The 72,089-nt window shown below is 47.0% G+C and overlaps 4 pseudogenes; all 4 read right to left on the minus strand.

The window, feature by feature from the left end:
* Positions 1-6,770: 6,770 nt before the first annotated feature.
* Positions 6,771-7,657, minus strand: LOC135877842 (mas-related G-protein coupled receptor member H-like; annotated as a pseudogene).
* Positions 7,658-44,064: 36,407 nt separating this feature from the next.
* LOC135877844 (mas-related G-protein coupled receptor member H-like) lies at positions 44,065-48,438 on the minus strand (annotated as a pseudogene).
* Positions 48,439-52,313: 3,875 nt separating this feature from the next.
* LOC135877845 (uncharacterized) lies at positions 52,314-57,164 on the minus strand (annotated as a pseudogene).
* Positions 57,165-65,103: 7,939 nt separating this feature from the next.
* On the minus strand, positions 65,104-65,936 carry LOC135877846 (proto-oncogene Mas-like; annotated as a pseudogene).
* Positions 65,937-72,089: the final 6,153 nt, after the last annotated feature.

Below are 72,089 nucleotides of genomic sequence, written 5' to 3' on the forward strand. Positions count from 1 at the left end.
TGAAATAGTTTTCTATCAGAAAATACTGTTCTGAGGAAACTTAAAGTTTTTGCAAAATTGTATCAATTTTAATGAAAATTCCAGTCAAAACAAATTTTCCCCAGAAGATACATTTTCCTTGTGGAAAAACGTCAAAATTTTGCTTTACATTGAAAATGTCATTTATAAATGCATTTTGTTTTTTATTTTTATTTTTACAATGTATCATGACATGGCATTAACAGTAGTACATTGTGCAAGTCAGGTCATAATAGAATAGTCAAAATAGTCTCTTTTTTTTAAACATGAAGGACAGCTCCTGCTTACTACAAATTGAAACAACTTATCTTACTTCCTAGGATAAAAAGGTATCCTATTTGTGTTGTAATGGAACAGATGACATTTGGACATAATTTCCAAAACAGAATTTTTTTCAGGATTTCTATTTCTCAGGAATTTTGAAATGTCCGTATTTCCTGGGAAATAGAAATTCCAAGTTTCAACCAGCTGTAATCAGCGTTTAGGAGAAAAAGAGAGAATCTAAGACTGGAAGAGCAGGGGGCTGAGAATCAGGATTCGGGAGCAGGCAGAACTGTGTGTGTGAGGGGAGGCCAGGGCTGGGAAAACTGGGTGGGGCGGTGGGTTGGTGTTAAGAGGCATAATCAGAACGGGGGCAGGACTGGGATTGCAGGGGTGCTGTGCGTTGGGATTGAGGGGCATTGGCATAGTTGGTATGGGTGGAACCCAGTGCTGGGGTTGGAGGGGGGTGTGGTTCACAATTGAGGGACACTGGCAGAACTGTGTGTGGTGGGGAGCCCATGTCTGCAATAGCAGGGGGTTGGGTTTGAGGGGCATCAGCAGAGCTGTGTTTAGAACCTATGTGTCAGGAACTGGTTACAAAAGGTTAAAAGTAAATAGAGAAAGTTCTGTGACGTTGCACTCGATATGATTTTATGAAAGTATGCTGATGAGTGTGAATATAATGTAACTAAAATATGCTTCATGCAAAAGGTCTCTTGTAAGGTATCATGACAAAGTTTATAATTTACTGAGTGTGGTCATCCTTTTTGTATAAATGTATCACTCTTGTATCTGAAATTAGAAATATGAAATATAACTCTGAGGTCCTATTGTAGTTATGCAAAGTGTGGGCCATTAATGGTGGTTTGGAATCTTGATGGCTCCCATTAACCAGGACAATTGACTATAGATGGCTCTGTTTTACTTGTAAGTCTTCCTGCATACGTGTGTGCTGGTAAGTGGGTAATGAAGTCTTACAGTGACATGTGATCATGTCACCTGAACTGGAATCCATCTTTAACCTGGTGCTGTTCCATTGAGAAGGAGGGGTGGAAACCCAGAGAGGGACAAAGGATTCCCGCCTTATGCAAAAGATATATAAGTGGGTGGAACAGAACAAAGGGGGTGGCCATCATGAGAAATCCCCTAGCTACCACCTGAGCTGGAACAAGGGCTGTACCAGGGGAAAGGATTGTGCCTAGACTAGGAAGGCGTCCAGTCTGTGAAAGAAACTTATGGAAACATCTCTGAGGGTGAGATTTTATCTGAATTCAGTTTTATTACTGTACTAGGCTTAGATTTGCGGGTTTTATTTTATTTTGCTTTGTAATTCACTTTGTTCTGTCTGCTGTTAAAGTACAGACCCATTTACGCGCGAATCTGCTTAACGCGTGGTAGCGCCATGCCTCCCAGTGCTACCTATTTAACACGTGAGACTCGTTAACACGCACTACAGAACTTGCTCTGTAGCTCACTAACTCACTGACATAGAAATCGACAGGAAGTGCAGGACGGAAATGTTTTGTACATCTTTACCGACGATGGGGGGGGGGGGATAGCAACGTTAAAGTGCTGCCGCGGCAAAGGACCCTGCAGCGCTTTAAGGTCCTGGTCCTTTTGCCCCCCCCTCAGCCCCCGACAGGTTTGGGGGGCAAAGGGAGCAGCTGCCCCAGGACCGGCGATTTAAAAGGGCCTGGGGTTCCGCACGCCGCTACTGCAGCAGCGGTGTCCAGAGCCCCAGGCCCTTTAAATCGCCACTGGAACCCCGGGTGGCATGGATCAGGTGCCTGGAAGGGCTGGCTGGGGGATGCTGACCCCCTAGCCCCGCCCCTTCCGCCTGAGGCCCCGCCCCTTCTGGGGGCCAGAGCCGCCCCCGCCCCGTACTGGTAAGTGTCCTGAGTTACTTTCACCCCTGTGTAGTAGTAATAATGTTTTTATTAGATTACACATTTGAATTTATATTCTTGCAAAGCGCCGTTAACAGATAGGCCTGCAGTATTTGGGACGCTGTGAATACGTATGTAATCCTAGATAATTATACATGTATATACAGTATAGATATCTTAAGATATTTCAGCATGGCCCTCTTAACCCGTGGTCCATTAACATGCGGTCGTGACAGCTTGACTCCCGACATCCGTGCGTAAACGGGTCTGTACTGTACTTGGAACCACTTAAATCCTACTTTCTGTATTTAATAAAATCACTTTTTACTTATTAATTAATCCAGAGTATGTGTTAATACCTGGGGCGGGGAAAACAGCTGTGCATATCTCTCTATCAGTGTTATAGAGGGCGAACAATTTATGAGTTTACCCTGTATAAGCTTTATACAGGGTAAAACGGATTTATTTGGGGTTTGGACCCCATAGGGAGTTGGGCATCTGAGTGTTAAAGGCAGGAACACTTCTTAAGTTGCTTTCAGTTAAGTCTGCAGCTTTGGGGCATGTGGTTCAGACTCTGGGTCTGTGCTGGAGCAGACTGGCGTGTCTGGCTCAACAAGACAGGGTGCTGGAGACCCAAGCTGGCAGGGAAAGCAGGGGCAGAAGTAGTCTTGGCACATGAGTTGGCAGCCCCAAGGGGGTTTCTGTGATCCAACCTGTCACAAGTTCATTAAGGGCTGATATTTCATAAATCACCAGTGCTAGAAACAGGGACACATACATCAATGAAAAGCTCATGTTTTCAGAGCTGTATAACATTAGTTTCTATCCTTAGCTGCTCACAATTTTTGCCTTGGAAACGGCTGACAATGCACATTCCTAAAACAAAGGAAGGATTATTATCTCAGTTTTACTGATGGGGAAACTGAGGTACAAAGAAACTAAGTGACTTGCCCAAGGACTGTGATGGATCCAGGAAATGAAAAAAGATCTTCTGAGTCTAGACAAGTCCCTTAGCCACAAGCCAAGCCTCCCTCTCCAATACTATATTTCCATCAGCCTGTACTAGTTTGCCTTTACTGAATTCCATGGTTCACTGAGGGTCACATTCTGCTTGTAGGAAGGGCCTTCCTCTCTCCAGAGTACCAGAGTTGGCAAAAAAATATTGTTTGTATAAAATTATTGTACATGGCCAATGCTTTTTTTGACGGATTCAACATTTCTGTTGAGATTTTTTTGGAGGATATTTTCCTAAATGAAACAAACAAAAAGTTCTTTTTAGTTTTTCAGGGTTTCTTCTATTGTTCACCTTAAATTAAAAAAACAATCCCTTTTCCCCCCCACTAGAAAAGGAGGGGGGAAGAAAGGAAAGTCCTTAAAACGTTGTTTCATGTAGAATTTATTTTGCTGAAAAATTGAAAAAAAAAATGGGGAAAAATTGCAAACAAAATGAACATTTTTTGCCCTGCCCCCTCATTGCCCCTGAAATTAAAAACAAACATTTCAAGTAGCTCTATGAAAAACTCTGGGGGTGAATGGCACTGCCAAGATATTTGCCCATGAAAGTAAATATGATGCAGACAGAAAGCATTGCCATTTAGATGCCATCCTATCCCATGGCCCCACCTCCCAGAGGAAGTGTTGCGAGAGAAGGATAGCAGCCAGAAAGATTGGGAAGCATTTTACAAATGTGTGGATGAGGATCAAGGGCAGCCCAGAGATGCTGCTTCTGTTTATTGATCTGAAACATGTGTTAGATACAGAGAGCAAAATACAATGCGGATACCACAATAGGATACACATAGGAGACTACCTTTGGGAGAATATGTGGAATGTGATTGTCATAACTATAAAGGGAAGGGTAACAGCTCTCCTGTGTACAGTACTAAAATCCCTCCTGGCCAGAGACTCCTGGCCAAAATCCTTTTACCTGTAAAGGGTTAAGAAGCTCGGGTAACCTGGCTGACACCTGACCCAAAGGACCAATAAGGGGACAAGATACTTTCAAATCTTGGGGGGGGGGGGGAAGGCTTTTGTGTGTGCTCTTTGTTTTAAGTTGTTGTTCGCTCTTGGGACTGAGAGGGACCAGACATCAATCCAGGTTCTCCCCATCTTTCTAAACAAGTCTCTCTTATTTCAAACTTGTAAGTAAAAAGCCAGGCAAGGCGTCTTAGTTTTACTTTATTTTCTCAACTTGTAAATGTACCTTTTACTAGAGTGTTTATCTTTGTTTGCTGTACTTTGAACCTAAGACAGAGGGGGGTCCTTTGAGCTCTTTAAGTTTGATTACCCTGTAAAGTTATTTTCCATACTGATTTTACAGAGATGATTTTTACCTTTTTCTTTAATTAAAAGCCTTCTTTTTAAGAACCTGATTGATTTCTCCTTGTTTTAAGATCCAAGGGGGTTTGGATCTGTATTCACCAGGAGCTGGTGAAAGGAAGGAGGGGGGAAGGGTCAATTTCTCCTTGTTTAAGATCCAAGGAGTTTGGATCTGTATTCACCAGGGAATTGGTAAAAAGTTTCTAAAAGCTTCCCAGGGTAGGGAACGGTGGCAGCGGACCAGAACTAAGCTGGTAGTTAAGCTTAGAAGTCCTCATGCAGGCCCCTACATTTGTACCCTAAAGTTCAAAGTGGGGATACAGCCTTGACAGTGATACATGGCTGTGTGGTGCCAGGGTTTATTAGTGGATTAGATTAAACTCACATACTAGTTTTTGTTTCTAGCTTGAATAGTGGTTCTGTTTCCAAAACCAAACTTATATAAAGGAGAGTCCAGAGAAGAAGATACTGGGATATTAGACATTTCATGGGGCTGTCTTGCTGCAATAGAGCTTGCTGGGGTGATTTACATTGGGACATTATCTTCATTTGAGGGATGTACTACAGGGAACTAGCCTATGCTGCAAGTAGGTGGCCTAAAAGGCCTTTTTCATATTGAAGTTCTTTGATTCTGGGATCTATGGAAATCTCCATCCCCAGAACAGGGTCTCCCAGGATGGGTGCTGTAGGATTTAAGTTGCCATCTCTCTGGGCTCTGCCCTGTGCTGTCTCTCCATCCTCTCTATGATCAGCCTGATTTACCAAGACCCTCTGGAGCGCAACCTGGAGGGACCCCCTGAATCGGCACTTCCTGGATCTCCCAACTAGGAAGTAAATAACTGGGTTGAGGCTGCTAAAAAGGTGAATATTTAATGTGAAGTGATTTTAAGTATGGGGCTAGATCCTCAGCTGGTGTAATCAGACTACTTCACTGAAGCCAAAGGAGCTTTTCCAATTTACACTACTTGAGAATCTGGGCCACAGCATTTTGTACCGTATGTAAGATTACTTGAACTATATTAAGGTCAACAACATCTCTTTGCCCATAATAGTATGATTTCAGAAATTGTGGGCACCCACTGCTACCACTGACTGCAGTGGGAGATGTAAGTAATCAGCATCTTTGAAAATGAATGAATTAATGGATTGAAAATATGGATGTAAATGAAAATGGCAAAATTGAGCCATTTGTACCATCCATGTCTAAGGAATGGTGTGTAGCTCTCCCTCCCTATCATGTCTAAGAATGGTGTGTAGCTCTCCCTCCCTATGAAAAGTCCCGAGATGGAATTGTAACTCAGTCTATGCAAACCACAAATCTGCACGTTTAAAAGAATGATAAAACAAATCACTGACGCATGACACATTTCTTCAGCAACATTATTCTGACACTTTGGAGGACAGGATTTGAATTCAAAATGACTGACAAAATGGAGAATTGGTCTGAAATCAACGAGATGAAATTCAATAAAGTCAAGTGCAAAGTGCAGAGGCCAGCATGTGACATCTCAGCATGGAGAAAAGAATAATTAAAATACTGGAGGAAGCTCCAGAGCCTGAGGGAAATGGCAAAGTTGAGAAAGAAGAGGACGGTGAGCAGGATAGTGGTGTATAGCTTTCCTAATTGACGTCTCTGGATTTTGGCTAAAGGCACATTCACAAAATACAAGAGAGAGTTACAATATTCATACTCTTATCTGGCAAATAGTCTTCCTCTCTGACAAGACTTGCTTTAACTAGGGTGATGTCAGAAGCTGTGTCACGCTATGCTAAACAGCTCTTACCATTGACTTTTGCATTCTCTATGAATTCCTTATTACAACAATGGATAGTATGGCCCCGATCCTGTTCCTATTAAGTTCAAATGAAATTTTGCCTCTGATTTCAATGGCACCAGGATTAGGCCCTGAGTGATTATGACAGTCCTCTCTAGATACACAGAACACAGGGGAATAGAATGATGGGAACTTTCTCATCTCTAATTTCTTTGATTTTATGATCATTCTAGATCAGTGGTTCTCAACCTACTTACCATTGGGGACCACATATGCAGCTCTCTGTGTTATGTGGGCTGCATCCACACATACACTATATGTATACTACCTGCACAGTCCTGAGGCTGTCATGTGGGCCTCAGCTGTATGCTAATTGGGCTGGAAGCGGCCCGTGGGCTGAGAACCTCTGTTCTAGAGAAACCTCCAGCCCATAATAGGGTATTAAGTGGCCATCACCATTGTGTCTTCACTGAAGGACCCCCTTTCCTTCTGCCTTATGTTCAAAAACCCTTTAGAGTGCAAATTTGACAAATCCCCTGAATTGCCGATTCCTGTAGCTCCCAACAAAAAAAGTAAATAACTGGGTTGATGCTGCTGTGAGAGAGGCCAGCAGGAAAGTGGTAGTGATGAGATTTAAATCATAATCAAAATTCTGGAGGAAGGTGACAATACGGTGGGGAACAGCAAAGAGTAGGAAGAAGAGGACAGTGAGCAGGATAACAACGTAGAGCTTCCCTGGCTGACATTGCTGGGAGCTACTTCGGCCCTTGATGAACAGGGTCAGACTGGATAGAACCATGATGGAAGCGAATATCAGGAAATTTGTAACAGAGTGGAGTGAGCATCATGCTACAATTTGCAAAGGCGTTCAAAACACAAGCAAAAGCTCCCAGTCCAGTGAGCAGGCAGGAGAGAGCCCAGAGCAGGGCACAGACAATGGCAGACAAGTGCTTTGGGCAGTGGCATCGGTACCAGATGGGGAAGCAGATGGCCATCAGCACTGAGCAGTGTGTGTCTATCAGGAAGTATAGGCTGGTGCTGTACATGAACAGAACCAGCATGTTAAGTGACTTCATTGAGTAAGATTAGTCTAACCTAAGAGAAAATAAATTTGACATTATAAATTGTGAGTAAAACAGCCAAGCAGAGGAGGCAGCCAAAGTCAGCAGCAGCCAGGTTGAGGATGTAGACGGTGAAGGGGTTCCTCTTAATGTGGAAGCCAAGGAACCAGAGCACGATCCCGTTCCCCACCAGCTTGACCAGGCAGAGGAGCAGAGTGACACTGTCAATGATCACTGCAGTTAAATGGTCTGTTTTGAAATCAGTCTCATTATATTTGATTCCATTTTCCAGGCTGGGCTCTGTCAGGGGTAGAGACGCTGTGCTCGGCTCAGTCATCATGAAACTTCTGCTGAGGGATGCTAGTCTCTCCTTCTCCCCGTCTCTCACACACACCTGTTAGCAGAGAGCAGAGAGAGGGGAATTAGTGCCTCAGACACCCCCAGCGCTGTGTTTCACTGATCATCCTGGCCTTCCTGGTACAACCAGATCTCAATGACTGTGAGATATCCAGAGCAATAATGGCCTTGGGAGATGCTAGGGACAGAGAGAGACATGGTGTTGACCTGAATTTTATAGGTTAGTTGTTATGGCTCGCCACTGATCGCATCCGACCAGAAGATTTATAGGTTCTTGTCCAATTCAGACTACAGGGTCCGAGAACTCAGAGAGTTCTATACCGGGAGAGGACTCTCAGGGTGCTTCGCAAAAACACTTACACTGAGGACAATACCAAATTGACAAAAACTTTACTGAGATTAACAAAAGAATAATAAATGCTATGAAACTTATAACTGCAAAACAGTAAAATAATTCCAAAACTCTTGGTGGTAACATTCCTATTATAAGTACCTTAACTTAACATACTCACACCCTTCCTTGAGGACCCAGTAATAGGAGGTGAAGGACCAGCCTTACTCCTGGCATGCCCGATAACACAATGGTGCTGGCTTCCGCAATAGTTAGGAATGTTGAGTAGTTATACTATACTACACAAGCGGAGCTGATAGCATGATAGAAGATAGAGTGATAGGTAGATAAAAATATAGAATATAGGAGGACAAATAAAAGAAAGAGCTACAAGCCTCTTTTGTACAAGGTATTTTATAGGATCCTGACACTATGTAATTCAGGCCCAACCTACTATACCCAAATCTTATTTCTGTACCCTAAGAAATTTATGGGTACTCTTATCCTATAGGTTAGTGGATTATGACTCTTAATCCTTATTAATATATAGAGAGTATCTCACTCCAAAAACTGCCAACCTAGGCTCTCTTGGCGACTTCCAGGTTTGTGGTATACCCTGCGGTTACCAACTGGTTGCAGACACCAGATAAATCTGTTCAGTGTTGTGTATAGTTCCTCCCTTTGGTTCCCCAAAGTTTAGGGACCATTCCTATCTGTGCCAAAAATTACCAGCTTTTATGCTAACTGATTATACTTTTAGCTATTTAGAGGATCTTACCGGATACAGGCCGGTAGGCTTCTTGCATTTCAGCAAAACTTCTATGTATAATTATTAGGAAACACATCATATGCCTCAACACATCCTACATTCATAGGAATTAATACTGATAAAATATAAGAATAAAATGGATTAATTCAGAAAGAGAAACATTATTTGATACAGCTGGCTGGATTAGTAGGCTATAATAGCTAACAAAGTAATCCTATGGGCTACAATGGAGAAAGGCTGACAAGTGGGGACCAGCCTGGATGCAGAGGCAGAGAGACAGTTAAACACAGAGAGAGATGGAGAGAGGGGTGGTGAGGGAAAGAGAGAAATTGGGAGTGGGTGTCAAACATAGATGGAAAGGGAATGATAGGAGAAAGACGGGGTGGAAAATGGACAATGGGAGAGAGAGAAAGAGAACATCCATGTATTGTTAATCCTAGAATATCATGGTTGGAAGGGACCTCAGGAGGTTATCTAGTCCAACCACCTGCTCAAAGCAGGACCAATCCCCAGACAGATTTTTGCCCCAGATCCCTAAGTGGCCCCCTCAAGGATTGAACTCACAACCCTGGGTTTAGCAGGCCAATGCTCAAACCACTGAGCTATCCCTCCCTCAAAGATAACAAAGAGCACAGAATCCATCCACCAAACCCTTACCTTACTTCCCTCTACTCCCTGGTGGCTTAACTGAATGTTTATGGGAGCTGGACTGGAACGGATCCACTTTAGAATCTTAGTGTCAGTTTGTCACTAATTGCAATTCTCCCCATAGGATCTTCTTGTAAAAGTTCTTTGATGAATAATCTGTTGTCAAGACACTAAAAATTTCCCTGTCAGCTCCTGTGCTGCATCTGACGCCCAGTCCCTGCTGGACCCTGTCAGAGAAATGCCTTCTCTGCACTGGACAGGGAGGTACACTGACATCAGAGGTATTTTGTGAGCACTGAACAGTTTTGTAACATCAGAAAGTATCAGGGCTCTGCTCCCCTTCTCTGATTGCTTCTAATCTGCCAAGCATAAAGGAAATAGCTTTCTAAAGATTAAGTCTCATGGGACAGATAACAAAAGCCACTCATATTTGAGAAAGTCTGGTGTATTTAGGTTGTGTTTATTGTCTTGAAAATTAGCACCTTCTTAATTGTTTAATTTTTCCAAACATATTTCTGGAACACTTGGTTATGGATTTTGTTTCTGCCATGAAAGCTCCCATCGCCACCATATCTGGCTCTTGATACATATTCCTTAGATCCTAAATATATATATCCTGTCGTATTTTTTAAATTAAGGTGGCAATAGGTTGTTTGTGTTTCTTACTACAAACCCATCGACTAGAAAGAGAGCTTGAAAAAAAAATGCATTTCGACAGGGTGGGTGTTAGAGGAAATAATATACATGCATTAACATTGAATGGTAACTTTATTGTACTCACCCAAAGCATAAAGTTCCAAGAGAAGGAAAGGTGTTCTAAACAGAGTAATTCATATAAATATTCATATAGTTAAACAACATACATATTGCCCCAATGTGTGTTAAGTATGATCATTAAAAATGTACATAATCCCAGAATGACAGAAATAAAGAAGCAGTGAGCAAGGGAAATGCAAAGGATAGAGATCATCCAATGGCTATAAGAGAAGGAAACAAGTGTGCATATTGCCACAGTGTGATAGAGCCAGCACTGTGCCCACAAGCACTGTTTCACTTTGGGGTGGGCAGAGGAGAGCTGTCCCCAGGCTTCTGGTTTTCATGAGGACTGGGAGGAAATCTCACCTCGACTCCCTGTTGCCTACTCTCATTGGTGGAGGGAAATGCCACTCTAGAGCAGAATTTCAGCCCTACCTAAGTGAGGACAGGGCATTGGTTGAAGGCCAATCATCTGGCACAGGGGTGGGGACACAGAGAGGAGCCACATAGTTTAGGCCTGAATTCATGTGGCTGTTGTTGCTGGATGATAGGGGCCAAAATTCTGCCTGAAACAGGGGCTAGGGGAATCAACCCAGAGAGCGGCTGAGGCACATGGGTAGCCAGGCTGGGAGAGCAGACGAGACATAAGTGATGGGGTCTGAACAGAATGGGGATGGACACCAGGTAAGGCAATAGATACTGGGACTTGCCCACCAAGCTCTTGTTGCACCAGGCAGGTCCCTGCTTGAGGCTAAGGCTCAGATCTACAAAGCTATTTAGAAGTCAGGAGCTGTAACAAGGCTTCTTCTCCACCTTGGTGGGTCCTGTGCTTCCTTCTAGCGGTGGGTCAGGCTAGTGTCTCATCTCAGAATTTCCCCCCTGTTTAGAATTGGCAGGGAAATTCTGTCTCCAAGTGGCCTTCCCGTTTCTGGGCCTGCTAGGCCCTCACTGCTTCACTGGAGCTTCTGGCCTCCTCAGTGGACATCCAGTGAGAGGAAAAGGGGGCGGAGGGTGGGCCCAGTCTCACCCTCTACTCCGAGTCCCAACCCAGGGACCCTACAAGTAACAGCCTCACACTGTCAGGTCCCAGGAAAGCTGCTAGCTTCCCTGGGTTACTTCCCCATGCCCCTTGGCTTATTGTCCCCACTTTGCTTGGGCGGGGTTCCTCCCAACCCTCCTGCCAGGGGAGGGAGAACCTCTAGTCTCTGATAGCCCTGCTGGGCATGGCAGTACCACAGCAAACACATGGCTCAGTCTCTTCCCTCTAGCAGGGTCCTTTTCTTTAGGTCTTTGGACATGGAAGGGTCCTTAGCTCCTGGTTAGGGTAGGATTTCTCCCCAATCTCTATACCTGTGAGGTTCTCCCTTGGTCCTTGTCAGCTTCTGCACCACTGAGCTCTCCAACAGCACACCTCCACTCTCACAATGCCTATCACTCACCCTGACTGGCTGGGGGGAAGGCTTTTAACCCGTTCTGGCAGGTTCTTAATTGGCTCCAGGTGTCCTAATTAACCTGGAGTAATCCCTGCTCAGTTACCAGGGGAAGAGGGACCTGCTTATCCTGAGGCTAATATACCTTCTTTCCTGCACTCTTCTGTAGCTGTCTGGCCTGACCCTGTCACAGAGCCTCCATACCTTTGTGGATCTGGGCCTAAGATACTTGGGCAGGGGTACAGTTTATAAATGGGTAGAGGTGAGTGATCTTAACTAAGTCCTATGAAACTGAAGAAAGTCTATACCTGAGGTACTTAAATCAAGCCTTTTGAGATTTACAAAACTGAACTAACAATGTTTCATATAAACTCATTGTGAGGGGGTGCCCACCCCACAAAAGACTGCAAGGGGTTAAGGTGGCCAGCTAGGTCAATTAACCAGCCAAGCTGCACCTGGAGGAGGAGCCAGGGAGCAGGGAATTGATTAGACAGGAGGCTCAGCAGGACAGGAACAAGAGTGGGCCTGTATAAAGCCCAGGAGCTGAGAGCAGCTGGGGGTTGTAGGAGAGTAGCCTGCAGTCGCTCCCTGGGTGAAGGGAGGTGTTTTGGGGGCTATAGAGGCAAGTACGCTACAGTTACTCCCTGGGCGGAGGGAGTTTGGGCTGGCAAATCCAGAGAAGGGGAAAGTCAGAAAGATAGGAAGGGCTCAAGGGAAAAGCAGCAAGGGTGAGGATAGTGCAGACCTAGGTTGCTGATGAGAAGGCTGCTGGGTTGGAACCTGCATTAGAGGGTGGGACCGGGTTCCCCTACCAGCCACTGGAGAAGTTGTGCAAACCAGACAGCGGAGAGTGGACTGCCTGGGACAGTTTGCCTTGGAAGACTTTGATATTGTGGAAGGGGAGGATCACAGTGACCTGGCCGGAGGGCCAAGGCACGAAGAGGAATCTGCAGCTCTGGGAACAAGTGGGGGCTGTGGGGTGAGATGTGATGGGTGAAGAGACCACAAGGGGATACTGCAGCACCTGGAAAGAGCTAATCCCCAGAGGAGGTGCCCCTAGCGGTGAAGGACCCGCTGCGGAAGTGCCGCCGAAGACCCGGTAGGGAACCGCGCGGTGAGTACAAGCCCCATGTGCCTGTCTCCCCCCCACCACTCACCCATGCAACTCCAACCCACGTCCTGCCCCCCGACTGCCCTCCTCAGAACCTGCAACCCATCAACCCCCCCTTGTCCCCTGACCACCCTCTCCCAAGACCCCCCACCCTAACTGCCCCCCAGGACCCCACCCCCTACCCAACTCACCCCACTCCCTGTCCCCTGACTGCCCCAACCCCATCCACCACCACCCCGACAGACAGTCTGTTGTTGCTCAGGAAAGTGTTCCTTTAGAGCGAGCCCTAGGTGAAGAGGGTAAGGGCAGAATTTCTGTGAGAGGTGAATTGTTGCTTGAAGAAGTTCCTAAGGAAAAGAATCCACATGGTAGTTTTTGCAAGCAGTTTGCTGTAACTAAAAGGTATGAAAGTGATTTAATCAAGGAAGTTTCAGTTCCTAACAGCCAGAAATTTTCTGTTTCGAATGGATCCACTGACTTTCCTTTTGAAAGATCCAGTGTGGATAGCTTTGAGAGGTCTCCGATGGAGTAAACGCTGTTAAGAAAGTTGAACAGCCCTATAACCAAGTGGCTGTGCTTGACCAGTTTGTTGAGGAGACGAGGTTGTTGAGAGAGATGTCTCTATGCTGATTCTTTAAGTGAGCAGTCTGTGCTTCAGGGTCTAAGAACAGATTTGGCTCCTGGTGTTGCAGAACAGCTGTGAAGTTAATCTCTCAAGAATGCAGGGGATGGCAGGTATCCTCCCATCTCTAGACACTTGGGATATAACTTGTAGTCTCTCAGTGGACTTAACATCTAATTCCATGTGGAAGCAGAGATTGGTAATGAAAGGACAACAGAACTTTGAGTCTAGCTGGCTAGTGAAAATGAATGATATCTCTTTAAGACTGAGTCCAGCCTTGGAATTGGTAGCAGTTAAGGATCTGAAAACTGGTGAACAGGCTCCTGTCTGTGTTGATGCAAATTACCTGGCTGACAGGGAGAAGAAAGACTTGCTAATAGCTGTTACCAAAGAGAGCACACCCAATCAATCAGTGAATTCTGTTAAACAAGAGAAACCAGGGTTTGATCCTTCAGGACAAGGAGGAAAGAAAGAACTTAATTTTGCAAAGGGAAGCCACAGGTTAACCCTAAAACGTCAAAACCCCAATGGTATTGGGCCAAAGGTGTGGCATAAGAAAAATAATTGTAGATGGACACTTGCAATGAATTTGTTATTGGTAATGGTGATTTTTGTAACTAATGTGTTGCTATTACCAAGAACTGTAAAAATGTACTATGTGCCTAATCTTTTGGAAAATCCCTTGAACATGTTAAGAATAATACATAAAAACACACTTTATGTTAAAAAACCTTGTGATACAGATGTTTCAAAGTTAGTGCCTGTAAACAGTCTTGGAACTTTTCACAGGAGAAAAGACATTCCAGACCTGATGTGCTGTATGGGAAAAGGGAAACTGAGGCACACTACCATATTGCTTTCATGGCTAAATGCCAAAATTCCTATACTATGGACAACAGTAATATCTACATTGACTTGATATTAATTGGGTTCCAAACATTTGCCAGAGCTTATATGAATAAAGTAGCTATGTTCTTTAGCTTTTGGCAAGATCATATGAGACATACAGGAACCATGCTGCAAGACAAATCCAATCCACTATTGTTCTAACCAAATTTTACCTAGAGTTTGTAAAGAGATTCAATCATGTTATTGAACATGACTTTGATAAACCATTTCTGTTATACACTGATGCAGTTTCTAACCCAATACTAGCTGTAGTAAGCCAGTACCAAGGATGGGATGCAGTCAGTGATGTTTGTGTCATCCCTTCCTGCATCAATTTTGGATTGGGGGTGTGACGTTATTGACATGATCTGTGACCGATCATTGTTGCAACCAGGGTCCTATAGTTGCACCAGATCTTGTACAAAGGAGGTCGAGTAAGGTGTCTATAAAAATGTTGTAATTTGCTGGTTATAATTATGCTGTCTGTATGTGTGTATCATTTTTGTATTTGAAGTTACGAATATTGGCTATGTGCTTGTATCTCAAGGTGTTTGATTCTAAGTAGCACCAGTGAAGCATTTGGTCAGCTTACTCTGAAGAGTCCCTTCTCAATAAGTGCCCAATCAAGAAACACTTAACTGACAATGGACCTTGGGAGACTCCAATCCACATATGAGGGCCCTCCCTGGGGACGTTCAAGGTAGCATGTGAGCAATGGCTGCTCTACCTGTAAAGAACTGAGTCATGCATGGACATGTGACTTGCCCATGTTGTTACCTGGGGTTCTTGCAACCCAAAGCTCTTGGTAACTTTTACTCTGTGCGAGGAGGTGTCAGGAAATAAATCAGGGGAGACACGGCCGTCCAACCGATAGATGGCTGGCACAAACAGGACAACACAAGAGTGCTTTTATTTAAAGCTACACTTTAGTTAATCTCAAGCACTTACACACGTCCGCAACAGGTTAGTAAAACACCCCCAACCCTCGATAATTACCGAAGCTGAGTGTGGCTCTCGAGTGGCACAGTGGCAGCCCATCTGCTGGTGGGTAACACAAGATGCATCCAGAGAGAGAGGCCAGTCCCGAAGAGTCCCCCCCATCTCAAGCTTTTCCCCCTTATTTATACATTAGTAATACAAGGACAGGTCCCTTCAAGAAAACTTGTCAAGCAAGCAGTTCCACTGGGCAAGCAAGAGGCTCCTTCTGATTATTGATTAACCAGGTGTGGGTCTTTCCAGAGCCTGCAGCCTTGAGACCCCAATAGACATTCCTGCTCTTTTAAAAGAGCATGTATCAGCAACTTCAACACAATTCTTATCAGGAAGGACGCGGGGTCAAGCTGCCCTTTCTGAGGCACCCTAAACCCCCTCCCATCCTGCCTTGGTCAAGCTGAGATTGCTGAATGGCCAATTTACAGCTTGCTGACTAGGTTGCTTTTTAACAATAAGCCATAGTGGTTTTAGGCACTTTACTGGTTTGCCAAAGTCTCCCCGTACAATGTGACTCCAAACTCCACCTTGCTGCTGTGATTTTCCACAGTAAGAACAAAGGGGTCCTTCCACATGGCAGAGGATATAAAAGGCCCTGGAAACCCCTCCATTTTGTCTTCAATCCTGCTTCTTACTCCTGGAGGAACTTTGCTACACTGAAGCTCTGAACTGAACTGACTGAATGACCCATCCAAGCTGTGGATGTACTCCAGAGACTTGATTTGAGCCTGCAGTTAATTCCATCACTGCTACAAGCCTGAACCAAGAACTTTGCCATTACTGTATGTAATTGATTCCTTTAACCAGTTTTAGCTCGCATCTATACTTCTTTCTTTTTATGAATAAACCTTTAGATTTTAGATTCTAAAGGATTGGCATCAGCGTGATTTGTGGGTAAGATCTGACTGGTATATTGACCCAGGTCTGGGGCTTGGTCCTTTGGGATCAGGAGAACCTTTTTTCTTTTACTGGGGTATTGGTTTTCATAACCATTCATCCCCATAAGGAGCGGTGCTGGTGGTGATGCAAGGGAACTGGAGTATCTGAGGGAATTGCTTGGATGACTTCTGGTTAGCCAGTGGGGTAAAACCCAAGTCCTCTCTGTTTGGCTGGTTTGGTTTGCCTTAATTGTAAAGGAACTCCAGCTTTGGGCTGTAACTACCCTGCTTTAAGCAATTTGTCCTGAATTGATACTCTCAGTAGTGTCCTGCCAGAGGCCACATCACAGAAACTCCCTCAAGACTGTCACTAGATGTGCTGGGATACACTGAGAACAACCCCCCTGCCAGAAGAGGCTAACCTTCACTCCTGTCTTGCTGAGTTAGACACTTCAGTCAGCTTCAGCACAGACCCAGGGGTTGGGCCACACCTCTCTGCAGTTCACTGAAACTGAGATCCACTCAGCTCAGGGGCTTTTTAGTAAACAGGGACTTTTCCCAGCACCTAGTATTCAGTCTTTCTGGGAGCCTAAATCCTGAATAAATCTGTTTTACTTTGTATAAAGCTTATACAGGGTAAACTCATAAATTGTCTGCCCTCTATAACACTGATAGAGAGTTATGCACAACTGTTTGTTCCCCCAGGTATTAATTACTTACTCTGGGTTAATTAATAAGCAAAAAGTGATTTTATTAAGTATAAAAAGTAGGATTTAAGTGGTTCCAAGTAATAACAGACAGAACAAAGTAAGTTACTAAGCAAAATAAAACAAAGCACGCAAATCTAAGGGCATGTCTACACTACAAAATTAGGTCGATTTTATAGAAGTCGATCTTTAGTAACCAATTTTATACAGTCAATCATGCATGTCCTCACTAAGCGCATAAGGTCGGCGTAGTGCATCCTCAATATCGTGGCAACCATCGACTCATGGAGTGGTGCACTGTGGGTAGCTATCCCACAGCCCTCGCTGTCCATTGGAATTCTGGGTTAAGCTCCCAATGCCTGATGGGGCAAAAACATTGTCGTGGATGGTTTTGGGTACATGTCGTCAGTCTCTCCTCCCTCCCTTCTTCCCTCCTTGAAAGCAACGTCAAACAATTATATTTGTGCCTTTTTTCCTGGGTTATCCATGCAGACGCCATAGCACGGCAAGCATGGAGCCCACTCAGCTGCACACTGCTTTTGTGAGCATTGTAAACCCCTCGTGCATTATCCTACAGTATGTACAGAGCCCAGCTAGGAGCTGCCAGCGCAAGGAAGATTGTGAGGAGGACATGTACACAGAGGTTCCTGAAAGCACAGGATGTGGCAATTGGGATATCATGATGCATTGGGGCATGTGGATACAGTGGAATGCCGATTCTGGGCCCGGCAAACAAGCACAGACTGGTGGGACCGCATAGTGTTGCAGGTATGGGATGATTCCCACTGGCTGCAAAACTTTCGCATGTGTAAGGCCACTTTCATGGAACTTTGTGAGTTGCTTTCCCTCGCCCTGAAGCGCAGGAATACCAAGATGAGAGCTGCCCTGACAGTTGAGAAGCAAGTGGCCAGGGCCGGCTCCAGGCACCAGCTGAGCAAGCTGGTGCTTGGGGCGGCAGATTGTTTGAGGCGGCATTCTGCCCAATCCTAGGGCGGCACGGCCGTATTTTGTTGTTGTTGTTTTTTTTTTTTGTGTTCTGCTCCGGCCGCCCTGTAGGGGGCAGCGACGCGGAGAACCAGAGCGCCCTGCAGGGCAGTCCTCTTCCTTCCCTCCCTGCCGACCGGAGCGGAGCCCTCGCAGGAGGCGGCGCAGTGGGAGGGGCCGTGTGGCAGCACCCCCGCTGTAGCCCTGGCCTCCCCCTTCTCGCTCTCTCCCACCCGCTCCCTCCCCCTCCCCCCCCCCCAGCCGGTCCCCCTGCACCCGCGCTCCCTGCAGGTTGTTTTTTTTTTTGATTTGCCGTTCAGGCCGCTCCGTTTTTTTTTTTTTTTTTTTTTTTTTTTTTTTTTTTTTTTGGCTTGGGGCGGCCAAAAAACCAGAGCCGGCCCTGCAAGTGGTGATAGCCCTGTGGAAGCTTGCAATGCTTGACTGCTACCAGTCAGTTGGGAATCAATTTGGAGTGGGCAAATCTACCGTGGGGGCTGCTGTGATCCAAGTAGCCAGGGCAATCAATACCCTTCTGCTAAGAATGGTAGTGACTCTGGGAAATGTGCAGGTCATCGTGGATGGCTTTGCTGCAATGGGGTTCCCTAACTGTGGTGGGGCGATAGACAGAACACATATCCCTATCTTGGCACTGGACCACCTTGCCAAACAGTACATAAATCACAAGGGGTACTTCTCAAAGGTGTTGCAACCACTGGCGGATCACAAGGGTGGTTTCACTGACATCAACATGGGATGGTTGGGAAAGGTGCATGACGCTCGCATCTTTCGGAACTCCAGGCTGTTCGGAAAGTTGCAAGAAGGGACTTTCTTCCCAGACCAGAAAATTACCGTTGGAGATGTTGAAATGCCAATAGTTATCCTGGGGGACCCAGCCTACCCCTTGCTCCCATGGCTCATGAAGCCGTACACAGGCAGCCTGGAGAGCAGTAAGGAGCAGTACAACTATAGACTGAGAAAATGCAGAATGGTGGCAGAATGTGCCTTTGGACATTTACAAGGGCACTGGAGCAGTTTGCTGAGTAGGTTAGACCTCAGCAAAAGCAATATTCCCACTGTTATTGCTGCTTGCTGTGTGCTTCCATAATATGTCAGAATAAGGGGGAGACGTTTATGGTGGGGTGGGAGGTTGAGGCAGATCGCCTGGCAGCCAATTTTGAACAGCCAGACACCAGGGCACTTAGAAGAGCACACCGAGGTGTACTGCGCATCAGAGAGGCTTTGAAAAACAGTTTCATGACTGACCAGGCTACGGTGTGACAGTTGTGTGTGTTTGTCCTTGATGCAAAGCCGCCCCCTTTGGTGAATGTACTTCCCTGTAAGCCAATTCCACTCCCCCCTTCAACCACAGCTGGCACAGGAAATAAAGTCCCTATTGTTCTGAATCCATTCATTCTTTATTTAAAAAAAAAACCTTGAGATCACTGACAATGCCAACTTGTAAAAGGAAGCCCGGGTGTACAAAGCATTTGATAACAAGATGGGGTGGGGTGGGGAAGGAGGGAAGGACAAGGCCACATTGCTTATTGTAGCCACACTACAAATCAAAGCTGTTTGAATGACAACCTTCTGTTGCTTGGGCCATCCCCTGGAGTTGAGTGGCAGGGTGCCCGGAGCCTCCCCTCATCTCCCCCCCGCGTTCTTGGATGTCTGGGTGAGGAGGATATGGAACTTGGCAAGGAGGGCAGGTGGTTATACAAAGGATGCAGCAGCGGTCTGTACTCTAATTGCCTTTTCTGCAGCTCCACCAGATGCCTCATGTCCGTTTGCTCCCTCATTAGCCTCAGCATCTCCTTCTGCGTGTTCTGAAGATGCTCACTGAATGCTTTCCTGGCCTCTGCCACCGAATGCCTCCATGCATTCAGCTGTGCCCTATCAGTGCAGGAGGACTGCATGAGCTCTGAAAACATGTCATCGCGAGTGCGGTTTTTTTTTTTTTTTTTTTTGCCTTCTAATCTGTGATAACCTCAGGGACGTAGTTGATGCAGGGAGCATAGAAGCATTTGCAGCTGCAGGGGGGGAAAAAGGGAGAGTAGACTTTTAAGAAGATACATCCCTAAGACCAAAAGGGAGACTCTCTTTCACAGTGAATCAAACAATTCGCAGCAGACAGCACATGTGTTTTAGGTACAAGGTCGCATTTTGCCTTTTATATTAAGCGCCTGCCAGTATGGTGACACATCACACACAGCTGGGCAACAGAATTCGGTTTCCAGGCATCCCTGGTAAGCCAAAGGGTAGGTAGGATTGGCTTCTTCCGCGTTCATAACATGTGGGAATGGTTTCAAACTACAGTGCCTTCCTTTCCCATAGCAACCAATGCCGGTTGTGTTTGCCATTTAAAAGGAGGGGCTACAGTTTTGGGGTGGATGTACAGCACACCCCTCCCCCCTGCATAGCTATTCTCCGGGATGATCCCTTTTAGCCAAGCACAAACAGCCCAGCATGCCTGGGGTCTAATGTGTCGGGGATCACCAAACAAAGGGGATTATTGTTCCCTTACAAAACTTCCCCTATTTCAACCAGGTGACCATGAATGATATCACTCTCCTGAGGCTGACACAGGAAGATAAAGACTGAATGTTGCATGAATGCGATCAAAACCCAGGACCATTCGCTGCCATGCTTTGTGCTGCAATGATTCCAGACCACTTGCTACTGGCTTGGCATGGTAAAGTGTCCTACTGTGGAGGACGAAATAAGGCAGCCCTTCCCAGAAACCTTCTGCAAAGGCTTTCAGAGTACCTCCAGGAGATTTGCATCAACACAGACAGGAGCCTGTTCACCTGTTAACACTACAGGGGTTAAAAGCAATTGTGTTTAATGTTTGATTTGCCCTGAACAATTGGGATGCATTCAGGGCTGACAGAGAGTCAGGGGTGCGATAAGCTCCCAATCCTTTAGCCATCCAAGGTTCTGGGGCCAACTCCCCTCTCTGCCCAGCCCATAATGCTCAGGACTTATGGGGCTGGACTGGCCTTTTCACACTGTGGCCATGTGACTGGGAGTGGTTGCTCTACACTGGTTTTCTTCTCTTAGATCTATTGGTAGAGCTGGTGGAAATTTTTCTGTCTGAAAATTGAACCGTTCCACAAGACTGTCGATTCTGACAACATTTTGTTTCTTTCCATTTTGAATTTTTAGTTTTGAAATGACTTTTTCATTTTGATGTTTTCTGCATATTATATAATCATTTACACTACCACAGTGTGATGCTTCTGCCAGTGGCATTGGCAGTAATCAAGGGCCAGGTTCCCTTTCTAGGGCTTTTTCTTAAATTTAAATAACTCTGGCTTGAAGCCCCACCCAGTAACCTGGGAACCTGCATAAATATATAGGTAACCCCCCTATCGGCACTAACTTAGTACCTGTATGATAAAAAGCAACAGAGGGTCCTGTGGCACCTTTAAGACTAACAGAAGTATTGGGAGCATAAGCTTTCGTGGGTAAGAACCTCACTTCTTCAGATGCAAGTAATGGAAATCTCCAGAGGCAGGTATAAATCAGTATGGAGATAACGGGGTTAGTTCAATCAGGGAGGGTGAGGTGCTCTGCTAGCAGTAGAGGTGTGAACACCAAGGGAGGAGAAACTGCTTCTGTAGTTGGATAGCCATTCACAGTCTTTGTTTAATCCTGATCTGATGGTGTCAAATTTGCAAATGAACTGGAGCTCAGCAGTTTCTCTTTGGAGTCTGGTCCTGAAGTTTTTTTGCTGTAAGATGGCTACCTTAACATCTGCTATTGTGTGGCCAGGGAGGTTGAAGTGTTCTCCTACAGGTTTTTGTATATTGCCATTCCTGATATCTGACTTGTGTCCATTTATCCTCTTGCGTAGTGACTGTCCAGTTTGGCCAATGTACATAGCAGAGGGGCATTGCTGGCACATGATGGCATATATAACATTGGTGGACGTGCAGGTGAATGAGCTGGTGATGTTGTCGCTAATCTGGTTAGGTCCTGTGATGGTGTTGCTGGTGTAGATATGTGGGCAGAGTTGGCATCGAGGTTCGTTGCATGGGTTGGTTCCTGAGTTAGAGTTGTTATGGTGCGGTGCGTGGTTGCTGGTGAGAATTAAGGTTGGTGGGTTGTCTGTGGGCGAGGACTGGCCTGCCTCCCAAGGTCTGTGAAAGTGAGGGATCATTGTCCAGGATGGGTTGTGGATCACTGATGATGCGTTGGAGAGGTTTAAGCTGAGGACTGTAGGTGATGGCCAGTGGAGTTCTGTTGGTTTCTTTTTGGGGCCTGTCTTGTAGCAGGAGGCTTCTGGGTACACGTCTGGCTCTGTTGATTTGTTTCTTTATTTCCTTGTGTGGGTATTGTAGTTTTGAGAATGCTTGGTGAAGATCTTGTAGGTGTTGGTCTCTGTCTGAGGGGTTGGAGCAGATGCGGTTGTACCTCGGTGCTTGGCTGTAGACGATGGATCGTGTGGTGTGTCCGGGGTGGAAGCTGGAGGCATGAAGGTAGGCATAGCGGTCGGTGGGTTTTCGGTATAGGGTGGTGGTAACGTGGCCATTGCTTATTTGTACTGTGGTGTCTAGGAAGTGGACCTCCCGTGTAGATTGGTCCAGGCTGAGGTTGATGGTGGGGTGGAAGCTGTTGAAATCATGGTGGAATTCTTCCAGGGTCTCCTTCCCATGGGTCCAGATGATGAAGATGTCGTCAATGTAGCGTAGGTAGAGAAGGGGCGTGAGTGGACGAGAGCTGAGGAAGCGTTGTTCCAGGTCAGCCATAAAGATGTTGGCATATTGTGGGGCCATGCGGGTGCCCATAGCGGTGCCACTGGTCTGGAGGTATATATTGTCACCAAATTTGAAATAATTGTGCGTGAGGATAAAGTCACAGAGCTCAGCAATAAGTTGTGCTGTGTCATCATCAGGGATACTGTTCCTGACAGCTTGTATTCCATCTGTGTGTGGGATGTTTGTGTAGAGAGCCTCTACATCCATGTTGGCTAGGATGGTGTTTTCTGGGAGGTCACCAATTTATTGTAGTTTTCTCAGGAAATCTGTGCTGTCACGGAGATAGCTGGGAGTGCTGGTGGCGTAGGGTCTGAGTAGGGAGTCCACATATCCAGACAGTCCTTCAGTGAGAGTGCCAATGCCAGAGATGATGGGGCGTCCAGGATTTCCAGGTTTGTGGATCTTGGGTAGTAGATAGAATAACCCTGGTTGGGGCTCTAAGGGTATGTTGATTTGTTCCTGTGTTAGTGTAGGGAGTGTGCTGAGTAGATGGTGCAGTTTCTTAGTGTATTCCTCAGTGGGATCCGAGGAAAGTGACCTGTAGAATTTGGTATTGGAGAGTTGTCTGGCAGCCTTCTTTCTGGTAGTCCGACCTGTTCATGACGACAACAGCACCTCCTTTATCAGCCTCTTTGATGATAATGTCAAGGTGGTTTCTGAGGCTGTGGATGGCATTGCGTTCTGCACGACTTAGGTTATGAGGCAAGCGATGTTGTTTTTCCACAATTTCTGCCTGTGCACGTTGGCGGAAGCATTCTATGTATAGGTCCAGACTGTCATTTCGACCCTCAGGAGGAGTCCATGTGGAGTTCTTCTTCCTATGTTGTTGGTGGGAGGGTATCTGTGTATCAGTGCGCTGTTCAGTATTATCTTGAAAGTATTCTTTGAGTCGGAGGCGGCGAAAGTAGGCTTCCAGATCACCGCAGAACTGTATCATGTTCGTGGGGGTGCTGGGGCAAAAAGAGTCCCTGAGATAGGACAGACTCTTCTGCTGGGTTGAGTGTGTAGCTGGATAAATTGACGATATTGCTGGGTGAGTTAGGGGTACCCCTGTTGTGGCCCCATGTGGCAGGTAGGATTTTAGACAGCTTACGGTCCTTTTTCCTTTGTAGAGAGGTGAAGTGTGTAATGTAGATCTCCTGTCTTATTTACCTGTATGATGAGCAAACAGGAAAGGGGTGCCCCACAATCTTTGGACAGTTCCGAAATCTTTGTGGCCTGGGCTCACTTCGTGGTGCTGTTGGTAGATGCCCAACTCCTCCTCCTGATATGCTTCTAAAGAGTAAAGCTACTTGGCGGTGCCTCCAGGGTGACAAGGAGTTAACCACACTAAAGCAGTGGCTACCACACTTGAACTCACATAGAGAGTCCTGTGGCACCTTTAAGACTAACAGATGTATTGGAGCATAAGCTTTCATGGGTGAATGCCCACTTCTTCGGATGTATGTGACGAAGTGGGCATTCACCCACGAAAGCTTATGCTCCAATACATCTGTTAGTCTTAAAGGTGCCACAGGACTCTCTGTTGCTTTTTACAGACCCAGACTAACACGGCTACCCCTCTGATACTTGAACTCGCGTATAATTCAAACTCACACAAGCAAACAAATTTAAAAATAACTAGAACAGGAGTACTTGAGGCACCTTAGAGACTAACAAATGTATTTGAGCATAAGCTTTCGTGGGCTACAGCCCACTTCTTCGGATGCATAGAATGGGCTGTATGCATCCGAAGAAGTGGGCTGTAGACCACGAAAGCTTATGCTCAAATAAATTTGTTAGTCTCTAAGGTGCCACAAGTACTCCTGTTCTTTTTGCGGATACAGACTAACACGGCTGCTACTCTGAAAAGAATAACTATAAACTATATATAAGGATTGGATTAAAGAGAAGTAGACAATCTGTGCAAATATTAAATGATTAGAGTGCATTTATGGTTACTAATGATTTTAATTACTAAAAGCTATGCCTGCAAGCACAGTAGGTCACGTGAACTTACACTCCTCCAATGCCTGTAAACAAAATTGTCTCCCCCCTCAGTTCTGTCCATCCCCCACGTCTCAGGTACCCAGCTAGTGCCTGTGGAAATACATTCCAAGCCTGTAAGGAAATGCTGTTGGAAAAGCACTTGACTATACTGGGAATTGGCAGGGCAAATGTTAAGGATCCAGGAAGATGAAAGCCCTTTTGCACATGCAATATGCTTTAATGGTGCAAGATTAAACCCTAATTACCCATCTAACTCTAATACAGGTGACTCGCTCAGGTTCCTTTTCAGGCTGAGTGGTCAGTAGACAGATGCAGATATCCAAGTCTTCCCTAGGGATCATTGAAGTGGAACTAACCACCCACTCCCTTCTGGAAAGGTGCTGACAGTCTTTAAAGCTTGGAGCCCACAGGTTCAAGTGTAAGCAGGTCAGGTCTCTGGATCCAAAATCCTGGATCTCGTGTGGGCTGGCTACAGGGCAAGCAGGCTGCAGGTGGTGGAAAGAGGAGCACACTGTCCCCTCCTGAGGCTTTTCTGCAGGCTGAGGTTACAGACAGGCCAGTTGCTGGGCCTGGAAGCACTGCACTGGCAGACTGCAGGGAGAGCTTCTTTCTCCTCCTCTCCCAATCTGTGCCAAGTGGAGGGAAAGCTGGACTATCCGCAGCCTCCATCCCGCTTTCCCAGATCTCCAGACTCTGCACAGGTCAAAGTCTGCTTGGCTGTCTTCTGCCCTCTGATTGGCTGCTGGGGCTTGAGGGAAAAGGGTTGCCAGGGTGACTGTGGTGGGGGGGTCACATCCCCTCCCCTTCCCTCCTGCTGCTGGGGAAGTCAACAGGGTAGAACTCATGGACCCCAGGGGGGCCCAAAAGTCATGTCTCTTCTCTTGGGGCACAGCCTACTCGCTAGAACCCCCTGGAACTCCCATATTCACCACTGTCTGATGATTATGATATGTTTTGTGCAAAGTATTCCTTGTGAGGTATCATTTAAGAAGTCTTGGTCTGTTGCACGTTAATATTCTGTTGGATTGTATGTACTATCATTGCATGTGAAGTTATGAAATATTGCTATACGTACTACTGAAATATGTTGTGAGATTGGGAAATGCCCACAGCCAGCCTTTTAGTTGCAACCAAGGAGGCCCAAACGGGCATTAATGGCTCATTAAGAAGAATCCACTATGCCAAGGATGCCTCAGAGAAGGCACGTACGCCATGGGGTTGGACTAACCCTTGTCACAGCAAGGATCTTTCTAGCTGCTGGAAGAAAGTATAAAAGAGCGGCGGTGACAGCATCATTTGGCATCTCTCCTCCTGCCCCCCATCTCAACATGTGCAATATCATCTGGAAGATAAAGACTCTGCACTAGGGAGATTGGTCCCAGGTTGGAAGGGGATCCAGTCTGTGTATTGAACTGTAAGCTGTCTGTACCATCTGTTGGGGTGACAGACTGTTTGATTCAAATCTTGCTTAGTCTGTTTAAGTTAGAATTTAGACTGCAAATTTATTTTTGTTTCTTAAGTAACCAACTGTGATCTCTACGCCTGGTACTTATAATCACTTAAAGTCTATCTTTCTCTAGTTAATAAATCTGTTTTATATTTTACCATCATACCATCCTCTCCATAAACTTATCAAGCTCAGTCTTGAAGCCAGTTAGGTTTTTTGCCCCCACTGCTCCCTGTCTCTACTGGAAATACCTCACCTGATGCATCCTAGGACTGCATTAGCCTTTTCATGGCCACATCATATTGACAGCTCATAGACATTCTGTGATCGACCAATACACCCAGGTCTTTTTCCTCCTCTGTCACTTCCAACTGATAAATCCTCAGCTTATAGCAAACATTCTTGTTGTTAGTCCCTAAATGCATGGCCTTGCACTTTTCACTATTAAATTTCATTCCACTGTTAAATTTCATCCCATTTCTGTTACTCCAGTTTACAAGGTCATGCAGATCTTCTAGTATGATATTCTGGTTCTCCTCCATATTGGCTATAACTCCCAACTTTGTGTCATCTGCAAATTTTATTATCACACTCACACTTTTTGTACCAAGGTCAGCAATAAAAATGTTAAATAAGATTGGTCCCAAGACCGATCCCTGAGGAAATCCACTAGTAATTCTAGTAACCTCCCTCCAGCCTGACAATTCATCTTTCAGTATGACCCGTTCTAGTCTCCCCTTTAACCAGTTCCTTATCCATCTTTCAGTTCTCATATTAATCCCCATCTTCTCCAATTTAACTAACAATTTCCCATGTGGAATTGTAATAGCTCAAATGTTAATTATTTGCTCATTTTATTACATGAAATGTTCAGGCTAATTAAAGAAACTCCAAGGAACCCTTTTCTTTCTCCCAAAGAGTGACAGCCTCAAAAAGCTTCAAGGAAAATTATACCTCCAGGACCAAGAAACTATAAACGTATCACTTCCAGGGCTGGTTGCACAGACTGTGGAATGTATAATTTCTATTGTGCTTTGATATTCTATATAGTTGTGTTTTATGTTAAGTCAAGGAAACTTCTAAATGGTAGTTATTGTCCTTTTTGCCTTGCATAGAATCTTTGCTGTTGGAGTCTTTAATTGTAAATTGTAGGTGAAGGTACTTCAGATTGTAATCTTGGGAACTGCTTGTTTAACTGCTTGTTTCCACCAAAAAGACAAAAGCAATGTCATCATAAAGCTGGAGAAGAATTACAACCCTGCAGAATATGCATTAGCAGATTGCATATTCATGAAGTGACTATCCCACAAAGCTGTTGAGCCAATGAAAAGGTAACAGTGGCTGATACTTGGATTTAGCCAAGCCCCTGAAGGAGGTGTGTTTCCACCTTCACTGGGTACATCTACACACAGCAACTGGGAGTGTGCTTCCCAACACAGACAGGCAGATGAGCGAGCTCTGCTCAAGCTACCATGCTACAAATAGCAGTGTGGCCAGGGCATTATGGGCAGTAGCTTGGGCTAGCTGCCTGAGCACAAGCCCATCTGACCCCCTGGGTACATACTCAAGGGGCTGGGCTGAGCTGCCTCCCATACTGCCTGGGCCACATTGCTATTTTCAGTGTGTTAGCTCAAATAGCATCTGCCTATCCATGATGGGACCCACCCTCACAGCTGCTGTGTGTAGACATACCCAGTGAGACTAACGAAAGAGAAGAGTATGAACCTATTTGAACTGAGATACCAATACCTTCATTTCAGCACTTTCACCTCAACTCTGCCTATCGATCTCCTCTCTTTCACACAAGCAAACAGCAACAAGAACACAAAGATCAAAGAAACCACAACCGGACAGCATGAAGAAGAAGCACCTTTCCAGTCCAGCTCTGCTCTTGCACAAGATGACATCTCCCAGACTTCAACATAATGGATAAGATAATGTTTGCAGAAGCATTGTCAAGGGATTAGACTTCACTTATTCTTGTGATCCTTGTAACGGGAAATTAAAATGTAATTGTAATTTCAGCTATCATCAACTTCTCCTCTTAAATTCAAAGTTGTTTAGATTCCTGAGGAGGTGATGTAAGCTAACTTCAATAAACAGAGAGAAATAGCGGGATTTAAGGTGAATTAGAGATACATGATTTTCCTTACTTTGCCTGTTTCAGGAGTCCTCTTCATGCAGAAGCTAAGGAACCAGAGGACGATCCCATTCCCCTACAGAGTGAAGCTCTTGATGGCTGCTACTGAATTGCCATTTGGGAATCCAGTCCTTTATTTTATCCCATAACGCAGGCTGGACCCAGTCAAGTGCAAAGATGTTGTGCTCAGCTCTGTCATGCTGAAACTCTGCTCCACCAGCCTCTGTCTCTCATACACACGTTAGCAAAAAGGAGACAGAACCAACAATATTCTGCTTTCTTGATCACTTTAAGGTGGCCACCAAAGGGACAGAGCTGTCATATTTGGTGGTTGAGCAAGGTAGCCTGGGGCAGACTGTAGCAGCCATCTGTACAAGGCTATACCGCTCCCCAACCCCAACTGATGGGAGAGGAGAGACACACAACCCTCAGCTCCCCATTCATCTGTGAAATCATGGTAGAGATGAAGTGCAGAAAGCATCACATGGCTAATAGCAGGACTGGTGTCGTCCTGGGTTCTCCCACCTTCCCATAAGTCCCCTGGGAGTGGAGTGGGCTCTTTGAGGCAGCCAGGCTGGGGCAGATCTACTAGAGAAAGTTGTCTCCGCAATTCTGTAACTGGTGCTTTGGGCAGGGCCCTTGCATTGCCTTCAATTGCCAGGGATTCAAACTCCCTGCTTCCTGCCCATCTCACACTGGGGAGGGGAACACCAATCCAGAGTGGAAGCTCAGCTCTGCACAGCTGGGGCAGGAGACTGGTTGAAGGCCAATCAGCTGGCTCGGGGTGGAGACACAGAGAGAAGGCACCCATTTTAGGAGAGAGCAGGTTCTGGTGCTGTTAGTGCAGCTGGGTGGAGAGGGCCCAAAACATAGCCTGAAATAGGAGCTAGGGGATCAGCCCAGACAGCAGGGTAGGGCATGTTGGTAGCCAGGCTGGGAGAGTGGTCTCAGTGATTGGATCTGAACAGGATGGGGACAGACACCAAGCAATGCATCAGAAACTGGGACTCACCCTCCATGCATTCACTCCACAGAGCAGACAGTCCCTGTTTGACGCTAAGAGCCTGGGGGACAGTTTATAAATTGGCACAGGTGAGTGATCTTAACTAAGTCCTATGAAAATGAAAAAAAAATGTTTAACTCAGTTACCTAAATGCAGCCATTCAGGAGTTACTCAGTCGAAATAACCATGTTTCTTAGGCCTGGTCTGCCCTAGAAAAGTAGGTCGGTTTAATTACACCCCTGCTTTATTTGTGTCGTTTTGGGATTATTTAAATCCAAACCCCTGAGCGGCATAGTTACGCCAACCTAAGTCCCCGGGTAGACAGTGCTAGGTTGAAGAAGTCTTCCGTTGACCTAATTACTGCCTCTCGAGGAGATGGATTATATACGCCAACAGTAGAACCCCTCCCATCAGCCTAGGGAGTCTCTACGCATAAGCACTACAGCTGTGCAGCAGCATCTGTGCCACTTTAGTGTCTTAAATGTAAACAAGCCCGTGGAAACCCACAGCTCACTTTAAGGAGTTGTCTTGAGACAGGCAAATTAATGAAAATGAAGGACTGGGCTGAGAGGAGCTGGTGACTGCACCCATCACAAACGTCTTGGTGACTGGGTGTGAACACACCCATCACTCCTCAACACCCATGTTCCTCAAAAGCCCCCTACCTAACACAAAAGGGAGTTGTGAACTCACCCAGGAGCTTTGGACTGTGTAGGCAGGAGACTTTTGCTGGCTATTGGAGTGTGTTTGTGTGGGTGTGTGAGAGAGAGAGAGAGACAAATTTGGGGTCATTTCTCCAAGGGGTTCCCAAGATTTATGCTAGTGTAACTCTGTCACCACTAGGGGGTTATACAGCATGATCTATACCAGTACAGTCAGAGCGGCACAGCTACAACTTGTCTGTGCAGCCAGTGCCTTACAGCACAGCTCAGCATGTAGCTGGGAAGTCTGGAAATGCCCCGGTTCACTGATGGAGGTGACCCGGACAGGCTGGGATCTCTCCAGCCACTGCCGGCTGCCAGGACAATCCTGCCTGGGTGAGCTCCTGCCGGCTCCTTGGGGAGGGTGTTCGCTGGCGGCCTTAGCAGATCAGGTTCCTTGGGCAGGGAGAATGTCACGAGGCCGGGACTCTCCCCAGAGCGATTGCTTCTCCCTTTCCCAGCCAGGCTCCCACCGTTCGTTGATGGGGGGGGAGTTTCCCTCCACTCCCAGAGGTTCCTGCCTGGCTTTGCTCCACAGAGGGCTTACTCAGAGCACCTGGCAGGGGGGAGTGGGGCAGGGAGCTTGTGTCAAGGAGGGGCTGCTCTATGGTCCAGGGGTTTGACCCAGTGAGGGCGGAGGTTACCTTGGGAACAGAACAGGTGGGCAAAGTGGGACTGGTTCAGGATCCCATGTGGAGAGCAGTGTGAGGGGAAGGGGGTCTCTGGGGCAGGGTCCCACAGGGAGAGCAGTGTAAGGGGGCGGGGGTCTCTGCGGCTGGGGCAGGGTCCCATGTGGAGAGCAGTGTGAGGGGAAGGAGATCTCTCCAGCTTATGGTCAAGGTCCCATGCTGGGGAGGAGTGTGAGGAATGGGGAGGTTCTCTGGGGCAGGGTTGGGGTCCCAGGGGCAGGGACTTAGAACTAGGGGCGCTGGGGGTGTGGCAGCACCCCTGGCTTGAAGTGGTTTCCATCATACACAGGGTTTACAGTTTTGTTCAATGGCTTTCAGCACCCCCACAATAAAAATTGTTCCAACATCAGTCCCCCTTCCTGAGCTCTGCCGGTGCTCCTCAGTTCTGACCCACAGCCATTCCAGCCCTGGGCTCCCCACACACAGCTCTGCCAGTTCTTCTCAATCCCAACCCACAGTCCCCCCCCACAAACACACTATTCCAATCCTTGCCTCTGTATTTTTTTCCTTTTCCTCCACAGTGAAATAAACTAATCTGAAAAAGGCCACTGTTATTCCGAATAGGAATATCCACATGGGGAGTTATACTGGTCTGATTATAGCACTATAATTAACCTGGTATAGTAATGTTGGTAAGTTTTCTGTGTAGACAAGCCCTCTGGCGCTGGTTGCTGCTGGAGGAAAGAGATCAGTCTGGACAGACTGACTGGCTCACAGCATTGATCAATGCTGCATGCTCCTGTGAAGCAATGGTTCCTGAGTATGTACTACCACCGCTTGGCCATTTCTTTTCATGCAGTTAATTGCCCATCACTCTCATGTTATTTACCTAATGTCCAAGCATCACGATTTTATCTGGAAAGCCATCGCAAAAATCCAATGAGCTAGGCAAGGGGGGTGCTGGTGCATCAAGCCCCCCTCTCCCTACTCATCTATCCCCTGTGCTGTGGATTTAACACTCCACACCAAACTGGGATTAAAGTAACAGTGTCCTGAAATCTCAAGGGAATCTAGGGACCCTGAAAGTTCCCGGCACAGAACCTTGGGAGTAAGAAGCCTCTGCACCCGCCTATTTCTGTGTCCTGGGAGGGAAGGGGGACTCTAAAATATCTGCTCAGAGAATCCCATTTGCTAGCACTCAGAAGCAGGGAGCTGCTCAAACCAACAAACAGAGTCGTGTCTGTCATTTGGAAACAGGACACAAAACCCAGGAGCTGGGTGAAAAAAACAAAGGAAAAATACAAAGTCTGTGACATTAAATAAATTTTATTCTGTTCCTTTGCTGGTTGCTTCAAAATTTCCCCCTGCATCTTGTATTGAAGGTTCATTGGTTTGTTGAAATCGGTAATTTTCAAAGACTTGAAATCAGTCTGATTTCAAATTCAAAAAGTTTTCTAAAATGAATGATTTGGGCAGGGGGGAACCCAAATGTCCCAAAACCTCCTGCCTTGTGATTAAGCCAATCAAAAGGGAATTGAGTGGTGGCAAGGAGTGTCTGGGAAAATCCATTGTGTCGTCCCCCCCACCCGTGAGATCATGCCCCTATCATTGGAATAACAGAGACTTAGTGGGATAACTCACATGACTGGAGTACTGTCATGGATGGAGATAAACTATTCAGGAAGGACAGGCAGGGCAGAAAAGGTGGGGGAGTTGCATTGTATGTAAAAGAGGGTTATGACTGCTCAGAGCTCCGGTATGAAACTGCAGAAAAACCTGAGAGTCTCTGGATTAAGTTTAGAAGTGTGAGCAACAAGGGTGATGTCGTGGTGGGAGTCTGCTATAGATCACCAGACCAAGGGGATGAGGTGGACGAGACTTTCTTCTGGCAACTAGCAGAAGTTACTAGATCGCAGGCCTTGGTTCTCATGGGAGACTTTAATCACCCTGATATCTGCTGGGAGAGCAATACAGCGGTGCACAGACAATCCAGGAAGTTTTTGGAAAGTGTAGGGGACAATTTCCTGGTGCAAGTGCTGGAGGAACCAACTAGGGGCAGAGCTCTTCTAGACCTGCACAACCCGGGAAGAATTAGTAGGGGAAGCAAAAGTGGATGGGAACCTGGGCGGCAGTGACCATGAGATGGTCGAGTTCAGGATCCTGACACAAGGAAGAAAGGAGAGCAGCAGAATACGGACCCTGGACTTCAGAAAAGCAGACTTTGACTCCCTCAGGGAACTGATGGATAGGATCCCCTGGGAGAATAACATGAGGGGGAAAGGAGTCCAGGAGAGCTGGCTGTATTTTAAAGAATCCTTATTGAGGTTGCAGGAAAAAAACATCCCGATGTGTAGAAAGAACAGTAAATATGGCAGGCGACCAGCTTGGCTTAACAGTGAAATCCTTGCTGATCTTAAATGCAAAAAAGAAGCTTACAAGAAGTGGAAGATTGGACAAATGACCAGGGAGGAGTATAAAAATATTGCTCAGGCATGCAGGAGTGAAATCAGTAAGGCCAAATCACACTTGGAGTTGCAGCTAGCAAGAGATGTTAAGAGTAACGAAGGGTTTCTTCAGGTATGTTAGCAACAAGAAGAAAGTCAAGGAAAGTGTGGGCCTGTCATAACTATAAAGGGAAGGGTAACAGCTCTCCTGTGTACACTACTAAAATCCCTCCTGGCCAGAGACTCCAAAATCCTTTTACCTGTAAAGGGTTAAGAAGCTCGGGTAACCTGGCTGACACCTGACCCAAAGGACCAATAAGGGGACAAGATACTTTCAAATCTTGGGGGGGGGGGGGGGGGAGAAAGGCTTTTGTGTGTGCTCTTTGTTTTAAGGGGTTGTTCGCTCTTGGGACTGAGAGGGACCAGACATCAATCCAGGTTCTCCCCATCTTTCTAAACAAGTCTCTCTTATTTCAAACTTGTAAGTAAAAAGCCAGGCAAGGCATCTTAGTTTTACTTTATTTTCTCAACTTGTAAATGTACCTTTTACTAGAGTGTTTATCTTTGTTTGCTGTACTTTGAACCTAAGACAGAGGGGGGTCCTTTGAGCTCTTTAAGTTTGATTACCCTGTAAAGTTATTTTCCATACTGATTTTACAGAGATGATTTTTACCTTTTTCTTTAATTAAAAGCCTTCTTTTTAAGAACCTGATTGATTTCTCCTTGTCTTAAGATCCAAGGGGGTTTGGATCTGTATTCACCAGGAGTTGGTGAAAGGAAGGAGGGGGGAAGGGTCAATTTCTCCTTGTTTTAAGATCCAAGGGGGTTTGGTTCTGTATTCACCAGGAGTTGGTGAAAGGAAGGAGGGGGGAAGGGTCAATTTCTCCTTGTTTAAGATCCAAGGAGTTTGGATCTGTATTCACCAGGGAATTGGTAAGAGGTTTCTAAAAGCTTCCCAGGGTAGGAAATGGTGGCAGCGGACCAAAACTAAGCTGGTAGTTAAGCTTAGAAGTCCTCATGCAGGCCCCCACTCTTGTACCCTAAAGTTCAAAGTGGGGATACAGCCTTGACATGGTGGCAGAGGTGGGATCGTTTTAAACCCAAAAGCCAGTAAGATTTTTTTTTTCCTTCTAGCTGCTTAGAAAGTAGAGCTGAAGGTAGATGCATATCTTATCTCTCCTTGCCTGAAGGCAGAGGTGTTAAGTTTTTTTAACAAGGGGCTTTGTTAAGAGAAGGGTTCAAAGTGAGCAAACTTTGACTGGTAAAGGCAATTTACAAGCTGAATTGTTTTTTTTTTTCTTTTTACATCCTCGTGAATAGCTAGTTAGAAAGTCTCTGTTAACTCAGCAGTAGCCAGAGCTGAGTACATCCCAGTTTCAGTCAACTGCAGAGGGGTGTGACCCAGCACAAGAAAACAGGAAAATGACTACCAAAGAAGAAAAAGCTAAAGAGGAGGACAAAAAAAGAGAAAGAAAGCATAAACTGGAAGTAGCAAAGGCTAAGCCGGATACAACAGCCCATCCCAACAACCCCTCTCCGGGTACCACTTCCCATCCCAGAAAATTCCCCACCTACAAGGCAGGCGATGATACTGAGGCCTTCTTAGAAAATTTTAAAAGGGCCTGCCTTGGATACAGCATCGCTGCAGACCAGTACATGGTAGAGCTGAGGCCGCAGCTCAGTGGACCCTTAGCAGAGGTGGCGGCTGAAATGCCTAAGGAACACATGAACAGTTATGAACTTTTTAAAAACAAGGCCAGACTCAGAATGGGGCTAACACCCGAGCATGCCCGTCGGCGGTTCAGAGACCTAAGGTGGAAACCAGATGTGTCATTTACCCGGCATGCCTACCACATTGACAAAAATTGTGATGCCTGGGTATCAGGAGCAAATGTTAAATCTCTGGAAGATCTGGTTTCCCTAGTAAAAATGGAGCAGTTTTTAGAGGGTGTTCCTGAGGAAATAGAAAGGTACATCCTAGATAGGAAGCCCAAAACTGTAACCGAGGCGGGGGAGATTGGACCCAAATGGGTGGAGGTGGCAGAAAAGAAAAAAGCTAGTAGCAGTTGGAGCGAATATCAGAAGGGGCAAGCCAAAACAAAACCTTATCACCGGGGACAACCCAAGGCCCCACCCACATCCCAAGGGAAACCCCAGACGCCTTCTCACCCCACCACACCAGTCTCCATCAACCAACATCGCCCCGGTGATACCTTAGCAGGGCGATGTTTTAAATGTAATGAACTGGGGCATATAAAGGCTCAGTGCCCCAAGAACCCCAACCGATTACAGTTCATTACACCCCAATCACACCAAAGATCCCCAGACCCAGATGCCTCTCTCATACCCTCGGAGCGAAGAGAAACCTTGAGAGTGGGCGGAAAGAAGGTTATCGCTTGGAGGGACACTGGGGCACAAGTGTCAACTATCCACCAATCCCTAGTGAACCCCAAACTCATCAACCCGGAGGCTACAGTGACAATTCAACCCTTCATGTCACAGTCTGTAACCTTGCCTACAGCCAAGTTGCATGTTCAGTACAAGGGCTGGTCAGGAATGTGGACTTTTGCAATCTATGACAATTATCCCATCCCCATGCTGCTGGGGAAAGACTTGGCCAACCATGTGAAGCTAGCCAAGAGGGTGGGAATAGTCACCCGCAGCCAGGCTAAGCAAGCTTTCACCCCCATCCCTGTTCCTGAGCCGTCCACCAGGGCCCCGTCTGTGTTACCAGAGACCCAAACAAAGGTGGTGGAACCGGATCCCCTGCCAACGACTGCAACAGCCGTAGTGGATCCAATCCCAGAAACCCAGCCAAAGCCAGTCCCAGAACCGGAACTGGCAACGCAACCAGCACCAGAACCATTGCCAGCACTGAGGCCAGCGCTTGCAAGCCCATCTACAACTCCAACGCCAGAGGGCACCAGCGAGCCTGAACTGGCAGAAGCAGCAGATAACCCTACCCAAGAGGCTCAGCCAGAGCCTGAAATACCACATAGTGCACCAGCGGACAGCGGTTCACAGTCAATGGAAACAGCCCCAGCACCTGCATCGCTTCCAGAGGGACCAAGCCCCAGCCCACAGTCCAAGGAGGAACTGATGTCTCCAGCATCAAGGGAACAGTTCCAGGCCGAGCAGGAAGCAGATGACAGCCTTCAGAAAGCTTGGGCGGCGGCACGGAGCACCCCACCACCTCTCAGCTCTTCTAACCGATCCCGGTTTGTTGTAGAACAAGGACTTTTATACAAGGAGACTCTTTCTGGTGGGCACCAGGAAGACTGGCATCCTCAAAGACAGTTGGTAGTTCCCACTAAGTATCGGGTAAAGCTCTTGAGCTTAGCCCATGATCATCCCAGTGGCCATTCTGGGGTGAACAGAACCAAAGACCGGTTGGGGAAGTCCTTCCACTGGGAGGGAATGGGCAAGGACGTTGCTAATTATGTCCGGTCTTGTGAGGTGTGCCAACGAGTGGGAAAGCCCCAAGACCAGGTTAAAGCCCCTCTCCAGCCACTACCCATAATTGAGGTCCCATTTCAGCGAGTAGCTGTGGATATTCTGGGTCCTTTCCCAAAGAAGACACCCAGAGGAAAGTAGTATGTACTGACTTTCATGGATTTTGCTACCCGATGGCCGGAAGCTGTACCCTTAAGCAACACCAGGGCTAAAAGTGTGTGCCAGGCATTAGCCAGACATTTTTGCCAGGGTAGGGTGGCCCTCCGACATACTTACAGATTCAGGAACTAATTTCCTGGCAGGGACCATGAAAAACCTGTGGGAAGCTCATGGGGTGAATCACTTGGTTGCCACCCCTCATCACCATCAAACCAATGGTCTGGTGGAGAGGTTTAATGGAACTTTGGGGGCCATGATACGTAAATTCGTAAATGAACACTCCAATGATTGGGACCTAGTGTTGCAGCAGTTACTTTTTGCCTACAGGGCTGTACCACATCCCAGTTTAGGGTTTTCACCATTTGAACTTGTGTATGGCCACGAGGTTAAGGGGCCATTACAGTTGGTGAAGCAGCAATGGGAGGGGTTTACGCCTTCTCCAGGAACTAACATTCTAGACTTTGTAAGCAACCTACAAAGCACCCTCCGACACTCTTTAGCCCTTGCTAAAGAAAACCTAAAGGATGCTCAGGAAGAGCAAAAGGCCTGGTATGATAAACATTCCAGAGAACGGTCCTTCAAAGTAGGAGACCAAGTCATGGTCTTAAAGGCGCTCCAGGCCCATAAAATGGAAGCGTCGTGGGAAGGACCATTTACGGTCCAGGAGCGCCTAGCAGCTGTTAACTATCTCATAGCCTCCCCCACCTCCAACATAAAGCCTAAGGTATACCATGTTAATTCTCTTAAGCCCTTTTATTCCAGAGAATTAAACGTTTGCCAGTTTACATCCCAGGAAGCAGATGACGTGGAGTGGCCTGCAGGTGTCTACTACGAAGGAAAAAGGAATGGTGGCGTGGAAGAGGTGAACCTCTCCACGACCCTGGGATGTCTGCAGCGACAGCAAATCAAGGAGCTGTGCACAAGCTTTGCACCGATTTTCTCAGCCACTCCAGGACGGACCGAACGGGCATACCACTCCATTGACACAGGTAATGCTCACCCAATTAGAACCCCACCCTACCGGGAGTCACCTCATGCCCAAACTGCTATACAAAGGGAGATCCAGGACATGCTACAGATGGGTATAATCCGCCCCTCTAATAGTGCATGGGCATCTCCAGTGGTTCTAGTTCCCAAACCAGATGGGGAAATACGCTTTTGCGTGGACTACCGTAAGCTAAATGCTGTAACTCGTCCTGACAACTATCCAATGCCACGCACAGATGAGCTATTGGAGAAATTGGGACATGCCCAATTCATCTCTACTTTAGACTTAACCAAGGGGTACTGGCAAGTACCACTAGATGAGCCCGCTAAGGAAAGGTCCGCCTTCGTCACCCAGGCAGGGGTGTATGAATTCAATGTACTCCCTTTCGGGTTGCGAAATGCACCCGCCACCTTCCAAAGACTTGTAGATGGTCTCTTAGCGGGATTGGGAGAATCTGCAGTTGCCTACCTCGATGATGTGGCCATTTTTTCTGATTCATGGACAGAACACCTGGAGCACCTGGAAAAAGTCTTCAAGCGCATCCGGCAGGCAGGACTAACTGTTAAGGCTAGAAAGTGTCAAATAGGCCAAAACAGAGTGATGTACCTGGGGCTCCAGGTGGGTCAAGGAACTATAAATCCCCTACAGGCCAAAGTGGATGCTATCCAAAAGTGGCCGGTTCCAAAGTCAAAGAAACAGGTCCAATCCTTCTTAGGCTTGGCCGGATATTATAGGCGATTTGTACCACACTACAGCCAAATCGCCGCCCCCGCTAACAGACCTAACCAGAAAGAAACAGCCAAATGCAGTTCAGTGAACTAATAAGTGTCAAAAGGCCTTTAACCAGCTTAAGGCAACACTCATGTCTGACCCTGTGCTAAGGGCCCCAGACTTTGACAAACCATTCCTAGTAACCACAGATGCTTCCGAGCGAGGCGTGGGAGCAGTTTTAATGCAGGAAGGACCGGATCAAGAATTCCATCCTGTCGTGTTTCTCAGCAAGAAACTGTCTGAGAGGGAAAGCCACTGGTCAATCAGTGAAAAGGAATGCTACGCCATTGTGTACGCGCTGGAAAAGCTACGCCCATATGTTTGGGGACGGCGTTTCCAACTACAAACAGACCATGCTGCGCTACAGTGGCTTCATACCGCCAAGGGAAATAACAAAAAACTTCTTTGGTGGAGTTTAGCTCTCCAAGATTTTGATTTTGAAATACAACACATTTCGGGAGCTTCTAACAAAGTGGCTGATTCACTCTCCCGGGAAAGTTTCCCAGAGTTAACTGGTTAACAATTGTTCTTGAAATAAAACATATTGTTAGTTTTTATATAATTAGTAGTATGTCTAAAGGTACATGTGTCTTATTAACTCTGTTTTCTCCTAGAACTCCAGGAAGAAATCCCAGCCAGTGTGGAACCGAACGTCCAACACTATCTGTGATTTGGGGGGCGTGTCATAACTATAAAGGGAAGGGTAACAGCTCTCCTGTGTACAGTACTAAAATCCCTCCTGGCCAGAGACTCCAAAATCCTTTTACCTGTAAAGGGTTAAGAAGCTCGGGTAACCTGGCTGACACCTGACCCAAAGGACCAATAAGGGGACAAGATACTTTCAAATCTTGGGGGGGGGGGAAAGGCTTTTGTGTGTGCTCTTTGTTTTAAGGGGTTGTTCGCTCTTGGGACTGAGAGGGACCAGACATCAATCCAGGTTCTCCCCATCTTTCTAAACAAGTCTCTCTTATTTCAAACTTGTAAGTAAAAAGCCAGGCAAGGCGTCTTAGTTTTACTTTATTTTCTCAACTTGTAAATGTACCTTTTACTAGAGTGTTTATCTTTGTTTGCTGTACTTTGAACCTAAGACAGAGGGGGGGTCCTTTGAGCTCTTTAAGTTTGATTACCCTGTAAAGTTATTTTCCATACTGATTTTACAGAGATAATTTTTACCTTTTTCTTTAATTAAAAGCCTTCATTTTAAGAACCTGATTGATTTCTCCTTGTCTTAAGATCCAAGGGGGTTTGGATCTGTATTCACCAGGAGTTGGTGAAAGGAAGGAGGGGGGAAGGGTCAATTTCTCCTTGTTTTAAGATCCAAGGGGGTTTGGATCTGTATTCACCAGGAGTTGGTGAAAGGAAGGAGGGGGGAAGGGTCAATTTCTCCTTGTTTAAGATCCAAGGAGTTTGGATCTGTATTCACCAGGGAATTGGTAAGAGGTTTCTAAAAGCTTCCCAGGGTAGGAAATGGTGGCAGCGGACCAAAACTAAGCTGGCAGTTAAGCTTAGAAGTCCTCATGCAGGCCCCCACTCTTGTACCCTAAAGTTCAAAGTGGGGATACAGCCTTGACAGGGCCCCTTACTGAATGAGGGAGGCAACCTAGTGACAGAGGATGTGGAAAAAGCTAATGTACTCAATGATTTTTTTGCCTCTGTCTTCACGAACAAGGTCAGCTCCCAGACTGCTGCACTGGGCAGCACAGTATGAGTTGGAGGTGACCAGCCCTCTGTGGAGAAAGAAGTGGTTTGGGACTATTTAGAAAAACTGGACGAGCACAAGTCCAAGGGGCCAGATGCGTTGCATCCATGGGTGCTAAAGGAGTTGGCAGATGTGATTGCAGAGCCATTGGCCATTGTATTTGAAAACTCATGCCTATTGGGGGAGGTCCCGGATGACTGGAAAAAGGCTAATGTAGTGCCCATCTTTAAAAAAGGGAAGAAGGAGGATCCAGGGAACTACAGGCCAGTCAGCCTCACCTCAGTCCCTGGAAAAATCATGGAGCAGGTCCTCAAGGAATCAATTTTGAAGCACTTAGAGGAGAGGAAAGTGATCAGGAACAGTCAGCATGGATTCACCAAGGGCAAGCCATGCCTGACTAACCTAATTGCCTTCTATGATGAGTTAACTGGGTCTGTGGATGAGGGGAAAGAGTGGACGTGTTATTCCTTGACTTTAGCAAAGCTTTTGATACGGTCTCCCACAGTATTCTTGCCAGCAAGTTAAAGAAGTATGGGCTGGATGAATGGACTATAAGGTGGATAGAAAGCTGGCTAGATCGTCGGGCTCAACGGGTAGTGCTCAACGGCTCCATGTCTAGTTGGCAGCCGGTTTCAAGTGGAGTGCCCCAAGGGTCGGTCCTGGGGCTGGTTTTGTTCAATATCTTCATTAATGATCTGGAGGATGGCGTGGACTGCACTCTCAGCAAGTTTGCAGATGACACTAAACTGGGAGGAGTGGTAGATACGCTGGAGGGTAGGGACAGGATACAGAGGGACCTAGACAAATTAGAGGATTGGGCCAAAAGAAACCTGATGAGGTTCAACAAGGACAAGTGCAGAGTCCTGCACTTAGGATGGAAGAATCCCATTCACTGTTACAGACTAGGGACCGAATGGCTAGGAAGCAGTTCTGTAGAAAAGGACCTACGGGTTACAGTGGACGAGAAGCTGGATATGAGTCAACAGTGTGCCCTTGTTGCCAAGAAGGCTAACGGCATTTTGGGCTGTATAAGTAGGGGCATTGTCAGCAGATCAAGGGACGTGATCATTCCCCTCTATTGGACATTGGTGAGGCCTCATCTGGAGTACTGTGTCCAGTTTTGGGCCCCACACTACAAGAAGGATGTGGAAAAATTGGAAAGAGTCCAATGGAGGGCAACAAAAATGATTAGGGGTCTGGAGCACATGACTTATGAGGAGAGGCTGAGGGAACTGGGATTGTTTAGTCTGCAGAAGAGAAGAATGAGGGGGGATTTGATAGCTGCTTTCAACTACCTGAAAGGGGGTTCCAAAGAGGATGGATCTAGACTGTTCTCAGTGGTACCTGATGACAGAACAAGGAGTAATGGTCTCAAGTTGCAGTTGGGGGGTTTAGGTTGGATATTAGGAAAAACTTTTTCACTAGGAGGGTGGTGAAGCACTGGAATGGGTTACCTAGGGAGGTGGTGGAATCTCCTTCCTTAGAGGTTTTTAAGGTCAGGCTTGACAAAGCCCTGGCTGGGATGATTTAGTTGGGAATTGGTCCTGCTTTGAGCAGGGGGTTGGACTAGATGACCTCCTGAGGTCCCTTCCAACCCTGATATTCTATGATTCTATCACTGCCCCCACTTCCTCAAAACACAAGGTAATTCACTGTTCAAAAACTTTTAACTCAGAGTTGAGGTTGCCCAGTTCTGCCTTGTGGCTAAGCAGTTAAGATAATGCCTCACACGCTTTCCCAGCTATGCACCCTTGGAGCAATGCCCCAGTACAACACTGTACCCTTTCTGAGCCTGGGAAGGGAAAGCGAAGAAGACTAGTGTGTGGGAAGTCTTACACCTTGGTAGGGGTGGAGAGGCCATTAAGAGAGGGAAGGTGATAACTGAGAGGGGTCGGTCCTGGGGCCGGTTTTGTTCAACATTTTTATTAATGATCTGGATGATGGGATGAAATGCACCGTCAGCAACTTCACAAATGAAACTAAGCTGGGGGGGAGAGGTAGATACGCTGGAGGGTAGGGATAGGGTCCAGAGTGACCTAGACAAATTGGAGGATTGGGCCAAAAGAAATCTGATGACAAGTTCTGCACTTAGGAAGGAAGAATCCCATGCACCGCTACAGGCTGGGGACCGACTAGCTAAGTGGCAGTTCTGCAGAAAAAGACCTGGGGATTACAGTGGACAAGAAGCTAGATATGAGTCAGCAGTGTGCCCTTGTTGCCAAGAAGGCCAATGACATATTGGGCTGTATTAGTAGGAGCATTGTCAGCAGATTGAGGGAAGTGACTATTCCCCTCTATTTGGCACTGGTGAGGCCACACCTGGAGTATTGTGTCCAGTTTTGGTCCCCCCACTACAGAAGGGATGTGGACAAATTGGAGAGAGTCCAGCGGAGGGCAATGAAAATGATTAGTGGGCTGGGGCACATGCCTTACGAGGGGAGGCTGAGGGAACTGGGGTTATTTAGTCTGCAGAAGAGAAGAGTGAGGGGGGATTTGATAGCAGCCTTCATTTGATAGCAGCCCCCCCTGAAGGCGGGTTCCAAAGAGGATGGATCTAGACTTTCCCAGTGGTAGTAGATGACAGAACAAGGAGCAATGGTCTCAAGTTGCAGTGGGGGAGGTTTAGGTTGGCTATTAGGAAAAACTTTTTCACTAGGAGGGTAGTGAAGCACTGGAATGGGTTACCTAGGGAGGTGGTGGAATCTCCATCCTTGGAGGTTTTTAAGGCCCGGCTTGACAAAGCCCTGGCTGGGATGATTTAGTTGGGGTTGGTCCTGCGTTGAGCAGGGGATTGGACTAGATGACCTCCTGAGGTCTCTTCCAAACCTAAAATTCTATGATTCTATGATGGGCTGTGAGGAGCACATCTACCAGCTGGAGGCAGCTGGGTGTGTGTGTGTGTGTGTGTGTGTGAGGAGAATACCAGACTTCCTATCCCAGGTCTGGGCCTAGTGTAGGGGGAAGGGGCACTGTACATCAGCAGCAGCATAGGAGGATTGGAGTGATGTGAAGTGGCCTATTCATCTCAAGGGGATGTGCTCATCTGAATGAAAGCACCCCATTGAGATGAATACAAACTGAAACAATAGCTCGGAGAGGTGTGAACTGTTCCATTCATCTCAGTGTTCTGATTCCCCCTCCCTAGATCTTGGTATTGTATGCTTGTGCCATGCACATATCTATCCAACAGGAGTTCCATCAATACAGAATGCGTATTAAGGTCTGATGTTTCATAAATCTCCATCCCTACAAAGAGGGATGCACACATCAGTGGAGAGATGAGAGTCTGAGTTTTTCAGGGCTGTGTGGCTTTAGTTTCTATCCTTGGGGCTCGCAAGTTACCTCTTGGAATGGTCTCTGGGATTAGGACCCGTTGGATGCCCAGGTACTTGACTGATTATAATTATTTATGTGACCATCGCACCAAGAAGCTGATTGTGCTATGCCCTGCACAAACGCAGAATAGGAGACAGCCTCTGCCACAATGGGCTGAAACTGAGACAGACACAGAAAGATTGTTATCCCTGCTTTACAGGTGGGAAACTGAGGCAAAAAAGGGACTAAGTGATTTGTCCAAGGTCACACAGGGAGTCTTTGGTGGATGCAGGAATTGAACCCAGCTCCTACAGTGAGCTCCTACCCACAAGCCCAGCCTGACACCCTCATACTGTACTTCCAGCATGCCCATACTAGTCTGTCCTCTCTGAGTGCCATGGATCATTGAAAGTCACATTCTGCTCTTGCAAAGGGCCTTCCTCTCTGCTAACTACCAGAGCAGGTAAAAAATTATTTGTGGGAAATTATTGTAGATGGCAAGCAGCTATTCAACAGATGCAACCTTTCTTTCTGGAAAAATATCAGTTCTGTTGATGTAAGTAGTAACCAAAGCTGGAGGTGACGAAGGTTGAGTCTTTTGTGTTGTAGGCGGGCTGCTGGGGCCAGAGTGCTGACTCAGGACGACACAGCACACAGATACTCAAAGAGCTACATGCCTGTCTGCTGGCTGCGATGTCAAGCCACAGGAGCAGAGCATTTAAGGTACTCAGAGTTACTGGTTAAGCAGTGACAAGCCCTTGCTGGTCTGGATTGCACCCTAAGCCATCCCAGGAAGATGCATCATTGGTGAGATAATAATAAGGAAGAATTGGACACTGAGAGGAACAGCAAAGATGAGGAAGAAGAGGACAGTGAGCAGGATAACAGCGAAGATCTTTCCTTGCTGACATCACTGTGAGCTACATCAGACTTTGAAAAACAGGAGCAGATTGGCCAGAACCATGAGGGGAGAGAAAATGAGGAAATTCAGGGCGCACATAGGTAGGGGCATATTCCAACAATTTTCAATTCCATCAGCAAAACCAAAAGAAGACACTATTCCAGACAGCAGGCAGGAAAGAATCCACAGCAGGATACAGACAATGGAAGACAAGTCATTTGGAGGGCAGCATTGGTGCCAGATGGGATAGAGGACTGACAGATACCTCTCAGTGCTGAACGCCATCAGACGATCAAGGCTGGTGCTGTGTATGAGCAGATTAAGCAAAAATCTTCTAAAAGAAAACAAAATAAATGTTTGGCAGCAACAATTATGAGGAAACCAGGAAGGCAGAAGAGGAAACAAAAGTCAGTGGTGGCCATGTGCAGGATGTAGATAGTGAAGAGGTTCCTCTTAATGCAGAAGCCAAGGAACCAGAAGATGATACCATTCCCCAGAAACCCTATGGACAGAGAGAGACATAAAAAAATGGTGATGGGTGAGGACCAGCCTGGACAGAGAGGTGGGAGAGACAGAGTTAGGGTCAGAGAGAGATGAAAAGAGGGAGAAAGGAAAATTGGGAGGGCTTGTCAGTTAGCTATGTGTAGCAGGGTGGCCTGGCTCCCAGCCGCCCCTGGAAGGGACGAGCCAGAACAGCCGCCAGAGTGGGCGGAGCCACCGCCGCCTGTCCCCGCCCCCCGGAAGTCAAGGGGCGGGACAGGAAGTATAAAGGCCAAGCCACAGCGCTCAGTACCTGGGCGGCAGCAGGAAAGGACAGATGCTGGTGCCCGAGCTCCCGCGGGCCTGAGCCTGCCTAGAGCCCGGTATCCGGAGGAGGACTGGCCGAGCCTGCCCAGAGCCCGGTATCCGGAGGAGGACTGGCCGAGCCTGCCCAGAGCCCGGTATCCGGAGGAGGACTGGCCGAGTCTGCCCAGAGCCCGGTATCCGGAGGAGGACTGGCCGAGCCTGCCCAAAGCCCGCTACCCTGAGGAAGACTGGCCGAGCTGACCCCGAACCCCGTATCCGGAGGAGCGGCCTGAGCCAACCCCCGCCGAGAGTCCGGAGGACCCGACCCACCTACCCAGTGCTCAGAGTCCGGAGGAGCCCATGGTCTGGGACACGGCAGACGAGACTCAGGATGTGCAGGTACCAATGGAGGAGGAGATGGGAAGTGGCCCGGGGATAGCAGACCCCGAACCCATGTCAGTGTGTTGCGGTCAGGATCCCCACTGACCCCGCGGCAGACGGACTGCTGCGGATAGGGCCCCGGGCTGGAACACAGTGGAGTGGGTGGGCCTGTGTTCCCCCCTGCCACCCCACGCCGGGTGGCAGTCTCTCCTCCTCCCTGACCTAGGGCTGCCACAAACTGACCCAGCCCCTGGTTAAGGGCCTGAGCTTTGAACTATTACTTGTGTGCTCAGCTCCCTGCCTCAGGGCCAGAGCTCTGAACTATTATTTGTGTGCTCAACCCCTGCCTAAGGGCCTGAGCTTTGAACTACTACTTGTGTGCTCAGTCCCTGCCTGAGGGCCTGAGCTTTGAACTATTACTTGTGTGCTCAGCTCCCTGCCTCAGGGCCTGAGCTTTGAACTATTACTTGTGTGCTCAGTCCCTGCCCAAGGGCCTGAGCCTTAAACTGCTATTGGCTTTGCAGCGGGGCGGCCTGGCTCCCAGCCGCCCCTGTAAGGAACGAGCCCCACCCCGGAACGTCTACACTATGGGTACAGAAAGAAAGGGGTAAGAGAAGTTGGGTGAGATTTGGAAAGTGGGGTAGAGAGAGAAAGACAGAGAACAGCCATGTATCATTAATGATGACAAAGAGCAATCCCTCACCTTCCTTACCTCCATCGTTATGGGGCCTGAATCAAGTGTTTACAGGAACCAGGCTGGGGCAGATTCACTCTCTCTGTCTCACGGTTATTAAATGGGTTTCTCAGTGTAGGATCTTCATGGGAAAGTTTTATGAGTAATAATCTATTATCCAGACACTAAGAATTTCCTTGTAATCTGTGTAGCAACACCCAGTCACTGCCAGAAGCCATTAGAGAAATGTCTTCTCCACGCTGGACAGAGTGGGACACAGCATATACCATTATTGCCTTTCATGAGCTATATAGCATCAGGCTAGGGTGACCAGACGTCCCGATAAAATCTGGACTGTCCCGATATTTAGGCGTTTGTCCCACATCCCGATATTTTGTGGCACTCTGTTGTTTTTTTTTGCTCCACCGGCGACTCCCTCTTCCCCTCCCCCCCGTCCCATGTGTCCCGATATTTTCTTCCTCGCATCTGGTCACCCTACATCAGGCACTGTCAGAGGTCTGCTTCCCTTCCCTGATTGCTTCTGATCTCCTAACCGTAAAGGAAATGGCTTTGCAAAGATTAACTCTTAAGCAATAGATATCCAAGAAAGCCACTGTTATCTGAGAAGAGCTGCTAATGGAGTTAGGGCAGAAGCAACTGTATTAATAAGCATGACAATTGGCACCTTCTTAATGGTTCAATTTTGCTCTAATTTCTCCAAATAGCATATTTCTGTGCCACTTGGTTATAACTTTTGTGTCTGCCTGGAAATCTTCCATCACCACAGTATCTAAGCCCATATTATATATTCTACAGATCCTTAAAGATATATTTCCTCTGATTATGTTTTTTTTAAATTAATATGGCAATAAATGTTTTCTGTTTCTTATTACAAACCCATCTACTAAAAAGAGATTGAAAAAAATGCTTTTTGACAGGGTGGGCATTAAAGGAAGTAATGTACAGACATTAACACTGAATGGTGACGTCATTGTATTTGCCCAAAACATAAAGACCCAAGATAAAGTAAGGTGTTCTAATGAAAGAAATACATATAAATATCTCTATAGTAAAACAATATACAATTCCCCAACTGAGTATTAGGTGTAATTTTCACGCTGTCTGGAGTGGCTCATGACCGTGCACCAACCCCAGGGCAGACTGTCAAAAAGCAGGGCAGACCCCCCCAAACTGGTGGTATGTTCTATAATTAGATTTCACCAACCCAGTAATAAATGTGAACTACCATAGTCTTATAACGGAGTCACAGATCCTTGGACACTCCAGTCTATCTTGCCACCCAGGCAAGCTGGATGATGTGATACATGGTCACTTAAACCAAAGATCACAAAATATTCAGGTTGCTCCCAGCCCCAAGAGACAAGTCACTTACCCCAGGTCAATTTGTACCTTAGATCTAGGGTTGCCAAATTTGGTTGGACATATTCCTGGAGGTTTCATCACACTACATACTATTTAATTAAAGATTAATCTTTAATTCCTGGAGATTCCAGGACAATCCTGGTGGGTTAGCAACCCTACTTAGATCTCACACCAAAGACAACTCTTGTAGCCAATCCTGTAATAAACTAACTAAAGGTTTATTAACTAGGAAAAGATAAGAGTTATTTACAGGTTAAAGCAAGCAAGAATATATACACAAATGAGTTTCAATCTGTGATTCAAAAGGTGACAGTGTTGTAGTAATCTGTTCATTCAAAATGTCTTTCAGGGCTAATCCATGGCAATCAGCCTGGGGATCTCTTTTCTTACGTTTAGGAATCTTTGCCCCTCAGAGTCCAGACAGCATGAAAGAGATTCAGTTTCTCCTTGTCAGGGATTTTTATTCCCTCCACTCCAGAGTTCAAACTGATGGGATGAGTTCATGAGTAGGTCTCTCCGGGTACTTCCAGACTACCCACCATATCAGCGGGTAGCGATCAATTTATCGGGGATCAATATATTACATCTCGTTAAGACACGATATATCGATCCCCGAACGCACTTCCCGTCAACTCCGGAACTCCACCGGAGCGAGCGGCAGTAGCGGAGTCGACGGGGGAGCCGTGGCCGTCGATCCTGCGCCCTGAGGACCCAAGGTAAATTGATCTAAGATACTTCAACTTCAGCTACGCTATTCACGTAGCTGAAGTTGTGTATCTTAGATCGATCCCCCCCCCCCCAGTGTAGACCAGCCCTCCTTCCTAGAGGGAGCTAGGAATGCAATCAACAGGGCCTCTCTCCTTTGATGCCACGATTGTCTTCAATGGGCCATCTTGTACACAGGATGAGACCTTTAATTTAATTAATGCTTTCCTGTTTGGTGAGTTACACAATTAGAGGTTTACTATGCAAATACTTAATATAGCTTTACACCAGGCCTGCACAACTCGTAAAGCGGTGAGGGCCATAATACTCCAAAGAAAACAGCTGCGGGCCGAAACCCTCCGAGCGCCGACAACCCCCCGCCCCAGCACCACCCAGCCCCCCTCCCGAAACACAACACACACACCCCCAGCGCTGCCCGCCCCATGGAAACAACCCCCCCCAGCACCGCCGAAACCCCCCCCACCGCGCCACCTGCCCCGCAGGAAAAAACCCTCCTTCCCCAGCGCCGCCCCACTGAAACGGCAGTATTGAACCTCGGTAATATGTTATAGTGGGCCCCTAAGGTAGTATAATTAAAGTAAAAGAAAAATGTCTTTTTGCTAGAAGTAGAATAAGATCTTCCCCCCACTTTGTAATCAATTGCCCTGTTGAATGAATGAGGTGTGAATGTGGAAGGCGTGGAAGGCAGGCACCTCCAGACAGTTGCAACCCTTGGAAAGGGCAGGGCCGGCTCTAGGATTTTTGCCGCCCCAAGCAAAAAAATTTTTGGCCACTTCTCCTTTCTTTTTCGTGCCCCTCTGCCCCCAGCCCCGCCCCAACTCCACCACTTCCGAATCCCTTCCCCAAATCCCCAGCGCCGCATTTCTCACCCCCATTGTGTCCTGCAGGCCCCCCGTGACCTCCCGCCCTAGCTCACCTCCGCTCCGCCTGCTCCCCCGGGTGTGCCGCCGCTCCACTTCTCCCCCCTTTCTCTCAAGCGAGGGAGGGCGGAGAAGCGGTGCGTTCAGGGGAGCAGGCGGAGCAGAGGTGAGCTAGGGTGGGGGGGTGCAGGAAGTAGGCGGGGGGTAGAGGAACCGCTCCCCGCTCCAGCTCACCTCCGCTCCACCACCACCGCCTCCCCCGGGCGCCCCGCCGCTTGGCTTCTCCTCCCTCCCAGCCTTGCTGTGCGAAACAGCTGTTTCACACGCGGCAAGCCTGGGGGGGAGGGGGAGAAGCGGAGCAGCGGCGGCGTGCTCAGGGGAGCAGGTGGAGGTGAGCTGGGGCGGTGAGGGCACTTTTTCCCCATGCCCCGGAGTCGGCACCTATGATGGCCAGCACCAGAATGCCGCCCCTAGAAATGTGCCGCCCCAAGCACCTGCTTGTTTTGCTGGTGCCTGAAGCCGGCCCTGGGAGAGGGGATGCGAGCCAGACCAGATCAGTAGAACAGGTCAGCCACTGACTCACCACTCGCCTCCTCAGCCCCCACAACCCCGGCTCGCCTCCTCAGCCGCCCACCCCTCCGGCTCGCCGGCTCACCTGCTCCCCCGCCACTGCCCGCTCGCTCGCTTCCTCAGCCCCCCCTCGCCCGCCACCGGCTCACCTGCCCCCCCTGCCACTGCCCGCCCACTCGCTTCCTCAGCCCTCCACCCGCCCGGCTCGCCTACTCATTCCCCGCCACTGCCCGCCCGCTCGCCTACTCAGCCCCCCTCCCTCACCCGCCGCTTGCCTACTCACCCCCCCCCTCCCGCGGGCCGCACAGTGAGCCCATCTACTCAACCCCCGCGGGCCGCACAGTGAGCCCATGCGGGCCGCATGCGGCCCCCGGGCCGCATGTTGTGTAGGCCTGCTTTACACCATGGGCTGTAGAGGTTATAAGTGAGATCAATGCATGAAGCATCCTACGAGCATTTTATAAAGACTAAACACAAAACACATTCTTATCAACTTAATATCTAATATCTATTTTGATCATACTAACACACAGGTAAGCAAGACTGATTTCCGGCTACGCATTTGTAAGTATTCAGTGAAGACTGGGGTCTTGGCTTGAGTTGCCACCTGGTCTACCAGTGTCACAACGATAATTAGTAAGGCTACGTTTTAGTCACAGGTATTTTTAGTAAAAGTCCCGTGACCTCTCCATGACTTTTACTAAAAATATCCGCCCTGACTAAAACTTGGGTGGGGGTGCTCCGGGGGCACTGCGGTGCTGGGGGAGGTGACCCAGGACCCCCGCTGGTACAGGGGGAGGAGGGGGCTGGGCCGCAGCATGCAGCCTGGGACCCCCGCTCGTGCTGGGGGAGGGGATTAGCGGGGCTTCCTACTGGCTCCATCCCTGCAGCTCCTAGGCAGCGGAGGCAGGGACTCCTCCATTGCTCCCACCACAAGCACTGGCTGCCGTAGCTCCCATTGGCCGGGAACCACAGCCAATGGGAGCTATGGGGGTGGGGCCTGTGGGTATGGGCAGCGCGGAGACCTCCCCCACCCCTTCGCCACCTAGGAGCTGCAGGGGGCCCCCCCAACACAGATAAGCACCCCCCACACACCCTCAAAAACCCTTCCCCTAGTCCTGAGCCCCCTCCCACACACCCAAACTACTGCTGCTGCAGAAGTCATGGAGGTCACGGAAAGTCACGGAATCCGTGACTTCCGCGACCTCCGTGACAGACTCGCAGTCTTAATCATTAGATAATTTAAATAATCCCAGAGGGACACCAATCAAGGAGCAGTGAGTGAGGGAAATGCAATGGACAGAGATCACCCAATAGCTATAAAACAAGGAAGCAAGTGTATAGCCTCCATCCCACCTGCACATGGTCACTGTGCGGTAGTCCCCATGAGCCTGATTGATTAGGGGGTGAGCAAAGAGGGCAGTTAGCCACAGAGCCCTGGTTGACTAGAGGACTGGTTGAAAATCCCACCTCTGGCTCCCTGTGCACCTCTTCTTGAAAGAGGGGAATGGCACTTTGGAACAGAAGCTTAGCCAAACCCAAATGGAGAAAGGAAATTGGAAATTTCAGCAGCCAGGGATATCCTGACTACAATCCCTGCACTAGCTCCAGGGAAGCACTGGTGTAGGAGGTCCTAGACAGGCTGGATCACCTAGGGAAATCCTCTAGGCACCTTTTTATATTGCAGCTTTGTCCTGCGTGATCAGCACCAAAGTGGATCATCAGGGGGAAACAATATGAGTCTTTTTGTACACAAATGCAATCCAGTTTTCTCAAGTGTTGAAAAATTGGGTAGAAAACATTCTGGCATTCACAGGACTAACAAGCAGGAACACAACAGAACTAGCTTGGCTACATATCAAGTAAACTGACAGCAAGTTTCTTTTGAATGTGGATAAATACAAGTAGAGAAGGTGGGTCAGCAATCTCATTCTAAAGAAACAGTGTAATCATTTGTTTTCATATTACTACATAACACATTTTGTATTTACATAGTAATGATATCAGTAAGTTACCACATTACATCCTTGAAATTAGACATAACATTTGCAAATAAACATCACTAAAAAAGCTTATACCACAAATGCCAGGCCTTATTAATAGATGATTTAAACTCATTAGTAAGTTCATAGTAATTCTTAATTGTTTCCACTGCAATAGTGGTGAAGGTTTCAAATATCAACCTGCAGAAGCAAGAGTCCTGAGTTGCATAGAAGCACCTTCTGCATTTCATGGACAGGAGAGCTGGCTGTGGAATGATTTACATGGGAATATTTCTGTGTTATCATTGTAAGTCTATACCACATTTTTCCTGACCACTGTGTTTTCACTCAGCAGGAAAAGTCGCGAGACTGTGAAAAAGCTCATTACAGAAAAGGCAACATCAGTCTTCAGGCAACACTGGGAGACACGTGCCACCACAAGTGAAATTACTGTTCAGTGGCATTTCAAAAACAAAGTGAATGAGCCCATTATGGATCTATTCCTGCTTCCATTCAAGTCAATAGGACTTCCCCCACTGATTCCAAAGGGAGAAGGACTGGGTCCCATGTAACCCATTGGTGTTCTTTACAACTGCACAGAAACCTGGGGATCAACTTTAGGAAGGATCCTGCTCTGGGTCGGGGAGGGGAGGAATTTAGCAAATGACCTCCTGGGTCCTTTCCATCTCTAATTTCTTTGATGATGTGAACTAGGGAAATCTCCATCCCCAGAACAGGGTGTCCTAGGCTGGGTGCTGCCGAGATTTAAATTGACATCTTCACTGTGTCTTGTCTGGAGGTTTCTCCACCCACTCTGGAATTTGTCTTCTCTTCAAAGATGCTCCGGAGTGCGACCTGGAGGCAGCCTCTGAATTGGTGCTGCCTGTAGCTCCCGACTAGGAAGTAAATAACTGGGTTGATGCTGCTGTTTATAGAGGCCAGCAGGTAAGATAGCTCATTAGCTTGACTATAATGAATAAGGTCAAGGAAGTATTGTACACTGAGGGGAACAGCAAAGATGAGGAAGAAGAGGACGGTGAGCAGGATAACAGTGTAGAGCTTTTCTTGCTGATGTCGCTGTGAGCTACGTCGGAGCTTGATTAACAGGATCAGACTGGACACAATCATGATGGGAGCAAAAATGAGGAAATTCAGGCCATACATGGGTAGGAACATACTCCAACAATTTTCAGTTCCATCAACAAAACATAAAGAATACACTATTCCTGACAGCAGGCTGGAATGAGACCAGAGCAGGGCCCAGACAATGGCAGACAAGTGCTTTGGGTGGCGGCATCAGTGCCAGATGGGAAAGAGGACAGACACACACACCGCTAAGTGCTGATGGCCGTCAGGAGATAAAGGCTGGTGCTGTATGCGAGCAAAGACAGCAGATGAAATGAGTTTATTAAGTTAAGTCCCTCTAAAGGAAAACAAAATAAATGTTTGGCATTAAAGGTTATAAGGAAACCAGGCAGGCAGAGGAGGAAGCCAAAGTCAGCAGCAGCCAGGTTGAGGATGTAGATAGTGAAGATGTTCCTCTTAATGTGGAAGCCAAGGAACCAGAGCACGATCCCGTTCCCCACCAGCCTGAACAGGCAGAGGAGCAGAGTGATGCTGTCAATGATCACTGCAGTTAAATAATCTGTTGTGCATCCATAATTTTCATCCTCAGGCTCCTGGCTGGTTATAGTCACAGGCGAGTACATTTGACTCAGCTCACTCATCATGAACCCTCCACTGTGGGATGCTGGTCTTTCCTGTTCTCCTTCTCTCACACACACCTGTTAGCAGAGAGCAGACAGAGGAGAATCAGTGACTCGGACAACCCCAGTGCTGTTTTTCACTGATCATTCCAGCCAGGGCCGGCTGTACCATTTTTGCCGCCCCAAGCAGAACCAAAAAAAAAAAAAAAAAAAAAGCTGCTCAGACTGCCGCCCGAACGGCTGAAGCAAAAAAAAGCCACCAGGACTGTGCCGCTCCAAGCACGTGCTTCCTCCGCTGGTGCCTGGAGCCGGCCCTGATTCCAGCCCTTCCCCAGCCCCCTGGCCAGGAACAGCCAGATCCCAAGGAGTGGCAGTGAGAAATATCCAGAGAGATAATGGCCATAGGGGATACTAGGGACAGAGAGAGACCTGGAGAAAGACCGATGTGTACAGACCAGCCTGGAGAGAGAGAGACAGAGACAGAAAGAGAGACAGAGTTAGGGAGACAGAGAGGAATAGAAAGGGAGAAAGAGAAAACGGGAGGGGCTGTCAGCCAGGTATGTGCAGAGAACGGCAGGAATAAGAAATGTTGGGTGAGAATTGAAGAGTGGGGTTGAGAGAGATAGACAGAGAGAACAGGCATGTATCATTAATGATGACAAAGTGCAGGCTCTTACCTTGCTTTCTTCCTTCCAACATCCAGGGGTCTGAACCAAGTATTTACAGGAGCCGGGCTGGGGCAGGTCTGCTTCAGAATCTCTGTCTCACGGTCAGTAACTGTAGTTCTCACTGTAGGGTCTTCATGGGAAAGATCTCTGAGTAACAGTGTAATATAAAGACACTAAGAATTTCCCTGACAGTCCTGGTGCAGCGTCCAACACTGAATCCCTTTCCTGGTCCTGTCAGAGAAATGTCTTCCCCACATTGGGCAGGGTGGCACACAGAGATCACAGTGTCCGGGCAGCTTATGACCACTGGGCAGTTTGATAACATCAGACAACATCAGGGCTATGCTTCCCTTTTCTGGCTGCTTCTGGCCTCCTGCGCATAAAGGAAATGCTTGCACAAGGTTAAGTCTCACAGGATAGAATCACAGAAAGTTGCTCTTCTCTGAGAAAGGTTCCTGGTGTTTTAGGGTGTTACCCTACTGTGTTCATTAGCATGAAAATTTGCACCTTCTTAATTGTTTAATTTTTCTAAATACACCTCTACCCCGATATAACGCGACCTGATATAACACGAATTCGGATATAACGCGGTAAAGCAGTGCTCCGAGGGGGCGGGGCTGCGCACTCCGGTGGATCAAAGCAAGTTCAATATAACGCGGTTTCACCTATAACATGGTAAGATTTTTTGGCTACTGAGGACAGCGTTATATCGAGGTAGAGGTGTAACATATTTCTTGGACAGTTGGTTATGATTTTTGTGTCTTGAGATTTCCCAACACCAGAGTATCTGGGCCATGATATATATTCTACACATCCCCAAAGAGATATCTGCTGTTCATATAATTTATAAAATTAATGAGGCAATAAATGATTTCTGCTTTTTTCAAGAAACCCATCTACTAGAAAAAGAGATTGAAAAAAGGCATTTCAGCAGAACAGGTATGAAAGGTAATATTGTCCTGACATTCATGACATTAAAAGAAGTAATACCTATAAATATCTATATCATTACATAACATACACATTGCCCCACAGAGTATTAAATATGATCATTAGAAAATTTAAATAATCCCAGAAGGACACAAAGACACAGTAGTGAACGAGGGAAATGCAATGGCTATAAGAGAAGGAAACAAGTGTGGAACGCCCTCCCAACCTGCATGGGGCCACAGTGTGAAACAGCCAGTCCTCCCCGACAAGCCCTGATGGATTAGGGGATGGGCAGAGAGGGGAGGTGGCCCCAGGGACCTGGTTGTCTATATCACTGGCAGGAAATCCCACCCCTGGCACCCTGCCGCCAGCCCTCCTTGTATATGTTATTTACAGCTGAAGGATCCTGACTGGGGGGGAGGGGGGAGGAATTTAGCAAGTTATCTGCAATATCCTTTCCATCTCTGATTTCTTTGATGCTGTGATCTGAGGAAATCTCCATCCCCACAACTGGCTCTACCAGGCTGGGTGTGTGGGGACTTAATTGGCTGTCTCCATTGGATCTCCCGTGGGAGGTCTCTCCATCCTCTCTGGGATCTACCTTAACTTGAAAGACCCTCTGGAGTGTGACCCCGACAAAGCCCCTGAATCACTGCTTCCAGTAGCTCCTTACTATGAAGTAAATAACTGGGTTGGTGCTGCCGTTTACAGAGGTCAGCATGCAAGATATGTCAGTCTGGTGATAAGAACTGATAAACTGGAGGAGGTATTGGACACTGTGAGAAACACACAAGATGAGGAAGAAGAGGACATGAGTGGAATACCCTGTACTGTTTTCATGATGACATCAGCTTGAAGAACAGGGTCAGATTGGAAAGAACTATAAGGGGAATGAAAATCAGGAAATTCAGGCCAGACATGAGTATGAGTGTCATCAGACAGTTTTTCAGTTCCATTAAAAACAGAAAAAAGACACCAATCCTCTTAGCTGGCAGAAGAGAGCCCACAGGAGGGCACAGACAATGACAGGCAAATGTTTTGGGTGGTAGCATCGGCACCAGATGTTGTTAAGAAAGGACAGATACCTCTCAGTGCTGATAGCTGTCAGGAGGCACAGGCTGGTGCTGTATGTGACCAAAGGCAGCAGGGAAAATGTCCTCATTAAGTAGAAAAAAATCATAAATTACAAGAATAGAAATATTCAACAGTATTAATTATGAGGAAAACAAGCAGTGGTAGCCAGACTGAGGATGTAGACAGTGAAGGGGTTTCTCTTAATGCAGAAGCTGAGGAACCAGAAGACGATCCAGTTCCTCACCAGCCCAAAGAAGCAGATGAGCAGAGTGACACCATCACTGATCACTGCAGGTAAATCATATATTTGGCATTCAGTCCTATTTTCTGGATCCCCAGAATACAAGCTAGGCTATGCCGGAGACAGGGACACTCCACTGAGCTCAGTCATTATGAAACCTCTGCTCTGTGATACTTGGTCTTTCCCCACATAGCCCCATTCAGTCAAATGGATGAACACCTTCCAGGGTAGCAAAAAGTTCAACAAACTGTTAGTCCTTTTCAGAATCTTCAGCCCCATCTCTGGGCCCTTTAAGTCCCACCTCACTTGGGCTTCCCAAGAGAGCCTTGTCCACTTCTCAGGGCTTAGGCCACTTTCCCAGTGGTTGGTGGGGGCGGGGGGACACAGGCCCATCCACTACTCCAGGTCCCGCCCAGGGACCCTATAAACAGCAGCCACATACCGCTGCCTCCAGTTCGTTGCTACTGTTCCCTGGGCCTTTCCTGACATAGGCCCTTTCTTTTCCCCCTACCCTCAGGGCCAAAGTTCTCAGATCCTCCTCGCTGAATGCCAGTGCCACCCAAATCCCCGTCCTCTGGTTCGGCCTTGAGTGCCTGTGACCAGGGAGGAGCACCCCTCCACCCTTGCTCCTCTGGTCCCCATGGGAACTGACCTGCTCAGGGTCTGCAGCTCCTTCTATCTGATCCTGCTGGGTTCTGATTGGCTGCTTCAGTGCAACCTGTCTAGGCAGGCCTTGAGGACAAATAGAGGCCTCATGGCTGGGAATGCCCTTCTTTAGAGACCCCTTTCCGAGGCCATGCTTTGCACCCCCCTCTCGGGTTTGCTCTCTCCCACTCCCAGCACTGCACTCCAGCCCCAGCGTCTGCCCAAATTGCAACAACACATCCTTGTTCCTTCTGTCACTTTAAGGGCCTGCTCCAAATCCAGTTACACTGAATGGAAAGACTCTTGTGGATTTCCATGGGTTTTGGATCAGGACCTTACTGTACGCCTCCATCCATCCATCCCTATCATCTGTGGCTGTCCCTGGATCAGCCAATTTGTTCTTGTTAGCTGAGCAGCTTCACATGTGTGAGCTTAGTTACCTGCCGCCCTGACCCAATTGAATGGAGCAGCAGAATGCGGCTGGAAACGTGGGGGAAGGGTTTTGAAAATCCCAACCTATCAAGCAACCATTGACCACCTATCAACTGTGCTGCATGCTCAGCCCCACCATCCCCAGCACTCAGAGTCCATTGGCCGGATGAGGAAAAACCTTCCTGGAAATGTCATGAGCATCCAAAGGAATGAAAAACCCATTTGGTCTGATCCTTCTGGGAGGTAGGGCATTCGCATGCAGTTCCTGTTCAGGGTGATAGACAAAAAGGAGCCACAGGCCGCAGAGAGGAACTGTGAGATGGTGTTTATTCGTGTTAACAATAGGGTAAGCACAGAAGAAAAAGATTGAGACAACTGAACAGCAGGCAGTTGCAGCTGTGATTTTTGTGCACAGGGGCTAGGCCTTATTAATAGATTATTTAAAGTCCCTGGTTAGTTGATAGCCATTCTTAATTGTTTCCATTGCAATAGTGGTGAAAGTTTCAAATATCAACCTGCAGAAGCGAGAGTCCAGAGTTGCATAGAAGCACCTTCTGCATTTCATGGACAGGAGAGCTGGCTGTGGAATGATTTGCATGGGAATATTTCTGCGTTATCTTTGTAAGCCTATGCCACATTTTCCCTAACCACTGTGTTTTCACTCAGGAGGAAAAGTCACAAGCCTGTGAGGAGTCACTGACAAAAGCTCATTACAGAAAAGGCAACATCAGTCTTCAGGCAACACTGAGAGACACGTGCCAACACAAGAGAAATTACTAGTCAGTAGCATTTCAGAAACAAAGTAAATGAGCCCATTATGGATCTGTTCCTGCTTCCATTCAAGTTGTCAAGGCTGCTTCCCCACTCTGAACTTTAGAGTACAGATGTGGGGGCCTGCATGAAAACTTCTAAGCTTAACTACCAGCTTAGATCTGGTCCGCTGCCACCACTCTCGATGCAAATTCCCTTCCCTGGGTAGCCTTGAGAGACTCTTCACCAATTCCCTGGTGAATACAGATCCAAACCCCTTGGATCTTAAAACAAGGAGAAATTAACCATCCCCCCTCCTCCCTTCCACCAACTCCTGGTGGATCAAGATCCAACCCCCTTGGATCTAAAAACAAGGAAAATCAATCAGGTTCTTAAAATGAAGGCTTTTAATTAAAGAAAAAGGTAAAAATTATCTCTGTAAAATCAGTATGGAAAATAACTTTACAGGGTAATCAAACTTAAAGAGCTCAAAGGACCCCCCCCCTCTGTCTTAGGTTCAAAGTACAGCAAACAGAGGTAAACACCCTAGTAAAAGGTACATTTACAAGTTGAGAAAATAAAGTAAAACTAAGACGCCTTGCCTGGCTTTTTACTTACAAGTTTGAAATAAGAGAGACTTGTTTAGAAAGATGGGGAGAACCTGGATTGATGTCTGGTCCCTCTCAGTCCCAAGAGCGAACAACCCCTTAAAACAAAGAGCACACACAAAAGCCTTTCCGCCCCCCCCCAAGATTTGAAAGTATCTTGTCCCCTTATTGGTCCTTTGGGTCAGGTGTCAGCCAGGTTACCCGAGCTTCTTAACCCTTTACAGGTAAAAGGATTTTGGAGTCTCTGGCCAGGAGGGATTTTAGTACTGTACACAGGAGAGCTGTTACCCTTCCCTTTATAGTTATGACACGCCCCCCAAATCACAGATAGTGTTGGACAGCCGGTTCCACACTGGCTGTGATTTCTTCCTGGAGCTCTAGGAGAAAACAGAGTTAATAAGACACATGCACCTTTAGACATACTACTGATTATATAAAAACTAACAATATGTTCCACATTCCAAGAACAATTTTTAACCAGTTGATTCTGGGAAACTTTCCTGGGAGAGTGAATCAGCCACTTTGTTAGAAGCCCCTGAAATGTGTTGTATTTCAAAATCAAAATCTTGGAGAGCTAAACTCCACCGAAGAAGTTTTTTGTTATTCCCCTTGGCGGTATGAAGCCACTGTAGCGCAGCATGGTCTGTTTGTAGTTGGAAACGCCGTCCCCAAACATATGGGCGTAGCTTTTCCAGCGCGTACACAATGGCGTAGCATTCCTTTTCGCTGATTGACCAGTGGCTTTCCCTCTCAGACAGTTTCTTGCTGAGAAACACGACAGGATGGAATTCTTGATCCGGTCCTTCCTGCATTAAAACTGCTCCCACGCCCCGCTCGGACGCATCTGTGGTTACTAGGAACGGTTTGTCAAAGTCTGGGGCCCTTAGCACAGGGTCAGACATGAGTGTCGCCTTAAGCTGGTTAAAGGCCTTTTGACACTCATCAGTCCACTGAACTGCATTTGTCTGTTTCTTTCTGGTTAGGTCTGTCAGCGGGGCGGCGATTTGGCTGTAGTGTGGTACAAATCGCCTATAATATCCGGCCAAGCCTAAGAAGGATTGGACCTGTTTCTTTGACTTTGGAACCGGCCACTTTTGGATAGCATCCACTTTGGCCTGTAGGGGATTTATAGTTCCTTGACCCACCTGGTGCCCCAGGTAAGTCACTCTGTTTTGGCCTATTTGACACTTTTTAGCCTTAACAGTTAGTCCTGCCTGCCTGATGCGCTCGAAGACTTTTTCCAGGTGCTCCAGGTGTTCTGTCCATGAATCAGAAAAAATGGCCACATCATCGAGGTAGGCAACTGCAGATTCTCCCAATCCCGCTAGGAGACCATCTACAAGTCTTTGGAAGGTGGCGGGTGCATTTCGCAACCCGAAAGGGAGTACATTGAATTCATACACCCCTGCCTGGGTGACGAAGGCTGACCTTTCCTTAGCGGGTTCATCCAGTGGTACTTGCCAGTACCCTTTGGTTAAGTCTAAAGTAGAGATGAATTGGGCATGTCCCAATTTCTCCAATAGCTCATCTGTGCATGGCATTGGATAGTTGTCAGGATGAGTTACAGCATTTAGCTTACGGTAGTCCACGCAAAAGCGTATGTCCCCTTCTGGTTTGGGAACTAGAACCACTGGAGATGCCCATGCGCTGTTAGAGGGGCAGATTATACCCATCTGTAGCATGTCCTGGATCTCCCTTTGTATAGCAGTTTGGGCATGAGGTGACTCCCGGTAGGGTCGGGTTCTAGTTGGGTGAGCATTACCTGTGTCAATGGAGTGGTATGCCCGTTCAGTCCGTCCTGGAGTGGCTGAGAAAATTGGTGCAAAGCTTGTGCACAGCTCCTTGATCTGCTGTCGCTGCAGACGTCCAAGGGTCGTGGAGAGGTTCACCTCTTCCACGCCACCATTACTTTTTCCTTCGTAGTAGACACCTTCAGGCCACTCCGCGTCATCTGTTTCCTGGGCTGTAAACTGGCAAACGTTTAATTCTCTGGAATAAAAGGGCTTAAGAGAATTAACATGGTATACCTTAGGCTTTATGTTGGAGGTGGGGGAGGCTATGAGATAGTTAACAGCTCCTAGGCGCTCCTGGACCGTGAATGGTCCTTCCCACGACGCTTCCATTTTATGGGCCTGGAGCGCCTTTAAGACCATGACTTGGTCTCCTACTTTGAAGGACCGTTCTCTGGAATGTTTATCATACCAGGCCTTTTGCTCTTCCTGAGCATCCTTTAGGTTTTCTTTAGCAAGCGCTAAAGAGTGTCGGAGGGTGCTTTGTAGGTTGCTTACAAAGTCTAGAATGTTAGTTCCTGGAGAAGGCGTAAACCCCTCCCATTGCTGCTTCACCAACTGTAATGGCCCCTTAACCTCGCGGCCATACACAAGTTCAAATGGTGAAAACCCTAAACTGGGATGTGGTACAGCCCTGTAGGCAAAAAGCAACTGCTGCAATACTAGGTCCCAATCATTGGAGTGTTCATTTACGAATTTATGTATCATGGCCCCCAAAGTTCCATTAAACCTCTCCACCAGGCCATTGGTTTGATGGTGGTAAGGGGTGGCAACCAAGTGATTCACCCCATGAGCTTCCCACAGGTTTTTCATGGTCCCTGCCAGGAAATTAATTCCCGAATCTGTAAGGATGTCGGAGGGCCAACCTACCCTGGCAAAAATGTCTGCTAATGCCTGGCACACACTTTTAGCCCTGGTGTTGCTTAAGGGTACTGCTTCCGGCCATCGGGTAGCAAAATCCATGAAAGTCAGTATGTACTGCTTTCCTCTGGGTGTCTTCTTTGGGAAAGGACCCAGAATATCCACAGCTACTCGCTGAAATGGGACCTCAATTATGGGTAGTGGCTGGAGAGGGGCTTTAACCTGGTCTTGGGGCTTTCCCACTCGTTGGCACACCTCACAAGACCGGACATAATTAGCAACGTCCTTGCCCATTCCCTCCCAGTGGAAGGACTTCTCCAACCGGTCTTTGGTTCTGTTCACCCTAGAATGGCCACTGGGATGATCATGGGCTAAGCTCAAGAGCTTTACCCGATACTTAGTGGGAACTACCAACTGTCTTTGAGGATGCCAGTCTTCCTGGTGCCCACCAGAAAGAGTCTCCTTGTATAAAAGTCCTTGTTCTACAACAAACCGGGATCGGTTAGAAGAGCTGAGAGGCGGTGGGGTGCTCCGTGCCGCCGCCCAAGCTTTCTGAAGGCTGTCATCTGCTTCCTGCTCGGCCTGGAACTGTTCCCTTGATGCTGGAGACATCAGTTCCTCCTTGGACTGTGGACTGGGGCTTGGTCCCTCTGGAAGCGATGCAGGTGCTGGGGCTGTTTCCATTGACTGTGAACCGCTGTCCGCTGGTGCACTATGTGGTATTTCAGGCTCTGGCTGAGCCTCTTGGGTAGGGTTATCTGCTGCTTCTGCCAGTTCAGGCTCGCTGGTGCCCTCTGGCGTTGGAGTGGTAGACGGGTTTGCAAGCGCTGGACTCAGTGCTGGCAATGGTTCTGGTGCTGGTTGCGTTGCCAGTTCCGGTTCTGGGACTGGCTTTGGCTGGGTTTCTGGGATTGGATCCACTACGGCTGTTGCAGTCGTTGGCAGGGGATCCGGTTCCACCACCTTTGTTTGGGTCTCTGGTAACACAGACGGGGCCCTGGTGGACGGCTCAGGAACAGGGATGGGGGTGAAAGCTTGCTTAGCCTGGCTGCGGGTGACTATTCCCACCCTCTTGGCTAGCTTCACATGGTTGGCCAAGTCTTTCCCCAGCAGCATGGGGATGGGATAATTGTCATAGATTGCAAAAGTCCACATTCCTGACCAGCCCTTGTACTGAACATGCAACTTGGCTGTAGGCAAGGTTACAGACTGTGACATGAAGGGTTGAATTGTCACTGGAACCTCCGGGTTGATGAGTTTGGGGTCCACTAGGGATTGGTGGATAGTTGACATTTGTGCCCCAGTGTCCCTCCAAGCGATAACCTTCTTTCCGCCCACTCTCAAGGTTTCCCTTCACTCCGAGGGTATGAGAGAGGCATCTGGGTCTGGGGATCTTTGGTGTGATTGGGGTGTAATGAACTGTAATCGGTTGGGGTTCTTGGGGCAGTGAGCCTTTGTATGTCCCAGTTCATTACATTTAAAACATCGCCCTGCTAAGGTATCACCGGGGCGATGTTGGTTGGTGGAGACTGGTGTGGTGGGGTGAGAAGGCGTCTGGCGTTTCCCTTGGAATGTGGGTGGGGCCTTGGGTTGTCCCCGGTGGTAAGGTTTTGTTTCGGCTTGCCCCTTCTGATATTCGCTCCAACTGCTACTAGTTTTTTTCTTTTCTGCCACCTCCACCCATTTGGGTCCAATCTCCCCCGCCTCGGTTACAGTTTTGGGCTTCCCATCTAGGATGTACCTTTCTATTTCCTCAGGAACACCCTCTAAAAACTGCTCCATTTTTACTAGGGAAACCAGATCTTCCAGAGATTTAACATTTGCTCCTGATACCCAGGCATCACAATTTTTGTCAATGTGGTAGGCATGTTGGGTAAATGACACGTCTGGTTTCCACCTTAGGGCTCTGAACTGCCAACGGGCATGCTCGGGTGTTAGCCCCATTCTGAGTCTGGCCTTGTTTTTAAAAAGTTCATAACTGTTCATGTGCTCCTTAGGCATTTCAGCCGCCACCTCTGCTAAGGGTCCACTGAGCTGCGGCCTCAGCTCTACCATGTACTAGTCTGTAGTGATGCTGTACCCAAGGCAGACCCTTTCAAAATTTTCTAAGAAGGCCTCAGTATCATCGCCTGCCTTGTAGGTGGGGAATTTTCTGGGATGGGAAGTGGTACCTGGAGAGGGGTTGCTAGGATTGGCTGGTATATCCGGCCTAGCCCTTGCTAATTCCAGTTCTTGCTTCCTCTCTTTTTCCCTCTCCTCCATCTCTTTTTCTTTCAGCTCCATAGCTCTCTTGTGGGCCTCCTCTTTGGCTTTCTCTTCAGCTTCTTGCTCGAGTTTTTTTAATTGAAGCAGTCTCTGATTTTTTTTTCATTTTCTTCTGCTTCTAGTCTGGCCAGTTCTAGTTTGTTAGCTACTTCTTTGGTAGTCATTTTCCTGTTTTCTTGTGCTGGGCCACACCCCTCTGCAGTTGACTGAAACTGGGATGCACTCAGCTCAGGCTGCTGCTGAGGTAACAGAGACTTTCTAACTAGCTATCCCCGAGAGGTAGAAAGAAAGAAAAACAATTCAGCTTGTAAATTCCTTTTACCAGCTGTTTGCTCACTGATTGAACCCTTCTCTTAACAAAGACCCTTGTTAAAAAAAACTTAACACCTCTGCCTTCAGGCAAGGAGAGATAAGATATGCATCTACCTTCAGCTCTGCTTTCCAAGCAGCTAGAAAGGAGAAAAAAAAATCTTACTGGCTTTTGGTTTAAAATGATCCCACCGCTCTGCCACCATGTCAAGGCTGCTTCCCCACTCTGAACTTTAGGGTACAGATGTGGGGGCCTGCATGAAAACTTCTAAGCTTAACTACCAGCTTAGATCTGGTCCGCTGCCACCACTCTCGATGCTAATTCCCTTCCCTGGGTAGCCTTGAGAGACTCTTCACCAATTCCCTGGTGAATACAGATCCAAACCCCTTGGATCTTAAAACAAGGAGAAATTAACCATCCCCCCTCCTCCCTTCCACCAACTCCTGGTGGATCAAGATCCAACCCCCTTGGATCTAAAAACAAGGAAAATCAATCAGGTTCTTAAAAAGAAGGCTTTTAATTAAAGGAAAAGGTAAAAATCATCTCTGTAAAATCAGGATGGAAAATAACTTTACAGGGTAATCAAACTTAAAGAGCCCAGAGGGACCCCCCTCTAGCCTTAGGTTCAAAGTTACAGCAAACAGAGGTAAACACCCTAGTAAAAGGTACATTTACAAGTTGAGAAAACAAAGACAAACTAACATGCCTTGCCTGGCTGTTTACTTACAAGTTGGAAATATGAGAGACTTGTTCAGAAAGATTTGGAGAGCCTGGATTGATGTCTGGTCCCTCTTAGTCCCAAGAGCGAACAACCCCCAAAACAAAGAGCACAAACAAAAGCCTTCCCCCCTCCAAGATTTGAAAGTATCTTGTCCCCTTATTGGTCCTTTGGGTCAGGTGTCAGCCAGGTTACCTGAGCTTTTTAACCCTTTACAGGTAAAAGGATTTTGGAGTCTCTGGCCAGGAGGGATTTTATAGTACTGTACACAGGAGAGCTGTTACCCTTCCCTTTATAGTTATGACACAAATCAACAGGACTTCCCCCACTGATTCCAAAGTGAGAAGGATTGGGTCCTATGTGACCCATTGATGTTCTTTACAACTGCACAGAAACCTGGGGATCAACTCAAGGAAGGCTCCTGCTCTGGGTCGGGGAGGGGAAGAATTTAGCAAATGATCTACTGGGTCCCTTCCATCTCTAATTTCTTTGATGATGTGAACTAGGGAAATCTCCATCCCCAGAACAGGGTGTCCTAGGCTGGGTGCTGCCGAGATTTAAATTGACATCTTCACTGTGTCTTGTCTGGAGGTTTCTCCACCCACTCTGGAATCTGTCTTCTCTTCAAAGATGCTCCGGAGTGCGACCTGGAGGCAGCCTCTGAATTGGTGCTGCCTGTAGCTCCCGACTAGGAAGTAAATAACTGGGTTGATGCTGCTGTTTATAGAGGCCAGCAGGTAAGATAGCTCATTAGCTTGACTATAATGAATAAGGTCAAGGAAGTATTGTACACTGAGGGGAACAGCAAAGATGAGGAAGAGGACGGTGAGCAGGATAACAGTGTAGAGCTTTTCTTGCTGATGTCGCTGTGAGCTACGTCGGAGCTTGATTAACAGAATCAGACTGGACACAATCATGATGGGAGCAAAAATGAGGAAATTCAGGCTATACATGCATAGGAACGTACTCCAACAATTTTCAGTTCCATCAACAAAACATAAAGAATACACTATTCCTGACAGCAGGCTGGAATGAGACCAGAGCAGGGCCCAGACAATGGCAGACAAGTGCTTTGGGTGGCGGCATCAGTGCCAGATGGGAAAGAGGACAGACACAAACACCGCTCAGTGCTGATGGCCGTCAGGAGATAAAGGCTGGTGCTGTATGCGAGCAAAGACAGCAGATGAAATGAGTTTATTAAGTTAAGTCCCTCTAAAGGAAAACAAAATAAATGTTTGGCATTAAAGGTTATAAGGAAACCAGGCAGGCAGAGGAGGAAGCCAAAGTCAGCAGCAGCCAGGTTGAGGATGTAGATAGTGAAGATGTTCCTCTTAATGTGGAAGCCAAGGAACCAGAGCACGATCCCATTCCCCACCAGCCCGAACAGAAATATATTATTTGGAAAAGTGGAGAAAAATTAAACAATTAAGAAGTTGCAAATTTTCATGCTAACTAACACAGTTGATTAAATCCTAAATACACTTTGAGTCTTAACAGATAAGAACAGCTTTCTATTATATGTATTCTGTGAGATTTAATCTTTGGCAAGTCATTTCCTTCTTGGTTAGGAGATCAGAAGCAATGAGAGCAGGGAGGCAGAGATGTGACACTACCTGATGTTATAAACTGCTCATGAGATGCCCCAATGTTGTCAACTCTGTGTTCCACCCTGCCCACTGTGAAGACATTTCTCTGATGGGACTTGGTGGGGACTGGGTGTCGGATTCTGCACAGGAGCTGACAGGGAAATTCTTAGAGTCTGGATTACAGATTATTCCTCAGAAAGAGTTCCCAAGAAGATACAATTGGGGTCCCATGTGTTAGTATCTGTTAGTAAATATTAACCCTCTTAGTCCTTTTCTTTTTGTATATTTGATTAATATATATATTCACTATTATTTAGAATCTCTATGATATTAACAAAGAGTATGTTTGAATTCTAAAACCCAGCATACTGGCCCTTAACCTATAAATAACCCTATTCAGGAATTCTATGCTTTAGGCTGTATCTAATAATCCTTGGCACCTCCATGTCAATAGAACTCCAGATATTCATGAAAACCATCCGCTTATATATATATGAGGGAAAATTGTTATGACAGATGTTTCCTGTTGGGGAATCAACAGGGGAGAATGATGATGGGGGGAAGAAGGACTGACTGAAATATATTATCTTGAAGAACACTTTCAGCTGTAAACAATTATGCCTTCACACATCAATCAGGTAAACTAAGAATGTATGGATATTAAAGGAAATTCCATCAGAATGTAAGAAATTACATCTGAACATATGGTTCTGGGAGAGTGATTCTGGCAAAGACGGGTCTCTTTGTCTAAAACCCTTATATAATGACAGAAATTTTGGAATTTAGCTAGGAAATGAAACTGTTGCGCCCCACCAGTTACAGTGAAGAAGAGACACAGAGCCAGCTTTTACCTCACATCAAGGCTGTTAATGTATGTGTTCTTTCTGTATTCTGCATAGTGCTGTACTAATCACTGATTGATAAACTTTAATTCCAGGTGAGGCTGTTATTCGACAAACTGGAATCATCATTAACTTCAGATATGCAACGCATGGGACTGGAGAAAAGTAAGGTAAGGGTTACTTGCTGTGTGCTGAGCTTATGTTTGTCAGTCTGTTTGTTTGTTTGTTTGTTTGAAGGACCGTGTGCTGTGGCTGGCAGTTGGAAGCTGTGAGCTTCAAAGGAAGGTCTGAAGGCTAGAAGCCTCTGGTAATTGGCTGAGCCTTAATCAGTGGGTGGGGCATTCACCCAGGCCAGGGCTTTATAAAGCGGCACACAAGCGACCAGGGAGCTTTTGCGAACAGGGGCTGCTAACAGGGAGTTTCGCAAGGGAGTTGGGAAGGGGAGCAGGAAGGGAGCGCGGGTCCCCTGCTGGTTCTATCATATACCCTTTATTCCCCTTAAAACCTATAAACCAAACTACATTCAAAACTTCTTGCTTTAAACAACCCCTTCATTAACTAGGAGACAATGCAGGCAGAAGCCCAGCTGCAGAGTGGGGGCTATCCAGTTTGTTGCACTGAGTGTAGCATGTATGATTACCTGCCCTGTGGGCAGGTGGCGTATGTGTGCATTCGGTGCAAGGAGCTCCTGGCCCTCAGAGACCACATATGGACTTTGGAGGCAAGGGTGGCGGAACTGGAGGAGCTAAGGGAGGCAGAGAGGTATGTTGATGAGGCTTTCCGGGACACTGTAGAATTGTCCCACCTCCGGTCAGACAACCCCTGCGCTGTTGAGGAGGATGAAAGGCCCAGGGAAGCAGAGCAGTCAACGGGAGCAGAGGGAAACCTTCCCATAGTTGGGACCCTCCTTCCAGACGGTGCTGGGGTTGCCTCTCGCACTGAGGTTACCTCTCCAGGGGAGGGAACTCCAGTAGCTAGGAAAAGGCAGGTATTAGTATTGGGAGATTTGATCATTAGAAACATAGATAGCTGGGTTTGTGATGACCGGGAGAACCGTATGGTGACTTGCCGTATGGTGCGAAGGTTGCGGATCTCTCGAGGCATCTAGACAGACTTATGTGTAGTGCTGGGGAGGAGCCGGTGGTCGTGGTACATGTAGGTACCAATGACATAGGGAAGGGTAGGAGAGATGTCCTGGAGGCCAAATTTAGGCTGCTAGGGAAGAGACTGAAATCCAGGACCTCTATGGTGGCATTCTCAGAAATGCTCCCAGTTCCACGCGCAGGGCCAGGTAGGCAGGCAGAGCTTCAGAGTCTCAATGCGTGGATGAGACGATGGTGTAGAGAGGAGGGGTTTACATTCATTAGGAACTGGGGAAACTTCTGGAATAGGGGGATCCTATACAGGAAGGATGGGCTCCACCTAAACCAAAGTGGAACCAGACTGCTGGCACTAAACATTAAAAAGGTTGTAGAGCAGTTTTTAAACTAGGAGATGGGGGAAAGCCGACTGCTGCAGAGGAGCATGTGGATCGGACAGAGACTTCTCTTGAAGAGTCTAATGATAGAGAATCTCCAGGTTGTAGTCAGGAGCCGAGGATGGAAGTGGATAAAGTAGGGGCCAGATCAGATGATAAACATTCACATAAAAAAGAATCTGACACATCAGAAAAGGGCAGACAAATAAACAGTGACAAGTTTTTAAAGTGCTTGTACACAAATGCTAGAAGTCTAAATAATAAGATGAGTGAACTAGAGTGCCTTGTGATAAAGGAGGATATTGATATAATAGGCATCACAGAAACCTGGTGGACTGAGAGCAATCAATGGGACACAATCATTCCGGGGTACAAAATATATCGGAAGGACAGAACAGGTCGTGCGGGGGGGGGGGGGGGAGTGGCACTATATGTGAAAGAAAATGTACAATCAAATGAAGTAAAAATCTTAAGCAAATCCGCATGTTCCATAGAATCTCTATGGATAGAAATTTCATGCTCTAATAAAAATATAACATTAGGGATCTATTACCGACCACCTGACCAGGACGGTGATAGTGATGATGAAATGTTAAGGGAAATTAGAGAGGCTATCAAAATTAAGAACTCAATAATAGTGGGGGATTTCAATTAGCCCCATATTGACTGGGAACATTTCACTTCTGGACGAAATGCAGAGATAAAATTTCTCGATACTTTAAATGGCTGCTTCATGGAGCAGCTGGTACGGGAACCCACATGGGGAGAGGCAACTCTAGATTTAGTCCTGAGTGGAGCGCAGGAGCTGGTACAAGAGGTAACTATAGCAGGACCGTTTGGAAATAGTGACCATAATAAAATAGCATTCAACATCCCTGTGGTGGGAAGAACATCTCAACAGCCCAACACTGTGGCATTTAATTTCAAAAGGGGGAACTATGCAAAAATGAGGGGGTTAGTTAAACAGAAGTTAAAAGGTACAGTGACTAAAGTGAAATCCCTGCAAGCTGCATGGGCGCTTTTTAAAGACACCATAATAGAGGCCCAACTTCAATGTATACCCCAAATTAAGAAACACAGTAAAAGAACTAAAAAAGAGCCACCGTGGCTTAACAACCATGTAAAAGAAGCAGTGAGAGATAAAAAGACTTCCTTTTAAAAATGGAAGTCAAATCCTAGTGAGGCAAATAGAAAGGAGCATAAACGCTGCCAAATTAAGTGCAAGAGTGTAATAAGAAAAGCTAAAGAGGAGTTTGAAAAACGGCTAGCCAAAAACTCCAAAGGTAATAACAAAATGTTTTTTAAGTACATCAGAAGCAGGAAGCCTGCTAAACAACCAGTGGGGCCGCTTGATGATCGAGATACAAAAGGAGCGCTTAAAGACGATAAAGTCATTGCGGAGAAACTAAATGGATTCTTTGCTTCAGTCTTCACGGCTGAGGATGTTAGGGAGATTCCCAAACCTGAGCTGGCTTTTGTAGGTGACAAATCTGAGGAATTGTCACGGATTGAAGTGTCACTAGAGGAGGTTTTGGAATTAATTGATAAACTTAACATTAACAAGTCACCGGGACCAGATGGCATTCACCAAAGAGTTCTGAAAGAACTCAAATGTGAAGTTGCAGAACTGTTAACTAAGGTTTGTAACCTGTCCTTTAAATCAGCTTCTGTACCCAATGACTGGAAGTTAGCTAATGTAACGCCAATATTTAAAAAGGGCTCTAGAGGTGATCCCGGCAATTACAGACCGGTAAGTCTAACGTCTGTACCAGGCAAATTAGTCGAAACAATAGTTAAGAATAAAATTGTCCGACACATAGAAAAACATAAACGGTTGAGCAATAGTCAACATGGTTTCTGTAAAGGGAAATCGTGTCTTACTAATCTATTAGAATTCTTTGAAGGGGTCAACAAACATGTGGACAAGGGGGATCCAGTGGACATAGTGTACTTAGATTTCCAGAAAGCCTTTTACAAGGTCCCTCACCAAAGACTCTTATGTAAATTAAGCTGCCATGGGATAAAAGGGGAGGTCCTTTCATGGACTGAGAACTGGTTAAAAGACAGGGAACAAAGGGTAGGAATTAATGGTAAATAATCAGACTGGAGAGGGGTAACTAGTGGTGTTCCCCAAGGGTCAGTCCTTGGACCGATCCTATTCAACTTATTCATAAATGATCTGGAGAAAGGGGTAAACAGTGAGGTGGCAAAGTTTGCAGATGATACTAAACTGCTCAAGATAGTTAAGACCAAAGCAGACTGTGAAGAACTTCAAAAAGATCTCACAAAACTAAGTGATTGGGCAACAAAATGGCAAATGAAATTTAATGGGGATAAATGTAAAGTAATGCACATTGGAAAAAATAACCCCAACTATACATACAATATGATGGGGGCTAATTTAGCTACAACAAGTCAGGAAAAAGATCTTGGAGTCATTGTGGATAGTTCTCTGAAAATTTCCACGCAATGTGCAGAGGCGGTCAAAAAAGCAAACAGGATGTTAGGAATCATTAAAAAGGGGGTAGAGAATAAGCCTGAGAATATATTATTGCCCTTATATAAATCGATGGTACGCCCTCATCTCGAATACTGCGTACAGATGTGGTCTCCTCATCTTAAAAAAGATATACTGGCACTAGAAAAGGTTCAGAAAAGGGCAACTAAAATGATTAAGGGTTTGGAACAGGTCCCATATGAGGAGAGATTAAAGAGGCTAGGACTCTTCAGCTTGGAAAAGAGGAGACTAAGGGGGGATATGATAGAGGTATATAAAATCATGAGTGATGTGGAGAAAGTGGATAAGGAAAAGTTATTTACTTATTCCCATAATACAAGAACTAGGGGTCATCAAATAAAATTAATAGGCAGCAGGTTTAAAACAAATAAAAGGAAGTTCTTCTTCACGCAGCGCACAGTCTCTGTCAGTCTCTCTCTCTCCAGGCTGGTCTGTACATATCAGTCATCTTCTGTGTCTCTCTCTGTCCCTAGAATCCCCCATGGCCATTATCTCTCTGGATATTTCTCACTCCCACTCACTGGGATCTGGCTGGAACAATCAGTGAAACAGCGCTGGGGATGTCCAAATCACTGATCCCTTCTGTCTGCTCTCTGCTAACAGGGGTGTGTGAGAGAAGGAGAATAGGAAAGACCAGCAACCCACAGTGGAGGGTTCATGATGAGTGAGCCGAGTCCAAAGGTCTTGTCTGTAACTATGCCCAACTGCAGGAACAAGGATGTGTTTTTGCAATTTGGGCAGACACTGGGGCTGGAGTGCAGTGCTGGGAGTGTCCAATACCTCCTCCAGTTTATCAGTTCTTATCACCAGACTGACATATCTTGCATGCTGACCTCTGTAAACGGCAGCACCAACCCAGTTATTTACTTCATAGTAAGGAGCTACTGGAAGCAGTGATTCAGGGGCTTTGTTGGGGTCACACTCCAGAGGGTCTTTCAAGTTAAGGTAGATCCCAGAGAGGATGGAGAGACCTCCCATGGGAGATCCAATGGAAACAGCCAATTAAGTCCCCACACACATAGAATCATAGAATCATAGAATATCAGGGTTGGACGGGACCTCAGTCCAACCTAAACCTCCCCAACTGCAACTTGAGACCATTACTCCTTGTTCTGTTATC

Source organism: Emys orbicularis, chromosome 4 (genome assembly GCF_028017835.1).
Source record: "Emys orbicularis isolate rEmyOrb1 chromosome 4, rEmyOrb1.hap1, whole genome shotgun sequence".
Lineage (NCBI taxonomy): Eukaryota > Metazoa > Chordata > Testudines > Emydidae > Emys > Emys orbicularis.